This window comes from Arachis stenosperma, chromosome 5 (assembly GCF_014773155.1).
Source record: "Arachis stenosperma cultivar V10309 chromosome 5, arast.V10309.gnm1.PFL2, whole genome shotgun sequence".
NCBI lineage: Eukaryota > Viridiplantae > Streptophyta > Magnoliopsida > Fabales > Fabaceae > Arachis > Arachis stenosperma.
The window spans coordinates 10,270,277-10,342,365 of record NC_080381.1 but is presented as its reverse complement, the minus strand read 5'-3'; the positions used below and the strand labels follow the sequence as shown (position 1 = coordinate 10,342,365).

Here is a 72,089-nt window from a genome sequence, read left to right as displayed (position 1 = left end):
ATTTGGAGACATGATGAAATTCCACCTAACTCAGAGAATTTCTCAGCAAAGAAACTACTCTTCTCCCTCAATACATCCCTATGCACACTCAACTTGACACAAAACCCTTGCTTCCCCAACAAAACCACCTTCATATCACAGGTTCCAGCTTCACCAAACTCAATAGCAACCTTCTTGGGCAAAGTCTCAACCTTGTTCCTTTGAGGTCTCTCTGTAGTAGCCACAGATGCTGCAGCTGGAGGCCTTTCGGGGTCATCACTGCATTTTTGAACATCTGAAGCAACCACCAATCTTGATGGTGGTGGTGCAGCAGGCACTGCTCTCCTCTCTGTAACTGAAGCTGGTATCTTGTGAGCAGTGTTCTTTGAAAGTAGTGGTGGTGAAGAGGGTTTTGGTTTGTTGTTGAGAGGAGTTTGAACCTTGAGACCTTTCTGGAACACAACAGGGGAAGGGCAGCACCAAAACCCTTCTGGGGTGACAGCAATTGGAACATTCTTAATCCTTGTTTGACCTTGACCTTGCTGCTCCACCACCTTGCCAAGCCTAACATCACTCATATCTGACAAGTGACAAGGTTTCCACACCTAACAATATAACGGCATCACACTCAAACTCAAAAAATGATGCTTCAACTGGCAACAAGTCAAGCTGAGAAATAACTCAGCCAAATTTCACTCCTTTCTATGCGGAACTTCAGTTTTTTTTTGCTCTCTTGAATTACTAAAACCGTGCCTTTTCCCTCATGAAACACGGGAGAAAGGAAAATGAAAAGCTGGAATCTTTGAAGCTGATCTTTACTCTCCCCAGAAGAACAAATCTAGTTTCATAGAAATTGGCATGGAGCTGAGGAATGTTCAATGGTGAAGGGAGAAAAACTGAAAAAGATTTAATCTTTGTTTTTTCTTTTTTCTTTACTCTCAAATGGGAAATAGAATTTGAAACCCAAGCAAAATGGGAGGACGAATAAGCAGAAATTAGAAATTTCTTCTTTTTATTTATCTTTTATAATTTTTTTTAAAAAAAAAAAGTGGTTGGAACATTTTCAAAAGTACAAATGAGAAGTTCCATATCTGACCTCACAGTTAGCTACAGATCAGCACACAGAAAAAAAAAAAAAAAAACACTTTTTGCTTTGTTTTGTTTATCTGTGAACACTGGTCACCATTAAACAGGAAAAGCAGAAGCCTTACTCAAGAGTTTGGTGTGATATGAGGAGCCAAAAAAAAAAGAAAAAAAAAAAGAAAAAGATTGAAGAGGAGCCAAGGCTGTTGATCCTCAAGGGAACCACTGAGAGAGAGTGAGAAACAGAGCACAGAGTTTCAGAGTCCAGGGGGTGGAATAATAATATTAATAATAAAAAAAAATAATGATGAGTATAATTTGTAGTAAATAACTAAATATAGTCCCTATTTTAATTTGAAAAGTTGATAACAACACCACGAGACCCAATAAAAAGAAAAAGAGAAAGATGCAATGAATGAGATGAAATGGAATGGAATACTACATCATAATAGCTCATGGGACTCTGTTTTTTCTACTTTAGCAGATTATTTCTTTTGATGATTTGGGTCCAACAATTTTTGTGTTGCTTGGTTCCAAAATTAAAAAAAAAAGGTGCTTTTTGTATTACTATTGAAAAATTATCAAGTAATTTAAAATAATTATATTTGATAAAAATTAATTATTTATATAAAATATATAAAAAAACAGACAAATGCCCTAAACATTCAACCAATTCAAGTTAATTATTATTTTTGTATATAAGTTCACTATAATACACAACTCAGCAATGTAACAGACAGCAAGCTAAGCATGCCTCCCCATTATATTGTTTATTGTTTATTGTTTATTTTTATTTGGTTTATGATATATTAAATTATGAATATATTTATGGGATCCTTTATTGTCTGTGTACCTGTTCCTGTTGCTTTTTGGGAGGGTCGTTGGAATTTCAAGGTTGGAGTGACCAAAGTTATGATGTAGGAGCATGGACATGGAGTAAGCCTGAAGTATGCTTTGCTATGTTGCATGTGTAATTACCATTGGGCCCTTTTGAGGTTGAACAGAGAATCTTGGTATACATAGGTGATAGGTGCATATCAGAAAGGGATCGAGCAATTTTCTTCTTTTTTTTTTTTGGCTGATTTAGTAGTTTGTATTATACATGAAAATTATGAACATGAAAGTGAAAATGATGGATGGTCCTAAGTTGAAACCTCCGATTGGAATGGAATGAGATGTGAATCTTTAGAGACATAGACACATATTTTGCTCTTATGTATTTTACCCTTTTTGTTGTTTGCGTACATTACAAGTTCCATGTTCATACAAATAAATAAATAATCATGGACATTACTTTACTTAGACATAAACACTCCAAACGTCTAATCTTTTTACTGTTTTATATATATGCAAAGGTTCTTTCTGTCATGTTTAAATTTTAAATTAAAAAATAAAGGATGGATTTTACTTTTTTTTTTCTATCTCTATGTTTAGATAATTTGAGCAAAAAATTTTAAGGCAGAACAAAATTTTCCATATACAAAAATTTAGACAAATTTAATATCTGTTATTTTATTATATAAAAGTTGAGCATACATCTAAGTTTCTTGCGACTTAAATATTTATCAAAGTGCTGTGACCTCATATTGAGAGACAAAGTTAAATTTGCATCTTTATGAAACATCTGTTTTTTTTTTTTTTTTTAAATAAACTTTGGTCACCATTATAATCATTATTTTACTTTCAGTTAAAGTACTAAATTAGCCTCTTACATTTGAGTATAATTCTATTTTAGTTCTTAAGGTTTAAAGTGTTTTATTTGAATCCAAAAAAGTTTTATTTAACTTTAATATAATCCCACCGTGAGATATAATTAAATAATTAACGAAATATCTTACATGACAGCAGTACAAAAACAAGGTCGATAATCTTGAGAATAAGTACAAGTTCTGGAGGTATAAAATTAACCGTGGATGCATCAATATATTTATTTATCATTTTTCTTAGTTCTATAGAAAATATTTCATTTAAATTGTACAAAAAATGATAAATAAATGTATTGATACATCTACGATTATTTTGTACTTCTAGAACTTATAATTATTCTCCAAATTGACCTTGTTTTTATACTGGTGTCGTGTAAAATATTTTGTTAAACTTTGACCTCACTATGGACTATATTAAAACTAAATAAAAATTTTTTGAATTCAAATAAGACATTTTAAATAGAATTACATCTAAACGTAAGGACCAATATAATACTTTATCTTTTTACTTTCACTACTTATTCTATATGAAAAGAGGATCACATACATAGCCTAATACAAAGATTTGGCATGGACCATTGGATTGATATTTTCATTTTGTTCATGAAATTGATACCGACAGAAAGCTATAGGTTGGTACAAACTTGTAGCAATTATTTCCATTGATGATTGATTGAAGTAGTTCGTTATGTTCTTTTAAAAAAATAAGAGTATTCCATTAAAATTGTGAAAATAAAATACAAATAATAAAACTAAAAACTTTATTTTCATGAAATCATGATGATAATAAATCAACTCAAATTAATTATCGGTCAAAACTTAATAGACTTGAAGAAGCATTATTCATAGATTGGAGAAAGAGTATAAAAGAAAAAAACATAGTATCATTATTTAATATCAATATCAATATGAATATCATGCATGAATACATGGAGCACATGCCAAAAAATAATAGTCTTTGTTTAGTGAGTTTGCTGAGCCGTCTGCCACTTAATTAAGTGGTTGGTAAGCATCCCCGAATTAATATCTCTCAACCACAGAGTATCTTCTATTTCTAGAGGTTCATTTTGCCATTGTTATCAGTGTTTAAAAAATAGTGTTTAACTTATTAAAAAAAAAATTAATTTTAAAAACATAAAAATAAATAATTTTTAAATATTTAAAATTTATTATAAAAAATTAAATAAAAATTAAATATCAAATAATTGATATTATAAAATTCACCTTGTCATTTTTACTAATTGATTTGATTTTATTAAATTCTTAATTAAATAATTACTAAATTAGTAGTAAAAGTTTAAAACTGATTTACTTTAATTTTATATTTTTTTTAAACAAAAAAAGTTCAACACACTAAAGTGGAGCAATAAATAATAGAAAAGAAAGCACAAAAAGATCAACTCAGTCATCTTCAACAATATCATCAATAACTAAAAGAATTAAAATCAATCCACTCCTTGTAGTTCAAAATCGTTCCTCCTTAAATATCCTCAACACCTGCTTCTCTTTTGTTAAAAATTCTGTCATTTCGTTTCAACCAAATATTCTAAATCACTGCAAAAAATTTAGTCATGAACATCTTCTATTCTTCTCTACTATTATGCATGCTAGTCCAACTCTCAAACTGCTCTCTATATTGTCATTCAATAAACTTCAAGAAGAATTTGTTATGGGATTTATAGGATTTTCCACTCGACACATTTTATTAAGTTTGTAGTGTTTATATTAATTAATTTTTACCATGGGATCCAATGACAGGAAAAAGATCCATGCGTTTCATCATCTTTTCCCTCCCTTGTATGTCCTACAATTAATTTTGATAAAGAGATGGAGAAAAGGGACGATTAATTGAGATCTCCTTGTTAAAAATGATTGAGGTATGGAAAACTTTAAAATTTGTTGCCAACTTAAGAAGTTTATTAGAAAATAGAAACTCATCACTTTAGTCTTGCAAATAAATTCTTATGGTTAAGGCTTTTTTTTTTGGTTGAATAAGAAACTAAAAAAAACAAGAAAGAAAAGGAAAAGAGAAACTAAAAAGATACGAGAATAAAGATTCTTAAGAGCGTTTGGAGGTTCCATGCAAATTATTTCGGTAGACACCACCAACACACCATGTTGAGCTAACCAATCAGCTACTTGATTAGTATGTCTGTCAATCAACTCAAAGCAGACTAACCATGTAGAGGAGAGCTTCAATTCAAAAATTTGAACAATTACGTCGACTTTTGTATGATCATTGATCGATAGAATATAGTATGTGTAAACTTATTTTAGCGGAAGCATTAATTAGGATCTTAAAAGTTGTGATTTTCATACCTGGATTGGTTGCCATAACAAGTCCTGATTACGGTAGAGTTGAACTTTAAGACTGATTTTGCAGAATTTTAGTTGAAGTAGAGTTGATCTCCAACACTGGTTTCTCTCCCTTTCCTTTCCTTCAGACGTTCATCAGGATGGCAGTTTCACAGTATTTTCAGTGAGTGGAAACTGTAAAACGTCGTGTGTCTTGAGGCAGAGAGAGGACCATTTTTTTATATGTGTTATAATCTTTAAATCTAATGCGTCCATCAAACATTAGCATTAACGGATGAGATTAAGTCATTAATGATTTATAAATAATTACAATTAGGCCACAATAGAAGTTTAAATTACAATAAACTTCTAACAGTATGATCAATTAATATTGATTAAAATTATTTAGTATATTTGAATATTTATTATATAGTATTACGTTTTTATTATTTTGATTCTCTTAGCCCATATTAATACCTTTTTATATTATATCATTTTACATAATTTAAATACACATATGATTATTTTTTTTTTGGATAAAATCACTGTACCTTTTCTCTATGCCATTTTTTCTTGCATTTGATCACTTTTATGAAGTTTTTTACCTTACCAATTAGTCTATCCTCTCTGTTTTGTGTCTTTCCGAGTCTAATGAATCAAATATCACTGTCATCTATTTCTTACCTATTATCATAGAGAAACCATATATTTTTCGTCACCTTCTGGCGGTTCGTTATCCTCTGACATTTTACCATCTTTTCATAGTTTGCCACTTTATCGATAGTTTTCGGGTTGCTCGCCATCTTTCTGACAGATTGCCATCTTTTCTGTAGTTTTTCGGCGGTTCACCACTCTTGCAGCAGTTTCGTCTGCGTTTTTCTTGCATTTGTTTCGTCTGCGCTTTTTTTTGCGGCAGTTTCATTTGCACTTTTCTTGCGATAGTTCCGTCTGCACTTCTTTGCGACAGTTTCATTTGCACTCCTTTTCGACAATTATGTCTGCACTTTCTTCCAGCAATTTATGCAGTTTTTTCCTTTGTTTCATTGTTTTAAATAAGTTTCAAATATAACTTGAGTTTTTTTTGTGACTGAGTTTGAGGGGGAATGTTAGAATATATTAGAATCAATTAGCATTTATTAGAATTATTTAGCATATCTGAATATTTATTATAAAATATTACATCTTTATTATTTCGATTCTCTTAGCACCTATTAATAATATCCTTCTATATTGTATCATTCCACACAATTTGAATACACCCAAATATTTTCTCTATCATTGTCTCTTACCTTTCTAGCAATTATGGGGAATCTTCCTATGCAAAATGAAGGAAAAAGTCTCCGACAAGTCTGTTTCACAAATAAGATGAGAGCAACCTATCTCATGAGCCGAACAAAGACCACGCTAGATGCCCCAAAGCTCAGCTCTCAAGGTTCTACCCTGCGGCACAAACTCAGAGGCACCATGCACCCAAGCACCAATACTATTTTTGATAACAAAACCATAATAGCTCGTTTCCCTAGAGTCCTCATAAGAACTTCCATTATAGTTCAATTTAAAAAAAAAATCCTCTTCATGACAAATCTAAATAGTAGATGAAATAACGTTACTATGAATTGGCAATACGGATGTCGCAGAATGAATCTACTTCGATAACAAACGAGCTCAGAAAGCCACCTCCACTAGAAAGTTAGAGTTGTTGTTGATGACATATTCATTTCAGTCTATCCATATGGCCCAAAGACAAGTCACAAAACACCACTCATCCTCATCCTTACAACCAACCTCCACCCATTTTTGACATCTTGTAACTGAAAGACATCACGACCAGAAAAAATTAGAGATCTACCAGACACGAAAAGCTGTCATGCAATTCCTGAGACAATGAATTAAAGACTCAGCGAAAAGAAGGCAACGTTGCCAAGTCTTGGAGGTAGTTATATCCCAGTGAAAATAGATAGTATGTAGAGGTAGGAAGCGCATTATACAAGCATAACCAGATCAACAACTTCATCTTTTTTAATACACTTAACTTCCAAACTCAACTCCAATTGACAGAGTCATCCCACCCAATTTTACATTGCAGAAATCATAAATAACCTATGAAGCACGCACACTTTACTAAATTGCAGTGTCTGCGTGTCAAACACATTTTGATATGACATTCATCGACACTCGTCCGACACGCGTGTCTGTTGTGTTCAACCGTGTCTTGATAAAAAATAAAAAATTCTTCTACGGATACATTTGGACACACCTAAATACCATCATGTGTCAGCACGCTTAACACTATTTTTAATATGTATTCTTGAAATAAATTTAGAAATAATATATATTATTAAAATAATGAAATATTTTAAATACTTTATATAATTAAAATAAGACATTAAAAATAATTTAAAAAATTAATTTATGTTCTAATATCAATAAAATATCAAAATATCATTACGATTTATCTAAAAAATAATTTATATTTTATATGTATACGTGTCCATGTGTCTTATAAGATTTTAAAATTTGAGTGTCGACGTGTCCCATGTCGTGTCTAGTATCCATGTCAGTGTTCGTGCATCATACTAAATAACCATTTTTAGCCATATAGCATGTCGAGTTAGAACTTGCCCATCTCTACCTAGGGACCTCATTATGATACAACTCTGGATTATATCTCGAAATTGAGAAAGTATAGGTAAACAATGTAAATGTTGAACAATGTGAACAACGGTTAAAAAAAGGTTAAATTAATTATTAAAATCAGATTCTCAATTTATTAGAATAATCAATTTTTGAATTTAAATTATTAGGGTTACACAACGTAACCTCCTCCATCAGATCATGTTCCCATTTCATCTCAATCCTCCTCCCCCTCTTCCAACTCACGTTTTCTCCTCCCACCACGCTGCGACGGAAATGGCGCCGTAGCTTCAACCACCGTAAGGTGCAGCATCGTTGAACGCCGTCCACCATTGTGACTTCCTCCTCGCGCGCCACGGCTACACGCCACTTCGCGATCCGTAGTAGCGTCACCCGACTACTGCAGTCCTTCTCCACTCTGCAATTTGCAGCAGCAAAGACGACCACCGTAACCCCTTTCTCTCGCGTTGGTAGTTGCGCCCCCTGACCACCGCAACAACCTCTCTCTCGCGATTCGCAGCAGTGCCGTCCGACCACCATAGCACCTCTCTTCTCGCAATTCGTAGTGTTGTCGATCACCGCAGCACCCTCCCTCTCTCTCTTGTTTCCACCTTGTTGTGGTTAACCCATAATATCTTGGATGGTCATTTTAGTAGGTATGCGAATGGTTATTTTAATTCTTATGTGGATGGTTATTTGATTAAAATGGGTTTAGTTATATACAATTAAAATATGTTGGATGTTCAATTCATTGGGTATGCAGATGATTATGTTTATCTTTAAGTAAATGACTATCCTTAAGTGTTGATGAGGGTCCTTGTTGACGAATCAGTGGCGACGATGGGGCTGGTTGGTGACCAAGTGATGGCGTGAAGAACCCAGTAGGCGACGATGATGTCTAGTGAGGGAGAGAGTGACGCTAGCGAAAAGGGCTGGTTGGTGAGGCAGCGATTGCAGATGGGGGTTTTGGGGAGAAGTTGGTGTTTTGGTAAATTAGGGTATAATAGGTGGTTAAAATTTTTGAATTATTGAATGAAATTTTTTGATTGGGTAATTTGGGTGGAATAATTTTTTTAGCTTCATTAGACTAAATTTTCAACCCGTTGTTCAGATTTTCTGTTATCTACTTAGCGGAGGCCCTCAAATTTTCCTGTTTTTAACTTTCTATAAACAACTCTTTTATATTAGTCCACGACAACAATAAAAAAAATTTCACACCAGTCCATAAATTCAGTATAATTAACAAAATACATAAATTATGCCACAATTTTAATTTTTATTATTTTTAATTGTTCTTATCTTTTATAAATTCAATCCAATAAAATATATAAATTATACTCTATTTATATTTATTTTTATAATTTTTTCATCAATAAAAAAATACAATATTCTCTCTCTTTTCTTTTCTCATTTTTTCACAATTTTATTAATTTCAGCTCACGAGGAATGATAGAATAAAGATTATTCAAGTGGCAACTCCTATAATGATACACATCTCGCATGCTGAGGTCGGATTCAATAATTTCTATGATATCAATTTTGCTTCCAACCGAACTAGACGGAAGTCAATCGTTAAACCAGAATGAACCGTTAATGTTGCCTGTATCCCAAATGAAGCCATCTATCCTTCAATGTATTCGCAGCTTTAGTCAGAGCTTTCCAAGTTATCGAATCCGATCCCATAATCTTATTAGTGAAAAGATTATTTTTCTTCAAATATTTATTAGTAATCACCTGCACCAAGAGCCTAGTAAGTTAATTAATCTATTAATTTTTATTTTAAAATTTATTTTCCTTCACTAGCTAGCATACTTTTGTGAAGATAGCATGTGATGGAAGATGTTGAAGAAATAGCTTACAACGGTGAAACATTTCATTGTGGGAAGAAGCTAAAAGGCCTCACCGTAGGGCATAGATATTCAACAACTTTAATTTGACTTGCTTCTTTTGATTTCTTTTATGCAATTAGGCATGGCTGTTCATCAACTTTAGTACAATCATAGAGCGTTGCAATGATTCTGTCTAATTTCTTAAAGAAAGCCATAGATCAGAGGTGATAATTAATAGAGACTAGAGTGATAGAATCAACAAATACTATGTTTGGTTACTTTAAGAAATACTTCTTAGTTTGTTCTTTTTAAAGACATACATACGTATTATTGAAATGAAAACCTTTTATATATCCATAATGAGCGACCGAACATTATTAATATTAGTTAAATTAGTTGAAGTGCATTAAAATGTCAATTTTGTCAATAATAATAATAATAATAATAATAATAATAATAATAATAATAATTTAGCTAACATGTATTCTAATGAAATATGATAAGATTACTATTAATAAAATATTTTAAATATTTTTATTTAATAAATAAAAAATAAAGTATTAAAAACTTAATTTTTTGTATTTTTTAAAAAAATTAATTTATTATCTTAACATATATTTTTAAAACACAAATTTAATAAGCTATAATAATAATAATAATAATAATAATAATAATAATAATAATAATAAAAGCGTCACAAGGAATCAAGTTTTAATTTAATTTAATCACATGCTAGGTGGCCTATGGTGGCGTGGAATTGTTGGGTTTGGCCCACACAAAAATCAGAGCTCCTAATCAATCCTAAGGTAGCTTGCAGGGTACTTATTAGTCCCAAGATTTGGTCTCACTAATTACCAAATTAAAAGCTCTACCATGTGCTACACTAAAGTTGTAGCCCAACTAATTCAGAAATTTGCATTGAACTATACGCACCTAACCAATCATTAATGTCAACAGTACAGTTGACTCATTTTGTGTAGGTCAAGGAAATGGTCACTTGCTCATAAAGACTAAACCACCAATGAATTATATTATAAAAGAAAGAAAATCTTAGGTGAATTATGTCCAACCAAGAATGTAAGCCATGAAATCATCGTTTTTCATAATAATATATCTAATTAAGAAGCTCCTCACCATGAGAAACAATTTGCGAAACATATATTTATAAAATCAGTTTAGTGAAATTTTTATAGGGAAAAACTTTGTATTTATATATTTTTTATATGGTTGTTAATCAAGTAATTTTTTCCATACGTGCGTCTCCTATCTCTCATTCGTTTGTCATACACGCGCAAGGTAAATTTTTTGCTGCAACGTAAACCTCTTCCTCCTCCTCCTCCTCCTCTTTTTCCTTCTTTGCTCGCATTCTTTCTTATTGATCTGCATTGTCTTCGTCGTTCTCCTCTGGTCGTGTTCATCTTCTCATTTTCTTATTTCAATCTGGTTACGTTGCATTTATCTTCTTCCTATTCTTCTTCGTTTTCTTCTTCGATCTGCACTTTTAAATCAAAATAATAAATGACTCAACTTCAAATCAGGAGAACAATTTGGATTACTCTTCTGAAACGAATCAAATTGACAAAGTTTGGATTATTCAATTTTGAATCAAATTGAACGGAATGCAATTGCTAATTTGAATTGAATTAAATGGACGGAGGTGTACTGAATTGAATTGAATTGATAATATATAAATTGTAGGTAGAGTTATTTGAATTTGATTTTATATAATGGATTATGTTTCGTTCACTCCGTACTATACAATTATTTCACCATGAGTACTGTGTTCGGTTCACCATGAGTACTGTATTCGGTTCATTCTGCAGAAAGATGTTTGAATTTGATTTTATATAGTGGATTATGTTTCGTTCACTCAGTACTATACAATTGTATTGTGTTCGATTCACTATGAGTACTATGTTCGGTTCACCATGAGTATTGTGTTCGATTGACACAATAAAAGAATGACGATAAGGAAAAAACATATGAAAAATAAGGAACGCGAACAAGGAGGAGAAGGAGGAACGCGAAGAAAAAAAAGACACTCCGTGCGTAAACGAGTGTGAAAAGAAAAAGAAGAAGAAGAAGCACAGGAGAAGAAGAAGAAACATAGAAAAGAAGAAGCGTTAGGCAAGAACGATTTCGCGTGTGTTAGACATATGTATTTCACGTTTCATTTAATAATATTAGATTTTTTTAATATTGAACCAACTTAATTACATAGTTACATAAATGTGTAGCATCTCCGATTTTTATATTAGTCTTTTGATTAATGATTTTATTACAAACTTTTCTCATAATTAATGAAAAGGTTTATTCCTCTCATTATCCAAATTCCAAAGTTGCATAATGCCCCGGTCCCTAACGACTCTGACTTTCTTATCCACTAGTTTTGAAATGTTGCTTTCGTTACTATATTATGCTGCACCATGGTCCCTCTGCATACCCTCTGCATACCATAAATCGAATTTTGAAGACGAATGACATCATCAACACGACAAACATGACCAACACCTTTTTTTTTCCTTCCCCGTAGATATTTTGTGGTTGTATAGCACTAGCTAGTGTAGAATACATGCATGCATGGTGTATTAATTTGAAGATGGAAACATATAACATCGATATACCTAAAGGTAAATAATTCGACAAATTAAATGAAACTGGACATGCACGAAGATTTTTGCAAGCATGCATACTTTATAATTTGTAGAGTTTATTAAAACATGTATCTTTATAGTAGTTTAGTGTGTGATCAAAGTTTGACCAAAGGGTTCGGTGTTTTTGAGTGGGTTGAAGAAGATTTTTTTTAACTATCCAATTTAGTTAATAAAATTATTATTTATACATTAAAATTAATTATTAAAATTAGTTATTATAACTATATGTATTATTAATTTATTTTTAATATATATTTTATACTAATAATTAATTTTAATAGTTAATTTTTATATATACCTAAGATAAATTATTTTTGTATTTTTTTTCTTTTAATCCTAATTAATTCAATCGATTTATTAATGGGCTAGTTTGGGTAGGTCCTATATATTTAATATTTTAAAAAATATTATATATATATATATAAAAGAGAATTATCTTTTAAGTTAAAAAATTAATATAATTAAATATTTATAAGTTAACTAATATAACAATAATTCAATAAATCTGAATATATATATTTTTTAAAAATATTCATAAGTTTATGAAAATATCCATAAATCTTAAAGTTTTTCAATAGAATAAGGTAAATTAAGTTCTACCGCCATTTTATTTTCTTAAAAAAAAAAAAGAAATACTACTATTTTTTTAGGAAAACTATATATATATATATATATATATATATATATATATAATATAATATAATATAATATTCTTCTCTTTAATATGTTAGATGAGTTAGAAAATATTAAACTCACCAATCAATCAACAATAATATTTCAAACTGAAACCAATCTGTAAATTCTAACCAACCATAGATTTCTGGTTGATTGGGCCAAAATTGATAAGTTCCAAAACCAATGGAAACCCGTGGTTTGACCTACTAGTTACTTGTACAATAATAACTTTATTAGTCAGATGGTTATATAAGTCATGAGATGACTCGGATGGCATAATATAATTGACTCGCAAAAACCTAGACTCTCTTTTGGATTTCCAAAGTCAAGGGGGTTTATTCATTTGAACTATGTTAGTTGAATTATTATCCATTTAGTCATCAGATACCATACAAAAATAATGCGAGAATTATTATTTAGTGTCTGGTGTCCTGCTAAAACGTGAGTTTAGGAAACATTTATCTTTTTTATTAGTGGTAATGTATTTTTCTAATTGAATTCCTAGATTGCAATATCTTTGCTTTTGACAATGCTAATGTGCCTTCATCATTAATCCCAATAATTGCACCATCTGGATCGAACTGAATAGGCAAATTGTGATTATTTCTGGAACCTTAGCTTAATTGTTTGTCATATCTATGATGGTGCAGATGGAATTGCCATGCATGTGCTCCAATTCCAAATAAATGATAAGCAAATGGAATTCTCATTTTTAGTAAAACATCATGATGAGATTAATAAGAGATAATTAAACAAATTCATCCTCTCTCTCTCATTTAATTTAGTCTTTTTTTTTTGGTGGTCCTACAAGGAGAAACCAAATTCTGCTTCCAATTAGACCTGTATTTATATTTATATTTTATAGGACATGAGCTGAAGTGTTTCGAGCTTATGGCCGTTTCATTATCCCATACATAAAAAAAATGCACGAGTGGCAAATCCCATAGACCCATACATACATAACGTATTGGTGTAAGAATAAGGATTTAATTAAATTTATTCAGATTGTTCTTTAGCTCCGCCCCTGGACAATACAAAATTATGCATATAATATTCTTTTGTAATTTTATATATAATTATACCATTGGAATATTTTAGGTGAATCAGACAAGTATTTTGTGCCTACCATACCATTATACCAACCGGACATTAGGATTTAGGTTCTCATGCAAGCATATATCCGGGGTTCTTGGATTCCATGATCATTGAGCAGAATCGGTGAACTATGCAATTTACAGGGAAGATAATTAGATAATTCTTCAAACATATTTAACAAGGAGCAAATTAGGATAAAACAAAACATTGTACTATATTTACATTTCCGCATCAATAATTAGTACCAAGAAATTGTGCCACAGAGATCCCGCTTAAACAATGCAGTCACATAACAGTTGCCAATCGACATGAGGGAACAAAGGAAGAAGCATTGTACAAGGTAATCTCTTAGAAGACATCAACACTAACAGAAGCCTTCAAAGTTAGAGCCTACTCGACGACCGCCGGTTTGTGTTCGAGTCCTAATAAAGGCGTCCCCTGCACTTGGAAGCGCCGCAAAGGCAAGGAGTTCCTTCTCCAGACACAAGCTTATAATGATAGTCATGTGTCAGCTCTTCACCCAGAGCAATCTGTCAACAACATAAAGAATGAAATGTAAACCATCAAGTACAAGCAAGCCCCACAGACAGCGGATCACTTTCGACGAAATAGTAGTTCCTATAGATAGAGGTGACTTCTTACATCTCGACTTGCATAAAGACCGATGTGCGCACGCTCGCAATCCATGCTCTCGACTAGAACTTGGTGATTCACAAGATTCGGCGAGCAGCTACAGTAAAAGCAAATTGTAAGAGGAAACCAAAGAGGTGTTTAGGAGGGAGGGAAAAAAGTGTCTATGGACAAAATTTTGAGGAGCTACATGCTCACCTATGATTGATGAACCTGGACACATTTCCATATTTAGTAGCATCTATTATATAGTGCGCCTGTCCTTCTATCAATCTGCTCATATCGTTAACATGATCATCGATGTCATAGAAATAACTGCAATGTTCTGTGCCATATCTGGAATTGATGTACACCAATTCAGTAAAAGAGAAGAAAAAACAATTGGAAATGAATTGCATTTTCAAGAAATAAAACCTCTTGCGCCTGTTATGTGCCTCCTGAACATCTAAAACCTCTCCAATGTACTCGCACACAAATGTGCCACGTAGGATAGCCTCCCCAGCCCTTACCCCCCATCCCTACAAATAGCATGAGAAATGTCAAATAGTCAATGTGATAAGCCTTACAAAGAATCTGAATCAATCAAATGGATTAAAAAAAGAAATGAAAAAAGTTACCTTATTCTCTGTTTTAAAGACTTCCAACTTGACTCGTACTCCATTCTGTAATATTCTGTTTGGACAGGACTTATTGCATCTGCACCTTCGGTTACACTCATAGACAAGGTAACCTTCCTGAAGTTTTGTATGACAATCCCCACCAAAGGACAAATAAAATAATTGTAAATAACTAAAAATGTGACAGACAATAAATAACAGGCAAATATCTGCTGTATACACATGCCACCAAACTATCAAGGGAACTGAAAAGGCAAAGCTATATGATTTTGAAATACACTATATAGGTCATTACCCAAAATTTGAGAGCATGCTGATGTTGACAACAGCTAAGGTCAGCACATATAAAGCAGCTATATCCAAACAAAAATATTTTGGATATTGAAATGATAAAAAGAGAGATTTAGAAACATACAAACCCAGAAATAAGTAAGCAGATAAAGATACTATGTTCACGGTATTAATGACTACTCAACATACCATCACCAAGCAAAGGCAAACATCAAGAAGTTAATTTTTGGCTCAGAATTTTGGATAGAGTGGCAGTCTATAATTGACGAAAGTATTACCTCTAATATTATTCGACCATTCTCATCATATGGGAACCTGCCACGCATTGGTTTCCCAAATATGTCGTTTGCATCCTCATAGTCATTACCAAAAAGGTATACATGGTCACATGTTTCAGGACAGCAGGAAGAATATGAGCAGGAACATCCCAATTGCAGGCTCTGCAAATAAAGTAAATATGATAAAGAATATGTTAAATATGCATATTTTACAGCGCGTGCATGTGTGTGTGGTGGTTTTTTTTTTTTTTGGGGGGGGGGGGGGGGGGGGGTGTTGAAAGAAGGAATATTAGAAGTTCAACCATGTGTGCCTAGGAAAGTAAATTTCAAGATTCACAGTGAGAACTACCTCTGAATCAAGACTAAGGGATTGATCAAGCATTGCCTTTGTAACATAGGTAAAGCTCTTCCAAGGCATAGCAGAGTCAGTATCTTGATCATTGGAACCATTCTTATTGATAGAATGCAAAAGTTCTTGATCTACTACACAAATCACAGGAGTTGATTCCTTCCCGAAGCTTATATCATCACAAAAGATTGAAGATTTTTGCAGTGACCCTAACTTTAGACCATGTGAATTGATGATGCAATGAAATTCATCCAGTTCCCACTCATCACTTGCATGATCTGATACATTTACAGATTTTGGCCTCACAAAACTATTAGGAAGAGATGATAAGGGAGAGAGCAATGCTTGATCCTTCAAACCATTGCAGCCTCTAGGACAAATAAACCCCTCATGGTGCCAATTTACAATAATATTATGCTCAGCACAAAGTTTTGCTGCCTTCAAATATATTCTTTTAGGTAGAATTCCAAATTTCTCCTCAAGTGAGGCTGCAAGACTAACTTTGCAGCAAGCAGTCCGAGCAATTGATAGAATATCAAGATTGTTGGGCCGAGGTTTAGTCTTCTGAATCTCAGAAAATAAAATTTTTGCAACTCCCGAGCACTGATGTTCCGCGAATTTACTAATCTTTGATGTTTCAGTTACATGAGGCTGTAAGGATGTTGTCACCTGAGGTTGTAATGACGTTACACGAGGTTGTAAGGACATGTCCCTCATGCCAAGCGATTTTGTTGCTTGGATGCCTCTCTTTAGATTAGCATTAGCCCTGTTTCTGATCCTATATGATGCTGCTGCCAAACCTTTTTTAAATTTAGGACGGCTAAGTCTGCCAGATTTTAATCTATATGCATAGTAGCGAACCCCCTTCTTCGCAGGGTGGTTGCTAACTAGATTGGGTCCCATATGGGCAGCTTGGTGATGTCGACCAAGGTCAGGTAACAAATCAAATTTCAACCCACAAAACCTGCAAGTGAACTTCCGCAAGACACCCGGATTCTCAGAATTATTCTCCAAAGGAGCAGAATTTTCCTGGACATGTTTTACTGGAGAATCTTGACCAGCTCCAGCAGGGAGAGTTTGCCGCTCAGGAGCTTTTGATGGCTTTAAATCAACAGGATGAACTGATAAAACATGCTGCCATAATTGCTCACTGTTTCCGAAATGACTACCACAAGGAATACATTGTAGAAGCATACACTGTTCAACAAACTGCACATGGTGTCGCTCTTGAACATGTGTTTCCAACAGTTTCTTGTTAGTAAAAGAATCCAGACAAATGGCACATGCATAACCCCTAAACAGCCACTGTGCTTCCTTTTTATGACTATCCATCCAATGGTTACCAAGAGCTTGGTCATCACTGAATTCTGCAGAGCATATCTTACACTTAATGGCATTTTCATTATCGATGCTATCAGTGGTTGTGGATGGCAAAACTGGTGGTTCTTCCATGATAGGAGATACATCCAAGTCATCACCGAATCCCCAAATTAGTTTGATTCTAGCCTTCTCAGTATGAACCAACTTTGTAAAGAATTCTCCTACACTAGTATCTTTAGAGGCTTCAGTCAAAGCCCACTGGAATTGAACATCCTTAGGAACTGGGTTTCTTAGTGATAAAATGCTTTTGAACAGCCTGTAGAAAAGCTCACATGCTTTATGCAAATGCACCTTTTGCTCCCACGAGTTGCAGTCCCTCAAAAGTTCTGTGAACACTTCTTTCGATACGATTCTACTCTTCCCATTTCTTGCACGTTTAAGCCAGCTAGGAAGGTGATTTTCACAATACAAGCAATATCGCTTAGGAGCTTCTCTACATGGATTCTTGTTATCAAAGGGAGGAGAACCAATACAGTGCAGACCCTTCATTGCATCATAATTATTATTAGGATGTGTGGGATTCTCACCTAAGCTGCTTTTTCTTTGAAAGTGATCACCGCCAATGAATGACACTGGCTCCACTTCCAGTGGGCTTTCAGAATTTACCAACACAATGTCTCTGCAGGTGTTCACTGAACCAGCATAATTTTCTTCAAGTTTCCTTTTCAGTGTACTTTGTGGTGAATGTGAGATCTTCTCTGTTTCATCATGAGGCCTGTGTTTCTTACAGAATAGAAAACCAGGTAGGGCCCGGTGCTTGCATTTTGTACCCAGAACAGTAGTACCTTCACACATAGGAGTATCAACTGGAACCAGCTTCTCATCTTTTTCTGAGCTGCCCAAAAATCGAGAGGACAAATGTACACAACAGTAAACATCACCATCATTTGCCCATCTCACACACTGTCTTCCCTTTGATTCAATATAGGCTATACATTGTCGATTCTTACTACCGGGCTCTACTGATTTTGCAACAGCCATTTCACTCACAGGTGTTAATTCCATTCCTTTGGTATGCAAGCAATCCGAATCGGCAGCCTCAACTACAATTTCATTCCATTTATTGGCCACATTACTAGTTAAATCGTTCGCAGCAGATACCTCCCTAACATCTTCATGTTTACCATTCTCAGCTGCTAATAGGCTCAATGTATCCTGATTCTTAAAGAACCCAAGGTCAGTCTCAAGAGCAACAGACTGATTCACATCTTTCCTTTCCGCTTGCGAAGCATGTGTATCTGCCCGACGAACTTCAAGTTTGGCCCGTTTTCTAGAAACCTGAAGGTTTGCAGCATACGAAGCATCAGGAGTCTGTGGCTGTGTGTCTTTGCTGCAAGATAAGGAAGGTGAAGTTGTAAACCATTTCATTACATCATGCTTCCAGGATTTCCAGTCAGAACCTAACATTGGTTGTGCCGGTGTCCTCCAAAGAGAGTTGACATCATTCCATAAAATAGAATCAGACAATTCCTGAACAATAGGATAAGGAATTCAATCAGCTAAAAATACTGGCAAAACATTGTAATCGATGTTTTAAACAGTTTCTGCATTCACCGTTCCATGTGCATTGACATATGTTCTCAATAAGCACCTTAAAAGAAGTATCATTGAAATTTCTTAAGGCATCCTTCAAGAAATAAAAATGAACACTTTTAATGTTTTACACCTTGTTTTGAAAGAAGTATCCTTTTTCTGGATACAATAATACAAGAATTATTAGCCAATATTACAAGGTACCTCCTTCAGCAGCTCTACAGATTCGGCACTATTCACAATATGACATCTTTCAGCCCAAGAGTGAGAAGAATGCTGTAACCAATCAGCATTTATGTAGGGTTGCAATATGCTCTGTAAGGAAAAAGGTAGGACAATACTTCAGTCACCAAAGAAGTAACTTCTTAAGAAAATTTCTGGCTCGGAGTATAGAATAAATGTATTTGTATAAGGAAATATAAGAATAGTAAGATTTAAACATTTTTACAACTGTAACGCAGCTCAACATAAATTGCACTAGCTAAGGAATACATGACTAGAAGGTTTAGATTTCAACTTCAACTATATGTTGGTAATTCAACCATCAACGAAATCTAACAATCACTAATTGAATTATCAAGTACAGGTAATATATGCTCAGGCTCAGCCCAGGAGTTGATGTCAAATTTAAAAGTGAAGAAGAATAAATGTGCCTCTTTAAGAACCGTACAGAAAGAAAAAAACAAAATCATGCGCAGACAAGTATCAAAGCAGTATTTTTTTGAATCTAAGAGAATGCAATCCATAGAACCATGTAGCAGTAGAAAAATGCCAGGGCCAACAACATATACAAAGTAGCTAATCAGATCCATGTCATAAAGAGTAAACAAAGTTTTTAATGTTGGCTGTTGACAACCTAATACAATAATAAGTCAATAAATATCAACCATTAGCATTTCACCGTATGATTATGTTAGCAGTATTGTCATGCTGAATCAATTTGGTGTAAAGCTCATGTTGAACATTATTAGCCAAAACACCCTAACCATCATAAATCATCAGAAATAGAAGTTTACATTGTGCAGCTTTAGAAGCATTCTTCCAAATTCTGAATAACCAGTACAATGGGAAGCACCCATGGCAAATTCCTTCCAGCCCTTCACATCACGGGCAGTTTCTGTCAGTGCCTACATCCATTGCATAAATCTCAAATTAGCACTTCTATTTTTAATAAAAATATTCAATTTAAAAATAAAAAGAAAAAAAAACTACAAAAAAAGAGATGGAGAACAAGAAATAGGACCACCGCCACTTACATTTGGATGAAGCTGATCAACAATATTCAGCATTCCAATAGCTAGCTTCTGCATTATAAACCGCCGTGCAATAGTCAAGTCACTTACCATTTTTAATCCTACCCAATGAGTCTTATATGCAATAGGATGGGGAAACTCATCGATTGGTCGGACAAGCAGCATATCTGCCCAAGAATAATTCCTTGTGTGTGGAAAAAATATGACAAAATATTTCTTCCGTCCATGAGTTGGTTTTGCTCTCAAAGTTGATAATGGCCGGTCAGCTCTCGCACATCTGATGCCAGTCTGCCACTTTCCTCTCCACTGAAAAATCCGACAAGTCACAATACAATGAATGCAAAATCAGAAAAGCTTGAAGTATGCATGAGCACGTGTTTCACACAAAGGAATTGTGTGATTTTGACAGCTCAAGTTCAATTATGATATGGCATTCCAGATCAATCAGATAAGTAAAACGAGGATTTTGAGTGACTAATAGGAAAACTTGAGAGAAGCAACAGTAGAGTAATGAACAACCAACACTCTCATTGTATGGAGAATTATAAACAATCATTAAAAGACTATCTAATATAGAATAAACAACTAAATTTGACAGCATAATCTACCCCTCAACCGAGCTTAATAGAGGCAAATGAATGAAATCACAATTTCTCTCAAGCAAGAACGCTTTGGGTTTGGAACAAGGAGAATACACCACGAACACCTACCTATATTGTGCAAAAATACAGTTTATTTTATTTGGACAAATAGAAGTGAAAAAGATTGAACTTTAGGCCACTTGGTAAAAGAAGTTCTGATATCATACCATTAACCATCTCCACCAAAAACAAACATTAATAAGTAACAGCAAATGAATAGCTTTGTATCTTAACAACAACAAATATGGTTTACCTTGACCCATAATGCCACAGGTTCATCCCCCTCTAGCCACTTGGGTTCAGAAAATGATAAATCTCCTTCCCTGTTGTTTGGTGATTCGCTTTCAATCGTATCCACAACCAAGAGAGAATTTTCAGAGGTTAAGCAAGGTTCATTTATCAAATCATCATCAAGATCATCGAGAGCGGAGTCTTCCTTCTGGTCTTCCCCCTGAAAGCCACAACCTGAATCTCTGCTGCATTGAACATCCGAATTAGTCGACAAATGACAGACAGTCCATTTTTCTTCACCTTGCTTTTCTATCTGAGACCCTTCCATTTTGTGTGATAACTCATTCAGTTGACCGTCTCCAAATTTAACTTGTTGACCATTTTCAGGGTAATTAGGTTCTCCCTGATATAAAAATGCTGTCCCTGGACTCTGCTGAGGACGGTCAGATTCTCCTGTACATTGAACACCAGAACAGGGAAGTACTTCCATGTTACTATTTCGGAAACAGACAGTATTACACGATACACATGCTCATGATCACTGGTGATTCCCTATCTCACCACCCTGTTCAATTCATTGCATGCAAAACTCAGTTTTGACGTAGTAGTTCATGAGTTGTGGTTGAACATAAAAGAGAAACAAAAAATATCCAAACTAAATGGCAAAAATGTGTTAAATAAAAACTGCAAAACCATCATCATGTGATCTACAAAGGTCAAATGTACACAAGTTCATACTGAGTGCCAAAAGACTGTTTCCTGACATTAAGAAAGCCATACTAAAATTTGTCTAGATTAGTCCAAATTCCAAGCAAAATGAAATTAGTAGGCAGGCAAAACTATATGCTAATGAAATTCTATCTATAATTCTCTATGGATTAGAAATGCTGTAGAATCATATAGTAAATATATTTACAGTCCAACTATTAAAATCTAAATTTTTCTTCATTATTTTACTTTAGTTTTTCTTAATTTCCCAATACCTCTAGACATAGCTACCACCAGGTAAAAACAAATAATTACAGATATAATGTATATTATAAATCATTCAAACTTCAAAGACACAGGACTATAGTAGAAGCTTGTTTTGTGACTAACTAAATACTCTTACCCACATAGCACTAAATACTAATAATAGTAATAGAGTTATACCTTGAAAAGAAACATCTCATATTCATTATACTTTTAGTGTAATAATTAATAATGAATTTTAAGAAACACAAAGATGTTTAGCAATGAAGCCCAATTGTTTTTAAAAACGAGCTGAACAAAATGCATCTTCGTTTGTTGAGAAGTTTCAGAAGAAATTACACACGCCTCACTTTTGATGAAATTCAACCCTCTCCTAAAATTTAGGTACTATTATTCTCGGTATTTTTCTATTCTATAAAATGTGACACAGAACACCACTATAAAGATAATACAGAACTCTCCTAAAAGGTGAATTTCACAGTCAATTTCAATGTGATTTGGGCAAATAAAAGGAATTCACAATAAATTTAACCAAACTTTAGGAGGGATCAGTATAATTTGCCCAAACTTTATTGGATTCCATGTCATGCTATTTAATTTCAATTTCTTGTTGGAGCTTCAAAACTAGTATTCAAATATAAAGTAGTATGTAAAAGAAAATTATTAATTCGTTCATTACAATATTTGGTGATGGATTGTTTTCACAAGTTCAATATAATTTGATAAACAGAACCAAATAAAATATAGCACAAAATCAAAATTATAATCAAATACAAAAATGTGAATATATATATATAAAATTGACACAATATATGATTACGATTCACTGTTAAGACTCCACTACCCTCCTGTTAAAAAAATATATAAGGACTTCACTACCCTTCCTCCCACCTGTTGTTTTATTTATATATTTATTACTTTTTTTTCCCGGGCCTCAATTAAGTGGAAGCGTAAGCAGAGGCTAATCAAGCATGTTCAATCTCTGTTTCAATTAGTTCAATGTGAAATAACAGAACAATCTTTATATGTTCTTCAATTTCAGTCAATCACGTTAAGATACATCCGTACACTAAAACGTGGACAAATCTTTCCATTGGAGATTGAACCATGTTTATCACCCTCATCCCGCCATGCCTAACCCCCATTGCTATCATATGAAAATTTTTAATTTTTGAATAATTTCTGGGATGAAAAATAAAATAATTCACATCTAACTTCATAACGGATTAGTATTACGGACATTTGAATAATACATAAACAGCGACTAGCTGATTTGAATAAAATTTATCTAGTATTAGCATTTGAAAATTAAATCTTTCAGTTTAAAATCTTAAGGAAATATTAACGGACAAGTTTTATGTATAAATTTGCATATCAAATTAATCGATATATATTTTCACCCAATTATTACACATCCAACCGAAAATGCAACCTTAAAATTAATACGAGAATATGATCCCACAAAAAACCCCGACCAAAGAGAAACGAACAGCAAACATTGGTGATTCTGTGTTGCCAATTAGTAATGTGAACAGAAACAGATAACCAACAATGACCAATTGCATCGTTATCTGTTAATTGTCACAATGTTAATAAAAGGTTTTTTTTTTTTTCAAAAAAAGCAAATCCTTTGTGTTTCAATTTTATTTTTCCCAATTAGGGCACGAATCAAATGATGAGATTGAGAGCCCCCCAGCAGAAAAAAATCCGTCACAGCAATACATTACTGAGAAGCAGCAAGATAAAGCTTCAAACTTTGAAGCCCGCACACGCAAAATCAGCACAGGAACATGCTCAATTTAAAGTCTAGCTCATAGAAAGGTGAAAACCCTTAATGGCGAAGACCCAATTGAAAAAATGGAACTAAATCGCAGCATTATTATTGTGGTTAGACAGTAACACAAGATGATAAACCCTAAGCATATCCACAGTGTGTGAAATCAATCATACGAAGATGCGGAACTTGCATGTATTATTGTAATTGTAACTAACTGCATGTCTCAAAATTGGAAAATTAAAATTTAAAATTGAGAAATTAAGTGCTGCAGAATCATAAAAAGTAAAATCGGGCATCAGTTATATAACCTCAACATATAATAGAGAGTGCTCCTTAAAACGTTGAACCAAATAGGGGTAAGATCTTCACTCCTGCCATTACTAGTACGTCTTTTTTTTTTCTGTAACCTATAGATTTTTTTATTTTATTATAATATATATAGACATAGACATATGTTTGTATTAGACATAAGGTGCACAACATGTATAAGGGGGTGGGGGAGTTGAGCTAGCTAGGTCAGACACAAATAAAAATAAAATTGAGACACACAAAAAATGTGACATGAAAATAGAATATACATTGTGTTAGGGAAAATAGAGAGATAAATAAAAGGGAGGTAAGAAAGGGGGTAAGTGGTAATGTACCTTAAGGAAAAGAGTTAGGGAGGGAAGTTTATGCAGTGAGATGAGGGGCACCTTGCGCACTTGCAGAAGGGGGTGGGTGGGTGGTTGAAAATGAAATTGCCTCTCTCTTTTTTCTTCTTTTTTTTTTTTAAACAAAAAAAAAATTGGTTTTTATGTGAAATGAAAAAATGTTGTCTCCCTCTCGCAGCACTATTGGTTAATGGTTAGTGATAGGTAGATGGGGGCATAGAAGTATAGATACAGATACAGGGTTCTTTTTATTTTTTAATAAAATATATATATAGCAAGTGTGGCTCTTGATTTTAGGCATGAAAAGAAAGAAAGAGGGGTGGTCAGCTGAGGCCCCGTGCCCAAATTCAAAGACGACCCAATATTTCCATTTTTTTAAGACAAAGGGAGGGAGAAGAATAGAGAAAAGGGTAGTAGTGGTAATAACTAATAACCAAAAAAGTGGGTCCTTACCTTAGGAGTAATGAATGGCTGGGTTAGAAGTTGCCAAGTTGGGGCTTCCTTCTGCAGCCGAGAGTGGTGAATTGCAGCCACCTCTCTTCGGATGTGTAATAGAAATACTAATGATTTTTTAGCTAAAATTTAATTAATTAATAATGTAAAGTATGTAATATATATTATATATTATATAATATAATGATAAGTTTGGATGGGGCAAGGGAGAAGCGAAGTGAAGGATAATCAAAGGGAAAGGACAACAAAACGCATGGTCGTAACGATAATGGCAAACCCAACGACGTCGTATCACGACTTCTTTGTTCTAGAATCTAGATCAACATTCGGTGTAATAATTACTTCTTCGATCTGTTAATGGTAAATTATTGCAGTATTATTTTTATTAATTATTTTTAATAGTTTTCTTTCTATTACTTTAAATAGTTTTTATTTTCAACTATTTGGAGGGTATTATGGGAAAATGAACATCTTACCCAATAATCTTCCTGGTAACAAGTCCACAACACATAATGACATATCTGACTCATTAGAGATTTTCCAATTCGATCTAATACATTTACTTGACTTTTTTATTTAAAAATTAAATTAATGCTTTTAATTTTATTTTATTTTTACCTAACTTTCCTTCAATTTGTGAGTTGGGTTTGGTTGAAGTCCATAGATTGGTGTGGGTTGACCCAACAACGCAATGGATACCTCTAATGTAAGGTCTATCGTATTAGTTTTTGTTGGAAGGTATATTGTTGTTTCGTTTCCGGGTATGTCATCTAAATGGGTCAAAGCTCTCTTTCAAGTTTCTTTTACTAACAAAACAGGACCCTAAAAAAAATTTGTGTCAATAACAAACCAAACATTAGATATAATTTGTTCTTAGCTTTATTATTCCTTTTGCCTTGTTCTAGGGGAAATTACTCAAATTAGTAAATTACTAAAAAGTGAAGCACAATCTGCTGGCTAAAATTACATGTAAATAATATTCAATAATGAATGTAGTTAAATAACGTATTAGTTATTAGTTTGAACTTAGAAGCATATCATAATTTTAAATTTTGATGTCTAAGTAAAAGATACGGTAGATGATAAAAATGAAAATAGGTTAGATGGCCTATTAAGAATCTATTTTTTTTATTTGATTTGAGATAAAATAAATTTAAATTTAAGGTGTTTTGAACATCTAAATTTATTAATAGATTAAGTCTATTTATTAAAATATAAATAAGTATATAAATAATTTTTTCATAATTAAAAATATTATTTTTTGTTTAAATTTGTTATATCTTTTTATAAATACATTTTCATATTTTAAATATTTAAAAGTTAAAATATTATTACAAATATTAAATTTAGTATAATACATATAAGTAACTTTTTTATAAGGAATTTTTTTTAATATATGTATATATTTTTCTAAAAAAAAGAAAGTACTAGGTATTTTAATAAATTTCACGCTAACCAAACTTAGTATTTAAAAAAAATCTATAACAATACCATATTCAAGTTAATTAATTAACTATGAGGAAGTATAAGAAGCTAATAGAGTATCTATACAATGTGTACAATAGGAGTTTAGGGATGTTCGATTCAGTAGGATATCAGATGTTTATTATCCCTGGTACCCAGATAGTTATTCTAGATAGTATGGGTGTATTGTGTTTGAGATATTAGTAGTATTTTACTCTTGATGTTCATTTTTTAACTAATATTAGACTAAATAAATAGCTCATTGTACACATCATACAAATATTTCATTGTCTTCCTGCCGAAATTCATTAACTATATTACGAGTTAATACTTAAAATAACCCCCGAAATTTGACTACCAACTCAATTTGACCCTCTAATTTTTAATTGACCCAATTTATACCCTGAAATTTTAAGGCGTGATTCAGATTGGCCCTTCCGTCCAACTCCGTCACCGGAGTGATGACATGGCACCCAAACCTCACCACATGCCTCTCCTTCTTCCTCTTACCATCGCCATCACCACTTCCCCTCTACCAACACCCACCCTCCCCCAACAAACAACAACATTCACAACCCACCAACACCCACACATTTTCACCGCCATTTATGAAGGACCTTTCTATTATTTGATCCTTCTCTTTCTCACCAACTTCCCTCTACCAACGTCTTCCCTCCCCAACAAACAACATTAACAGTCACTAACATTAACAAATTGAAGAGAAATAGAAAAAGAAAAAGAAACACAACACCACACTTTTTCCTCTTAATAGGAACACAAAGATGGGTGCAATGGGTGAGGGTGATTCTGAGGGTACTTCAAATTTGGGACAATGGGTGGTGTGACCTGTGATTGATGGTAACATTTGGAATGCATTGTTCAACATGTATGCTAAGTGTGGTTACATAAAAATGGGGTTCAAGATTTTCAACATGATTGTGCATAAGGATGTTATTTCTTGGGGTGCCGTTATTTGTGGCATGGCGATGAATGGTCATGGTAAGCAAGCATTGCAGCTCTTTTCACAAATGGTGGTTCATGGTGTTGCCCCTAACGATGTTAGGTTCATTGGTTTGCTGTCTACTTGCAGTCATGAAGGAATGATGAGTGTAGGTGTTATGCTCTTCAAAGCTATGGCGGTGGAAATATGTGGGTGTTGGTGGATTGTGAATGCTGTTGTTTGTTGGCGGATAGAGAGTGTTGGTAGAAGGGAGGTGGTGATGGTGATGGTAAGAGAAAGAAGGAGAGGCATGTGGTGAGGTTTGGGTGCCACGTCATCACTCCGGTGACGGAGTTGGACCAAAGGGCCAATTTGAGCCACGCCTTAAAATTTCAGGGTATAAATTGGATCAATTAAAAATTATAGGGTCAAATTGAGTCAGTGATCAAATTTCAGGGGTTATTTTGAGTATTAACTCATTATATTACATATGTAGCTATTCCGAACGAAGACTGACGGGCCTATTTCTATCCCAGTGAATCGACATAGTAGAAGTTAAAATCTTTACTGCAGCTATGATTAACTCATGATTTCATTATTATGTAACTTAGTGATATAGGGAAGGTGCATGAATGCATGGTGTTGCCGTCACATATATGAAAACTACAGTTGTGTAGGTAAGAAAAGAAAAGAAAAAAAAAAAAAAACCTGAATGATGATGTTTTTGCGCCATGTCTACAAAGGATAAAAGCCTGTGGATACAGCAACTTGTCAGCAGCACCTTATTAGTTGTTAAAGATATAAATATACATTTTTTCTCCTTTTATCAGTTTAACATTTTAGAAAAAATATAATATAGTACCAAAGCATTATGTTCGTAAGATCTAGGGTGTAACTTTTGGTATATTCTAAAAATTTTAAAAAATAGTATAAAAATGCCTATATAAAAATTAAACAAATACAACAAAAAAATCTTACTTAAAAAAGAATATTAAAGATATAAATATTTATATTATCTCCTTTTATCAATTCAAGATTTTATAAATGATATAATCACATCAGCTTCTTTCAAAATAATCCTCAGTTGCAAATTACCTATCTCCCAATTTGTTCTTGCCACTAGTGCCATGTGATCGCTTTTACCTACTACCTTCCTTAATTAAGTTGGAGCAGTTTTGCTTAATTAAGAACACACACATACGAGTTGTCATTCTGCATAAACTAGAAGCTTTAATTATTTGATGAAGTTGAAGAATAGAAAGTATGTGGTAATAAGGAAATAATTATGAAGATCAGAGAATGAAAAGTAGTTAAATTATGGAGGTAGAAGTGGGGACAGATAGAGAAATAGGAGGAAAGATGCTTTAATGATGGTTATATATGATTGGCATTGACTAGCTTGTCCTAACCTCTTTGGAAAGTTCGCCTTTTCTGTCACACAATTCCGATTCTACATTTTAAATAATGTACTAATGTGCCCATATTAATTAGCCTCTTACACACACATTTAATTTGTACCAAAATGTTATGTAATGTAATGTAAGTTTTGCTAACTCGAGGCACCATTTTCGGATGAGGACTATTGAGAACCAACCCCACAGGCCCCCTCTTTTCACTGCTGATTCACATTTTGGATACAATAATGCTTATGATGTGCTCTCTTCCTCGGGCTATTAATTATTTCCCCAACATATTTAAAACTCTGTTTGAATAGTCACTTTCTCTCTTTCTTTTATTTTCATTTTCCATTCCCATATAATATGGCAAGTAGTTGTTTCCACTCTCTGTGTCTTAGATTGTTATATTCCATAAGGCAAGGGAAGCATTGTTATTATCATCACTATTAACAAATGCTGCATGCATTTGTGATTCCTGTCATACAGAACAAAAAGAACAAAGACAATGAAATAATAAAGATGCGTCATTTATGTGCATGTGTTTATTTTCTTCACATATTCAAATTTGTTTCAAAATTCCCATGCATTAATTATGCTGTGTATAGTATTCTATAAACTTCAATTTTTCTTTACCATATAGAAAAGAAACTTCTTAATAAATAATTTGTAAGTATTTTTGCAAACACTTCCAAAGAGGAAGTAATTAAGGAGCCATTAATTCCGAAATTTCATATTATTAATTATTACAGATGGTGAAAAAAAGGTAGATAAATACAAAATAATCAAGCACGTAATGATTGTGATCTTTCCAGTAGCTAATGTCACTGTTTGAGACAAAGTACTTCAGTCTCAAAGCTTATACGGTCATATGAAAATCAACTTTAGTTTGCTTTTAACAATGATGTGTTTTCAAAATTATTTTGGTTTGTTCATATGAAAACAAACAAACAAACACTATAAGCTAATGTAATAATATAGCTGGCAAGTGGCAACAACGACAAACCTATCACATAAATACAGCAAGTACCATTCTTCATACTCGTTTGGAAGCCCTGAGCTTCAAGCTTCTTTTGAATTCAATTATTCTATATAACTTCTAATTTGTCTTCTTTTATCAATTTCATCCAAAAAAAAGAAAAGAAAAAAAGAGTGTCACAGTCAAATCATTTTTTAACTTACTATAAAACAATTTTACTATTTAGTATTTGTTTGGGTGTTATTAAATTAATAAAAAATACTTTTTGCAATTAAAAGATTTTTTTTATTTTTTAGTGTGTTTAGTAAATTTTTAAGAATAAAAGTAAAAGCATTAAAAAAATAAAAAATATATTTTTTGATAAGTTATAATTTATATCTTTTTTTAAAAGATTTTTTTCTTAAAAAAAAGATGTAATAAATGAATAAAAAAAATACTTTTATCTTATTTTACCTAAACAAAATTGATAAATAAAAAAAAAATTTACATGAAATATCCAAACATAAAATCACTTTTACTTTTATAAAAGATTTTTTAAAAAATCATTAAATTTTTTTTTTCTAAAAATAGCGTCCAAACAAATCCTTAAGTATGTATGTTCATATGGTTCACAGTTCACCTATTTAATCTATCCCTTGGATTTGTAAATTGATTTTATTTTAATTAGTTTGTGGAGAATCTTAGTGATATAAAACTATGTGAACTTTTATCTTCATTATAGGGATGCCATAGATTTTTGTAATTTATATTAATCCTCAATTAAAAACTATATATCCTTACATAAATTTTCGATAATTACATGGATCTAGGAAGCATGTTTGTCTGGATTGGTTTGAATATTGATCCATTTGCTTGATCTGAAACCTCATAATAAGCATATTTAATTATATGCTTAATTTATGTTTAGTATTTAGTCGTTTCTGGCATTGAACATTGGCCTTCTGACTTGTATGCAGTGTATAGTAAGATAAAATAGAAGTTTCATTTGTTTATTTATTGAAACCAGAAACTTTGAGTCTGGATTGAAGCTTAAAATATCAGATGCTTCCAAAGACTACCTCAGCATGCATGTTGTTTTGTAGTTCCTAGCTTCATAGATATAATATATAGCTTCACAGTGCTTTTTGTCAAATTTGTCACTTATATATTTTAATGTTAACTAATAATTACACATAATCTTCTTTATCAGGAAAATAGATAATAAGGTTGTGTGTTTTTCTAATACAGTATCATGCATTTATTATAGTCTCTCTAAACATGTAGCTTGAGTTTCAACATGGTTCTTCCTCGGTGTCATTTATCTTTTCTCTTTTAATCTGTCTCCGCATGTGTGCAACGTTGTTTGTCAGTAGAATTTGTGAGAAGACAATAAGGGAGAAACAGGTCACATTACCTCACTCCAATCCTTTTCTTCTTGTATTGGTTATGCAAAAGGTTAAAGGTCAAATACCCCACCATTAACATATTATATTATATTTGTGGATTCTTTGACAAACATTAGTCCCTTAAATACTCAAGGACAATATGGGTATCTCCTCTAAAAAGCCATTTTTACAAAGAGAAACAGAAACCCCACAATAACTCTCTATTCCTTTCAAAGTATCCAATGTCCTTTATCCCTTACCTTTCATCCCTTTTGAGGTAACTAAATCCTTGCTTTTCTTTCTTGCAATCCAGTTTTTTGTTACCATCTCACTTGTTCTCTCTTTTTATCTGCCAAAACTATATACTGAAAAAATAGTGTTGAAGTAAGGTGAGATTTGTCCTTTTATTTTTTAGTCTTACAAGTGAATTTTAGACACCGTAGAAGAGACTTGTAGCAATGTAACTAAAAAATAAATGCTACCCCGTTACTACAATCATAGTGTATCTTTTTCAACTAAAAGTGAACTACTATCTGAATTTTGTCCCACATTATATTTTGTCTTGGTTGTGGTTCCATCAAATCAATTGGCCTAATTGCTAATATTACGATTAAATTAAGGGATGGATGCAAAATGAGACAAAATGGTGGACGGAAGGGACGGAAGGTCACCAACTCCCACTTGCTTTCCAACAAGAGAATAGAATGTTGAAAATATGGCCTGCTATTTTACCATTTGTGATTTGCTGACTTATTTGTTTTTCTATTCATTCTGTACACACTAATGTATTATTATAACTTATTTTCATATAGTATATTAATAGAATAAATAATGAATATGCATCTTTATCTTTGTTTATATGTTGAGTCTGCACTTACTTAACAGTCAACTTTAAACAGTTGAGCCTCTCATACCTTGGATCTCTGTAGAGTTTGATAGAGTTAGACTGAGATTTTGGCAACTTTTTGAAGCTTTGACATCTTTTTCCCCTCGTTCGTTCACCATTGTCAAAGTTATTATTATTCTATTAAAGCTAAAAAGAGGACTTCATTCTTCAATTAAAGGGACACTCTCCTTTTAATGCAATGCAAAAAGGCCACCCTTTACAAAGGCTTGTAGTTGTGGCAGCATAGCACTAGCAGTGTCACAACTCTTCACTCTTCAACGACAAGGTTCAGTGGTCAAAAGGGAAATTCTTTTGTTTATCTCCCTTACATCCATGGTTTTTATGAAAAGATATATCTCTTATGTCCCGGAAGATTATGCTAGCAGCAAGTGATCATCATCACTTTGTGGTTACTTCCTGGAAGGAAACTCAACTATGATGAAATGCAAAGTAGCATGTGAAGTCTTGGCAGTTTAGAATCTATTTAATGGTCTCTGGCAACTAACTTGGCCGATTTAGAATCCATTTGTGAAGTTTGTTGAGAGTTCTTGATTGTTAAGTTCCTTGGTATGATGTTTCCAGTGACTCTTTATTGCTTTTTGTTTATCCACCGTTGATTTTGTTGTTTATGTGAATAACTCTTGATTTGGGTGGCTTTCAGTTTTAGATATGGGGATTGAGAGAAGTGGAGAAAACAAAATTCTTGGACTGAGATTCACTTCAAGACACAAGCGTTCAAAGAGGTATACCTTCTGTTTCATATGCTTCAATTTTCAGCTTCTATTGTTTGTTGCATGGATTGGTGTTCTTCACATACTTGTAAATGTTTACACATGACAACTTGCTTCTATTTTTTAATGTGTTTTCTGTTTCTACATGACAGTCTTCCTGTTAAGAAAGGAGCGGAGGAACATGATAATCAGCTCGAGGCATTAGACTCAATGAAGCTGGTATAGTGAACCATTCATGATGCTGAAATAACAATTTTTTGTGTCTTTTCATTTTTTACATAGAATTGAATTGTGTAAATGGTATATATGATTTGAGATAAAGAGTTAGTTAATCTGTTTGCATTTTGTTGAGACATTAATGATCCGTGACATCATTGGATATAGTCCCCCACATACAACAAATTCTGTTTGAGTAGCAGGACTTTTGTGACTCTTAACAAGTATGGGTTTGATTTGGTTACAGGATATGGGTTACCTCACAGAATGCACTAAAGCTAGAAATGAAGTCCACACTACTCTCAAGCAAGAGGTACAATACAATACCATAATTGTTATTGGTCATGACTCATGACTTTACCTTTTTACTGCACTATATAGCCCATTTAGCCATGATCACTTCATCATGCTTCAGTTCAGCTTTTTTCTAGTGACTACTCAGAATATTTCTGTCCTATTTACTCTGTCTATTTCTGTGTAGATTCTACAACTAGAGAGAAGATTACAAGACCAATTTGAAGTTAGATGCACCCTAGAAAAGGCACTTGGATACAGGCCTTCAGCTCTTGTTAATCCAAATGATAATACCATGTCCAAGGTAGATTTCTCTTTGTTTCTCTTAATCATATTATCTATAGCTATGAATGATTAATGGAATTATGTTACGTATAATGTTATGCTATTAAGAACATTGACCTTACAAGTGTATATGAGTTTTGTGTCTTTGATTTCTTTCTGTTTATCAAATATCATCAACTCTTGTTTACAATGTTATATTGTAACTCCAGCCAGCCACAGAGTTAATCAAGGAGATTGCAGTGTTAGAGTTGGAAGTTGTGTATTTGGAGCAACATCTTCTCTCTTTATACCGTAAAGCTTTTGATCAACATTTATCTTCTGTCTCTCCTTCCACCAAGGAGGAGACTGTGAAGCTTCCTCAAGCAACGCCGCAACCTCGGCTCACTCAAGTTTCTAAGCCTCAAGTCTTAACCAAAACAGAATGCTCTGCAGTACAATCAAATAATAGCCATGAGCCTCAGACTCAGGGAAAAGAACACAAAGGAAATCTTCCAGAAGACATGCATATGTATTCTGGAGTTTACCGTTGCCATTCTTCATTGTCACATTATTCAGCATTTACAAGATCATCTCCACCATCAGAACCTTTAACTAAACCTCCCCGTGCCTGTCATTCTCAACCATTGTCCATGATGGAGGTAAATCTAGTATCAAGAATATGCAAACTGTTTTTGTCACAAAACTAGGACAATAGATATAGGGACAAAAGACACTATTTCTGTATTTTCTTTCCTGAGAAACTTTCATATCCAGCTTGCCACCTTGATCATCAACTTGGTAGAACACTGTCTTGATTATTCTAAACTCTCACATTGTTTTCAAAGAAAAACATGACAATATTGATGGAGTGGAAGCCTATGGATTTTGACTTTGAGTTGTTTGTAAATTTATACAGTATGGCCAAAGCAATCCATCAAATATAATTAGTCTGGCAGAACATCTGGGTACGCGAATATCCGATCATGTTCTAGAGACACCTAACAAACTTTCCGAGGACATGATCAAATGCATATCAGCTATATATTGCAAGCTTGCAGACCCTCCATCATTGCATCCCGGCCTTTTGTCTCCCACTTCATCCTTGTCCTCAACCAGTGCCTTCTCCATTGGAGATCAAGGTGACATGTGGAGTCCAAGGTTCAGGAACAACTCCTCCTTCGATGCGCGGTTAGACAATCCATTCCATGTTGAAGGACTCAAGGAGTTCAGTGGACCTTACAGCACCATGGTTGAAGTAACATGGATTTATAGAGAAATTCATAAATCAGGCGATGCTGATAAGTTGCTCCAGCATTTCAGGTGAGCTTATTAAAATATCCAACTAAGTCAATGAATAATGAAGTTCATTATCTTTTTTTTTCATGCCCTTTAATTTTTAATGTTGTTTCAGGTCACTTATTAGTCGATTAGAAGAAGTAAATCCTGGGAAGTTGAAACATGAAGAGAAGCTAGCTTTCTGGATCAATGTACACAATGCTTTGGTGATGCATGTAATAATAATAATTATCCTCGAAAAGATTAAACTCTTGTTTTCTTGTAATACTCTTCACACATTTGTTCCCTTTGATTTGCTGGTTTATAATGTGTTCATTGGTATTTAATAGGCATTTTTGGCTTATGGAATTCCACAAAACAATGTGAAAAGAACTTTTCTTCTTCTCAAGGTAAATAGTGAAGTTAGTAGGCTAGTAGCATCTTTTATAGTCAGTCATTGAAGGATGAAACTCATAACATAACCTTCTGCTTGATTGGCCTTTGCAGGCTGCATATAATGTTGGTGGCTACACTGTTACTGCAGACACAATACAAAACATTATACTCGGATGCCGGATTTCTCGTCCTGGACAGGTTCACCCTATGATCCTAACCTATTAATACGATAGAACATGTAGAAGTAGAACATATGAATTATAGTTGTTAATCCAATATAGTACTAGTGATTAAGATGGTGCTTCTTAAAACTTGTTTGTTCCTGCAGTGGCTACGTTTGTTCTTTTCTCAAAAGAGCAAATTCAGAAGTGCAGATGGAAGAGTAGGATATGCAATGGAGCATCCTGAGCCTCTTTCACACTTCGCACTCTGTTCAGGGAACCATTCTGATCCAGCGGTATTCAACCACTTCTTAGCTCTGAACCTTTGCAATTTATTTACATAACAACCCCATTTTCGATAATTAAATGCTAATCCAATATTTATATTCATGGCAGGTACGTGTATATACAGCAAAGAGGGTGATTCAAGAGCTAGAAGCAGCAAAGGATGAGTACATTCGAGCTACATTTGGGGTACGGAAGGATAAAAAATTACTACTACCAAAGCTTGTTGAGTCATTCACCAAGGACTTAGAACTATGCCCAAGTCAGGTTATGGAGATGATCCAAGATTCTTTGCCAGAATCCCTTAGAAAGAGTGTGAAGAAATGGCAGGTGGTGAAATCCCGAAAATGCATAGAATGGATTCCACATAACTTCAATTTTCGATATCTCATATCTAAGGACATGCTCAAATGATTACTTATTTGGCAATTTGGCAATGTTACTTGTTGATGTGTTTACTCTATGTAATGTAATTCTTTTTGTACAAAGTAGACAAGGTAGCAGTGAAGGGTGTGAGTAAATAATGATAATAAAGTGCATGCAGTCGCTAATTCCTCATAAAAAGAAAGAGAAAACGAAATTGATTTTTATTTGGGAATTGAGAATACACGAGGATCAGTAAGGAGACTCTCCAATGACATTTCCAGGGGGTTCATAGAAACAAATGGTCAAGCTAGCTTTGTCCTTCACGCAAATGGCTTGGGAGCAACCAAGCTGCACCGTGTTCCTCCACACCACCTGCGTGTAAACACCGCACTCGTGGTTCGACACGCACGTGTTGCTGCTGTGGTTGTAGAAGTCTTTCTCCTTCACCCACTCCTCCACCGCCGTGCGTGGCGCCACGCCGGCCGCAGATCCCGACCAGAGCTGGTTGCCGCCGTACTTGCTGGCTGTTAAGTTGGCGAACTGGCAGGCCATGTTGTTCCTCTGGTAGCGCACCATTAGGCTGGTGGCGTTGGCCAGCTTGTCGCTCCAGCTGAGAGGTTGAACTCCCACTGCGGCTCTTGCTTCGTTGTGTGCGTCTAAGTACTCCTTCGCTGGCGGTGTCGTTGCTCCTTCGCTTACGAGAAGGAACATGGCAAGAAGAAGAAGAAGCGAGAACAGAGTATAACGCTGCATTTTGAATTTAGTATGCAGAGTAGTGTGTGTAGGTGAAAGGAAGTATCTTCTTAAGGTGTGGATAGAGATGGAGGAGTGGATTTACCATGTTGCCCTTAAACATGGTGCGGTGCAAGTAGGCATTGGAGGGTAAACCGCAGCCTTTGACTGGAAGACATTGACATTACTGTTACCGCAAGCTGTATTGCTCTATCATTTATGGATCCATCCACCAATTCAATCTTTTATTTACTTGGCTTTTCTAGTATTTACTTACGGTACATCTAATTTTACTAGAATCTAGAAGGTAGAAACTCGTGCAAATAATTTTAAAGTTAATAGCTGAGTGTTAGATGATAATTTAATTCGTTAAATTATTTAATAATTTTTAGGAATTTATTTAAATAAAGATATTTAAAATATTTTTTTAATAATTAAAATTTAATATATATAATTGATAAAATTGTGTTATTTTTATTAAAATTAAATTAAATAAATTAATTTGATAAAAAATGAATTAAATTTTAAATTTGGTCTAAATTAATATAGAGTTAGAATTTAAAATTTTTAAAATTAATATATATAATAGAAATATTTTAGTTATTTTTTATAATAAAAGTATTGTAATTATTTTCTATAAAAATAATAGGGTAAATCACAATAATAAACTAAGGGGATCAATATATAAATTCGCCAAACCAAAATTTACTTCGCCAATGCACAATTATATGTAGTTCGAACAACTTGATTCGAACTCCATTTCTACATAATTCGAACCAAGTAGGTTCAAATTATACACAAACACATGCACACACTAATTCGAACCAAATAAGTTCGAATTATATACAACACACGCACACACTAATTCGAACCAGCTTGGTTCGAATTACACACATAGTAATTTCTATGCTGTTAAAAAATTAATAATTTATTAAAAAAAATTTATTAAAAAAATTAATAATTTAAAAATTAAAAATATATATATTTTATTTCATACATTAAAAAAAACTAACAAAATATTTAATTACGAGACTTCTTTAAAATATTTGTGATCTATTAATTCGAATTTCATACAATACTCTTTTGTCCATTTTTAATAGCTCATGAATATTTTTTAATAAATTTTTTTAAATTATACTACAAAAAATATTTTATCCTATGCAAAACAATTTAAAAAAATGGCTTAAAAAATGTTAGGAGTACTATACAAATTTGTAATGTTCTAATAACTTAGGTAAATACATCCATGTACTCAAATTTTAAATAAAATACTCTACATAGTCAATAATAATTTAGAAATGAAAGAAAATATTTTATTCCATACAAAATAATAAAAAAATATATTTTATTCTAATACAAAAAAATTTTTAAAAAATGGCTTAAAAAATGTTATGAGTACTGTAAAGTGTAAAAGTTTGTAATATTCTAGTGATTTAGATAAATACATGATAAAAATATTTTTTCTTTTAAGATCTAAATTATTATTGACTATATAGAGTATTTCTATAATGACCTAAGCCAATCATATATTACAAATTTTTACAGTACTCCTAAATTATATGGGGATTCGAATCACCATATATTACAAATTCGTAAAAATTTGTAATATCCTAATGACTTAGGACATTAAAGAAATACTCTACATAGTCAATAATAATTTAGATCTTAAAAGAAAAAATATTTTTATCATGTATTTACCTAAATCACTAGAATATTACAATTTTTTATAGTACTCATAACATCTTTTAAGCCATTTTTAAAAAAAAAATTGTATTAGAATAAAATATATTTTTTAATTATTTTGTATGGAATTAAATATTTTCTTTCATTTCTAAATTATTATTGACTATGTAGAGTATTTTATTTAAAATTTGAGTACATGCATGTATTTACTAAGTTACTAGAACATTACAAATTTTTATAGTACTCCTAACATTTTTAAGCCATTTTTTTAAATTGTTTTGCATATGATAAAATATTTTTTGTAGTATAATTTAAATAAATTTATTAAAAAATATTCATGAGCTATTAAAAATAGACAAAATAGTATTGTATGAAATTCGAATTGATAGATCACAAATATTTTAAAGAAGTCTCGTAATTAAATATTTTGTTAGCTTTTTTTAATGTATGAAATAAAATATATATTTTTTTAATTTTTAAATTATTAATTTTTTAATAAATTTTTTTAATAAATTATTAATTTTTTAACAGCATAGAAATTACTATGTGTGTAATTCGAACCAGCTTGGTTCGAATTAGTGTGTGTGTTGTGTATAATTCGAACTCGAATTAGTATGTGCGTGTGTTTGTGTATAATTCGAACCTACTTGGTTCGAATTATGTAGAAATGAAGTTCGAATCAAGTTGGTTCGAACTACATATAAATGTGCATTGGTGGATTCACGAAATAGATTTTGGTTTGGCGGATTTGTGTAAAATTTTGATCCCCTTGATTTATTATTAATGTAAATCAGTTTCAAATTTGATTCACTATTTTTTTAGTCAAATTAATTTATCTAACCTAATTTTGACAAAAAATAATATAATTTAATCGATTATATGTATTAAATTTTAATTAATAAAAAAATATATTTAAAAAAATATTTTAGACGTCTTTATATATAAATAACTCTTTAACTTTTAACTATTAACTTAATGTAAAATTAATTATACTATACATCAATTTTCACTATATTAGAGTTCTAGTAATAATAGGAGGCAATAGCTAATAGGATTATTCATTAACTGATTTTTAAAGTTTTATTTAATAATTAAAAAATGTATATTAAATAAAGGAACTATTTAGATAAAAATATCAAAAACGTATTTTTTTAAAAATTAAAATTTAACACATATAATTAATTAAATTGTATTATTTTTATTAAAATTAGACTAAATAAATCAGTTTAAAAAAAATTAATAAATTAAATTTTTAAACCGGTATAAATTAATATTTTTTATAAAAAATTATTACAATATCCTTATTATAAAACACAACTAAAATATTCCTATTATATATATATTAATTTTAAAAACTTAATTCTAATCCTATAACGATAGAGAAAAAATAGTTAGAATTTAGAACTCTCAAAATTAATATATATAATAAGAGTATTTTAGTTATTTTATATAATAGCGATATTGTAGTCATTTTTTATAAAAAATAATATTAATTTAGATGAATTCAAAATTTAATTTACTATTTTTTGTTCAAATTAATTTTGACAAAAATAACATAATTTTGACAAAAATATCTTTAAAAAATAACATAATTTAAAGAATTATATGTGTTAAATTTTAATTATTAAAAAATATTTTTAAAAAAAATATTTTCTACGTCTTTATGGGAATATCCCCCGATAAATAAATATGGTTATAGTAATGATAGTGAAAGTAGAGTTCTTCATGGAAAAGATAAAATTTTTTTTGTTCTTATGTTTTTAAGATTAATGGTCAAATTAATTTTCGAAAAATTATTTGATTGTCATTTTGGTCCCTAAATATTTTTTTAATTAAATTAATCCCTTAAAAATTTAACATTAATTTCGTGTATTCTTTCCTCAAATATTTAACCCATTCAGTTAACTATTTTTCATTTATAGTATTAAGTGACAATTCAGTTGTGATAAATATGACGTCGTTTTGTGGTTTAGGAAGTTTTGGTCAAAAACGACGTCATTTTCTATTTTGTTCATTTTCCTATTACTCACCACTCTTCTCCTCCCACTCAAAACAAAAACAAAAATGAAACACAAAAGGAAAGAAAGCATCGGTGACGACGCATAACAGATTGCCACCGCGCTTGGTCGTCTCGGTATCTAGAACACTGAAAGAAACAAAAAGTCACCAAACACAAAGAAGACGAAGAAGCTCCTATCACCGGAAGTACGGAGGAAGTAATCATCGGCGACGCTGCAGAGTGTGACTGCTCTTGTTGGTCTGAGTCTCTAGGCCACCATTGCGCCGCCGTGGTAGGCGCGGTCTCAAAGAGTTAGTTAGTGGAACGCTGACATGCATGTCTTCAAGGAGAGGGTGTGAAGGTTTAATCTATCTGGTGTTCTCATTTCTGCAGTCCTGCCTCATCCCTGCTCTCTCCCTGTTATTCATTCATTTCGTATTTCATTCCATTTGCCATGCCATTCCTTATTGCATTTAATTAACACTTTATAATTCTTTTCTTTCCCCATCTGTCTGTTTCGTTTGTTCATATCTGCAAAAGATGTATAACAACTACTTTGAGGCTCCATCTTTTTTTGGAAATTAATTCTGATATGGTTATATACGCTCCCTAATTTCATATCACATTACGCTTGTAATTCTTTTCTATTTTATAATTTATCTTTCAATCTATTTTGTGTCACTGTGATTTATTTTTAATATTATTATATTTTATGTATTTCATCCTATAAATTTAAGAAGTTGGAGAGATCCCTGCATTGTTCTATAGGAGTTTTAGAGACGTTATATCCAACTATTTGGTCTTCATAGATGCTAATGCTAATGTCATGCAAATAACAATTCAAAAAGGGATCGCGTTACCTTCATAGTTCAAGATTATAAACAGCTCTTGGAGAAATATCATCTCTACCATCGTGGTTGCCTTAAAATGAAATTTGTTGATGGTGACGAATTCTTTATTGATCAAGTAATGGACCACAACATGCACATAATTTCTAACTATAAAGTGTCGTTTAAATCTTTATTGGAGAATAAGAACTTTTTTTTGGCAATGACATCAATGTCGAATCAACTTGGCATGCATCTCCATTAAGTGTTGGTGGCCCATATGTGCTTCCATGTCAAATGCAACCTCCTAATTATTTTACCATATCATCACTAGACCAGCCTTCTTTTGGAAATCACTTATTCATGTCTTCAACTGTGTGCAACCAACTCCCTTTCATTATTCAGAATGATATGCCTTTCATGCAGACTTTAGAATGCTCTAATAATGTCATGACCACTTTTGGGGGAGATTTTACCAATCAAGATGTACCCAAAACACACCCTAATGTAAACATATCTCATTTTACTCTATCCGTAGAGGTAGTTAATGAGTATAATGCGGCATTTTTAGAAGGCATGCATGTTTCATGGACTAGTTGAAAGTAACGGCTGTGAAAAATGATTCAAATCTTCTGTCAGGTAACACTTTTTCCTCGATTCTATTAGATGCAATTCCTTGAGTTTATTCTATTGTTAAGGTTATTAGTTGTTACACTTTATCAAGCTGAGCTGACCATTATGCAATGGTATGTACGTACTCTGATGAATTTTTTTAAAAAAAAAAAATTGGTTTAATAATCTCATTCTTCATTTCATCTTATACTATGTACTTAATAATTTTTCCTTTATATGTAATAATCTCTCAACTACTGCCACCCAAATTTGCAGCGAAGATTTTTCCATCTAAGCTTGATAAAGTCAAGGTTAAATATCCTAGCATATTTTTTTGCATTATAAAACTTAGATGGAATTCGAAGAGACCTAACGGTGTATTGATCACAAAGGGTTAGGACTGGTATTACAAAACGAATAAATTAAAAGGGTGGCAATGTTGTTAGATTTAGTGTTGTTACCAATTCTTACTGCGTCAATTTTTCTTTCCTTTTTTTAGTCTACTGAATGTGTTACTGTTGGGAGTTAAAGGTTGAATGTTGATTGGGAGGCAATTTTAGAAGGATAGATGAAATTGTTATTTTGTTTAGTTCATCTAAAGGGTAGAATTTGCTGAGATGGTGTACTTTATTGATTAAGGCAATGATTGGGGGTTTTGGAATTTTATTGCTGAATTATGAATAAATTGTTTACAAAAATAAAGGTAACAAAAAATAGAGTGTATTGTGTGATTGACTATTATCATTTTTTATTTGTAGATGGAGGATTATTCCATGACATTTATTTTTTGTCATGGTGAAAAGTTCAAAAAATAAAGATAGTGGATAAAAAAATTTATGATGAATTGGACAACACAAAAGTATTAATAGGAGTTGAGGAGATATTTTGCACCACTGTAACACCATTCAACAAAATAGATTAATGTCTCTGTAGATTTCGTGATTAAGGTTTATATAAATGCGGTCAGAGATTATATATTTTGATGTAATATAATAAACATATTTTATCAGTTTTTATTTGAGCACACAGTTGTTAACATACGTGTTAATTAACGCTCCACATGTATAATTGACTAATTGTTGATAGAAACGGTTAGTCTAGGAATAGAAGGACAGACGAGATTAATATTAAATTTTTAGAGACTTAATTTGATTAAAAAGATTATTCAAAGACAAAAATAATGATAGAACAATTCTTTGAAGACTAATTTTATTATTAACTCTATATTTTTAATTAATTAAAATAGCCTAAAAGAAAAGATCCTAATTCCAGTAAAACAAAGAAAGAAGAAAAGGAAAAAAGCCTAGTAGTAATAGTAGCTCCTCAGCTTCTCTTCTTTCTCAATAGGCACATGCAACTATTTTGATAGTTTATCTAAAATATTTTTTTATGAGAGATAAACGACCATTTTATATTTGACAATAATTTGTTTATTTGATCTAAATTTTTATATTTAAATAATTATATAGAAGGTGAATGTAAAAAATTTAGAATAAAATTTAATTTTTAAATATTTTATTTTAAAAATATTTTTTTCCTTTTACAAAAAAATAATAAAAAGATTTATTGCGTAAAATTATTGAATTTTAAAAATAAAATTTTTTTAATTATATTTACAAAAATAATATCAAAATCTGATTTTTAATGTGCTGTTAAAGAATATATATTTAATATTTGATTATTTTATTGTATTTTTAAATTTTTCAAAAATTTATTTGTTATTTTTATGCATTTGGTTATTTTTATTAGTGATATAAATTTTTAAGTATATTTTGTAGATCACAGTTTTTTTATTTTTGTGATTTTTAAAATTTTTCGGGCACTTAGTATTTGTACTTTTTTAAATGAGTTTTATCCGCCATATAGAAGTATTAGTAAATTATTTAACAATCTTGTATGTAGTTCGGATAAGCACCGGCCATCTCATTAATAACAATCAATCAGAACGAAGGAGCCAATTACCAATAATTATAAGGAAACAATATTCAATTGTCCTAATAAAAATGAGACTATTGTGGATAGTCTTTTAAGTTATATTAGTGGTTGTTGATTCACTAGTGACTAGTGAGGATAATCTGTTATAGTAATATTTCTCTGAGAAGTCAATGACCATTTATAGTAAATTGTTTAGATTGATTCACTATGCGCGAGGAACTCCCGGATTTGGATCACATCAAAGGATAAGAAGTCAATGAACCTTTACTACCACTAATAAATAATGAATACAGCCTACACTCATAGTCATAGACACTAATTAAAATAAAAATGTTAGACTAACTATTTTTTTTAAATTAAGTTAAATTTATATACAAGTATTTTTTTATGTTTTTATTTTTATTTTTTTTCTTTTTTTCTGTTTTTATTATTATTGTTCGGTTGTCTGGTTCCGGACAGATCGGGTGAGCAGGTGAGGAAGCGAGGACGCCTTAGCTTGGGTTGCGCTGGTCGCGGGTTTGCCGAGTAGCCGAGCACTTGTCTTGGAGAAAGGATGGGGGGTGCCACCTGCAAAGACACTCCGACGCTCAAGTCAGCGATGTGCAGGCGGGCAGAATAGTGAGATGAAAGGATATGACGTACCTCGGGGAAGGACAGGTCCTTCCCTATTTATACTGTGTCAGAGGTGGGCCCTGAAGGGACGAGCCCACTTTCTGCGAAGGTTCCTCCCAGCTGTGTTAGGGGAATGATGAGGACGCGTGTCCAGATGCCGTGGCAGGCGCTAAGGGCTCGATCGCCCGGGTCGGGTTTCCAATGGGTCGGGTCGACCCGTGCGTGGTTTGGGCCAGACCGTAACAGTGCCCCCACGCGCCGTTAATCTGCCGTGTAGGCTGTTGGCGGCGAGCATCCTATCATTGTTGTCGTTTGGTCGACCGTTCGTGTGGGAGACGCGCTGCCCGCATGCGTGCCCGTTCGTGGTTCAGGGCGTTCCATTTCCGCCTTGTTTCTCGCGCCGGGCATTAAATGCCCATAAAAGGTTGAAAATTCCTGTGTGCGAAAAGACAATTCTGCCCCCAGGTCTTTCGCGCTTCCAACAGAGCGGTTTTGAACAGTTTCATGCTTCTCTTCTTCTTTCATTTATTTACCTCCCTGATCATACTGCCCATTCGTCCCTTCTTTGCTCCCATCACACAAAAGCTGTTTCCACTGCTCCAACGCACATCGCTCTACCGCACTTCATCCTTGTTTGAACTTCCTTGATTCTTCCAGGTAACTGCTTCTTTTCCTTTTACTATAATGGTTGTTTGCATGTCTGCCATGATCATTTTTCCTGTTCTTGTTCTATTCTTGTTCTTTCTGGTTATTTATGGGCGCACTTTGGGGATGCACTTTCTTTCCTTTTCACTGATCATGGGGGGGTTTATGCTTTTGTTCGGTCTTAGTTTGTCTGGTCCCCCTTGTGGCTGCGGCATGAGGGGTTTCTTTAGGTTTTTTCCCAGATTCCGACCTCACGGACTAACCGCGCGGTGCCCCCACTGTAGGTATGCCTCGTGTCGTTAGCCGAGCTTCGACCTCCGCTGCGGGTTACGACCCGTACGCGTGGGTAGTTTCCGACCTTAAGAACTCTCCCAATCAGATGGGGGAGGAGGAGTTAACGGAGTTTCGTCAAGCCGAGTATCTCTGTGGGGGTACCGACGAGGAGGCAAACTATGACGTGTTCGTCCCTGCCCCTCACGAGCGGCTTTATGAGATTAACTTTCATGCCCCCCGGGTTCCCGATTGGATCTGGTTCTACAAGGCCATGTTCACTCAGGTGGGGGTTCGCATTCCCCTTTCCTCCTTCCAGATGGATCTCCTGAACCGAATTTTGGTGGCTCCGTCTCAATTGCATCCGAACAGCTGGGCTTCCGTTCGCTGTTTCGAGATGGTGTGCGAGTACTTGGAGTTGCCGACCTCCGTTGACGTCTTCCTCTTTTTCTTTAGTCTAACAAACCCTTCGAAGGAGGGGAAGCACAAGAAAGGTTTCATGTCCTTTCGGTCTGCCCAAGGCCGGAGGATCTTTGGTTTGTTCGAGGACTCCTACCACGGGTTCAAGGACAAGTACTTTAAGGTCCGCCCGGTCAAGGGTCGTCACCCCTTTTGGTTGTCTCTGGAAAAACAGCGCCTCATCCCGACATATTGGAGCTTCGGGGCGGGGTCTAATCCTTTTATTAAAGTTTCTTATAACAAGATGTCGGCCGTGGACCGGCGGGTGGCCGACATCTTGTGGGCGGTTCTTGGGAGAAACAATGTGAATCCACACCTCCTTATGGGTAGCCGAGAGGCCGCTCGAGATTATATTCGTGAGTTTCTTTTGTCGTACTGACGTCTGTTTAAATGTTCCGCTGTTGCTTTTACTAATTCGTTTTCTTAACTTGTCTGCAGTGGGACTTTCTGCCGAGGTAACCGGCATGGACAACCTTTTCGAAACTTTCCTTAAGGACGACGCAGGTGAGGAGGCCGGAGGACAGGAGGCGACGGCTCCTCCAGAAGTTCTTTCGGACGCTCATCCTCCCGAGGTTGAAACGTCTGCGAAGGTCGCCACTCCGACTTCTGCAACCCCGATTCCTCCCGAGGTTCCCGTTACCGGGCACTCGTCTTCATCTCGTCGTGAGGAGGAGGAGGAGTTGTCCATCATCCCCACTCCCAAAAGGAAAAGGTCACAGTCTAGTCCCGAGGGGGTTTTGACTGTCATGGAAAGGAACTTCGACGCTGGTACGTTCATAGATACCCAGCTGCTTCCGGGTACGGAGGACCATTTCCATGGCGCCGACCTCTCGGGGCAGGCTCGGTGGATGTACCGTACCCTCCTTCGCGGCGCGGCCATAGCCCGAAAGGCTGAATCTGAACTTTCTGGTATGGCCTCGCTTCGTCGGAAGCTTGAATCTGCTGTTGATGCCAACAACAAGTATAAAACCCAAGTTAAAATGCTTCAGGATCGGTTAGTCGAAGCGGGGAGTAAGCTCGATGCCGCCCAGAAAAAGGCTACTTCGGCAGAGGAAAAACTGAAGACTGCCGATGCTTCGGTGTCCCGCTTGATGGAACAGGAAATGACTTTGAAAAACCAGCTGAGTGTCGCGCAAGGTCGGGTGTCCGCTCTGGAGAAAGAGCGAGACGAAGCGATGGCTACCGCTAAGACCGCTCGAGAGGAGGCCGAGTTGTTCAAGCGGAAACACAAGGAAGTCCGGGAGCAAGGAAAGAATGCAATTTTCACGACTGAGGAGGCCCTCAAAGCTCAGGTGAAGGTCGTTTCCCCGGATTTTGATGTGTCGGCGATCGGGGTCTTCAAGACCATTAAGGATGGCAAAATTATTGACATGCCGAAAAAGTGATGCTTGTATTGTTTGTACTTTTTGTTGACCGTTATTATGACTTTGTTGCCCGTTAGTGGGTTTGTGGGCTGTTTGCCCGTAAGATTAACTTTTCTTGTTTTATCCGTCCTCGATTTACTTCGTGTTTCCGTTTATTCGTGGTAGCCGTTTATGGCTTGCGTTCCTGTTGTGGTCGTTCTTCGTATTTTTTGAACTGAGGGGTTCCCGGGGTGATCAATCCCGGGGCCTCACATCGTCGTTCTTATAGTGGTTGCTTAGAGAGTTGGCATTTTGGAAAACAGCATAGGCAAATATATAACGTAAAAAATTAAGAGTTTAGAAAATATCATAGGCAATTGTAGCATGTAAAGAGTTAGGGGGGTTTAGTCATTATATAAAAGAAACTGAAGTGCTATTACGAAATAGATGACTTATGAATAAAACCTCCTTAAGTTATCGGCATTCCATGTTCTCGGGACCTCCTTGCCGTTGAGTCTCTCTAGTTTGTATGATCCTCTACCGATTACCTCCTTGATTCGGTATGGCCCTTCCCAGTTCGCCGCAAGTTTGCCTTCTCCCGGAGTGGATGGGCCGATGTCGTTACGCCTCAGGACGAGGTCGTTTTCTTCGAACTTCCTTTTGAGCGCTTTGGCGTTGTAGCGTAGAGCTATCCTCTGTTTCAGCGCTGCTTCTGCCAGATGGGCCATTTCCCTGGTTTCTTCTATCAGGTCTTTCTCGACGGCTTCGTCTACTCCCTTTAAGAGTAGCCGTGGACTCGGCTCTCCGATCTCTACGGGTATCACTGCATCCGACCCGTAGGTTAGCCGGAAGGGTGTCTCTTTGGTGGAGGATTGTTCGGTTGTTCGGTAGGACCATAGGACCGAGGCTAGCTCGTCGGCCCACGCACCTTTCTTGCTATCTAACCTCTTCTTGAGCCCTTGCAGGATGACCTTATTTGCGGACTCGACCTGCCCGTTTGTCTGTGGGTGCTCTACCGAGGAGAATCTCTGCTTTATGCCTAGGCCAGTGAGGAATTCTATGAACTTTTTGTCGGTGAATTCTGTCCCGTTGTCCGAGATGACGACCTCAGGGATACCAAACCGTGTTATGACTTGTCTCCATATGAATTTCCTACAATTAGCTGAGGATATGCTGGCCAGTGGTTCAGCCTCTATCCATTTTGTGTAATAGTCGATGGCGACTATGAGGTATCTGACCTGTCCCGAACCAACGGGAAAAGGTCCTAAGAGATCGACTCCCCATTGCGAGAATGGTCGAGAGGCCGTTAGCAAGTTGAGCTCAGAGGCGGGTGCACGGTGGAAGTTGGCGTTTTCTTGGCACTTGACACACCTCTTGACGAATTCCTTGGAGTCAGCCATCATTGACGGCCAGTAATATCCTGCTCGGACTAACTTCCTTGCTAGGGCTTTGCCACCTATATGGTGGCCGCAGCATCCCTCATGGACTTCCCTGAGGACGTAGTCCGTCTGGTCGGGATGTAAACACTTCAGCAAGGGATGATTGAATCCCTTCCTGAAAAGTTGACCCTGGATGATGGCGTATCTGGCGGCTTCCCTTCTTAGCTTTTTGGCATCTTTTTCGTCATCGGGAGTCTTGCCGCTTTCTAGGAAGTCGATAATAGGATCCAACCAGGAGGGGCTTAGCCTCGAGAGGTGTAATGTGACCGTTGGCTCTTTTAATTTTCCTTGGATTAGAGACCGGTTACCCTCTCCCGGTTTGGTGCTAGCTAACTTTGACAAGAGGTCTGCTCGTGTGTTCTTTTCTCTCGGGACATGCTGGACCGTGACTTCTTCAAACTTTCGTCTCAAGTCCTTGACTTTTTCCAAGTATTTCTGTAGCAGCGAGTCCCTAGCCTGATAGCTCCCGTTTACTTGGGAGGTGACGATTTGCGAATCGCTGCATATCTCCAACCTCGTCGCCCCGACCTCTGATGCTAAGGTTAGGCCTCCTATGAGGGCTTCGTACTCTGCTTGGTTGTTTGAGACGGGAAAATCGAACTTAATTGATTGCTCGTATACGACTCCATCTGGGCTTTCCAGGATAACCCCGGCGCCCCCGAACGTCTGGTTGGAGGCTCCGTCTACATGGAGCTTCCACCGTGTGTTCGTGTCTTCGGCTGAGTCCCCCGATACTTCCACTAGAAAATCCACCATTGCCTGCGCTTTGATGGCCTGCCGGGGTTCATATTGTATGTCGTATTGAGAGAGCTCAATCGACCAGGTCATCATTCTCCCTGCCAAGTCGGGTTTTTGAAGTACTTGCCGGATCCCCTGATCTGTTTTCACGACGATCCGGTTGGAAGTACTGCTTTAATCTCCTCGACGAGGTCAGGAGTGCCAGGGCTAACTTCTCCAATTTGTTATATCTCAACTCTGCCCCTTGTAAGGCCCTGCTAACAAAATAGATTGGTTGTTGTGTCCTTCCTTCTTCTCGTACTAAAACTGAGGCCAAAGCTTCTCCTGTTATGGCGAGGTACAGGTACAATGGCTCCCCTTGTTTTGGCTTACCGAGGACTGGTGGTGTCGCCAGAATTTCTTTAAAGTGTTGAAAGGCTTCTTCGCATGCGGGTGTCCATTCGAAAGCTATCCCTTTCTTCATGAGATTGAAGAATGGTAAGGCCTTTGTTGCCGATGCTCCAAGAAACCGTGACAACGAAGTCAGCCGACCTGCCAACCTTTGGACTTCCTTGATACTGCCCGGGCTCTTCATTTGGAGTATCGCTTGGCACTTCTCCGGGTTGGCTTCTACCCCTCTTTGGGTTATCATGAACCCGAGAAACTTTCCAGCTTCCATGGCGAAAGCACACTTGAGGGGATTTAGCCTCATACCGTGTTGTCGGAGGGACGTGAATACACTCGCCAGGTCACTCAAAAGGTCGTCAGGTCATGTTGTTTTTGCGAGGATGTCATCCACGTAGACTTCAACTGTCTTTCCTATGAGGTCGTGGAATATCCTGTTCATCAGCCTCTGATACGTTGCCCCCGCATTTTTTAGGCCGAATGGCATTACCTTATAGCAGAAAGTTCCTCCTGGCGTTATGAACGCCGTCTTGTCTTCGTCTGGGCGGTGCATCGGTATCTGGTTGTAACCGGAATAGGCATCCATGAAACTTAGATACCGGTATCCTGCCGCAGCGTCGACGAGTGCATCTATGTTAGGGAGGGGGAAGCAATCCTTAGGACATGCTTTGTTGAGGTCGGAATAGTCCACGCACATTCTCCACTTGCCGTTGTGCTTTTTTACCAACACCACATTTGAGAGCCATGTCGAGTAATCCACTTCCCGTATGAAGCCTGCTTCTAAGAGGCTGGCCGTCTGCCTGGCCACCTCCTCCGCTCTTTCCGCCGACATCTTTCTCCTTCGTTGGGCCACCGGGCGTGCTTCCGCCTTGACGGCTAGATGGTGCGAGATGATTTTTGGGTCTATGCCCGGCATGTCGGCTGGAGTCCAAGCAAATAAGTCACTGTTGGCTCTTATCATTTTGACCAAAGGTTCCTTCAACTCGTGTGGGAGGTTTTTGTTAACGAATGTGAACCTTCCCTCTTCTTCGTCGAGTCTGAACTTCTCTAGATCCCCTTCTGGCTCCGGTCTAGGCTTGTCGTCTATTCTGGCGTCCAGGTCGGCTAGGAACACACCGGACGCCTCCTTAGACTTCTTTCTGAGGGAGAGACTGGCATTGTCGCAAGCGACCGCCGTCTCAAGGTCTCCCCTCATGGATCCTATGGATCCATCATCGGTAACGAATTTCATGATCAGCAGCTTCGTGTTGATTATGGCTTCGAAATCATTGATCGTTTTTCTTCCCAGAATGATATTATAGGCGGTGGAGTCTCTGAGGATCACGAACTCGGCCATTGCCGATCTCCTGCCTTGGGGCCGCCCTATTGAGATTGGCAAGGATATTATCCCATCCGGTTTGATGAAGTGGTCGCCCAATCCTATCACCCCGTGTTGGTGAGTCGTCAGATCGGCATCTTTTAATCCCAGCGCATCGAACACGTTGCGGAACATGATGTTTGAATCTGCTCCCGTGTCAACAAGGATGCGCTTAACGAGGCCGGTCCCTACTCTGGCCGTTATGACCATGGGTGGGTTTTCCGGGACGTCGTCGAACCATTGGTCTTCCGGGCCGAAAGAAATGAATGGAGGCTTCTTGGAGCTTCGCGTCGACGAGGAGGAGATTGACAATATCTTGGCGTCCTTCTTATGTGCGGATTTGGATCTTGGTGCGGCGTTTTTGGCCGTCACTACGTTTATCACCGTGAGGCCGTGTTCTCTGCTTTCTGGCTCTTGTCGCCTTTTTGCCGAACGGGTTTTGCCTTCCTCGTCTTGGTCGCGGTAGCGCCTCCTTGGCTCCCTGATCAGGTGGGAGAAGGCCGCCAGTTTACCTTCCCTTATCGCTTGTGTCCAATGCATCCTTCAAGTCGAAACAATCCTGCGTTAGGTGACCGTAACCCTTGTGGTAATCACAATAAAGGTTCTTGTTCCCTCCGGTGCGGTCTTTGAGTGGTCGGGGCTTCGGCAGGATTCCTTTCTCGGCTATTTGTTGGTAGACTTCCACGATGGGGAGATTAAGCGGAGTGTAGTTGGTGAATTTCCCGACTCGGGGGAATGTCCTTGGTGCCTTACTCAGCGCCTCTTCTCTGGTTTGTCCCTTTGGTCTTTCCCCATTGCCCTGTTGCCGGGCTTGATTGTAGCTGGGCTGCCGTTTGTTGGCGGCCACAACTCGGCTGACTTCCTCGTCGTTTATGTACTCCTTGGCCACCGTCTGGATTTCATGCATTGTCCAAACCGGTTTCGTGGTAAGGTGTTTTCGGAAGTTCTCGTTGAGGAGGCCGTTTGTCAGGCAAAGACTGGCCACCGAGTCGGTTAAGCCGTCGATTTCCAAGCATTCGTCGTTGAACCGATCTAAGTACCTCCTGGTCGGCTCTCCTTGTCTCTGGGTTACCCCTAGAAGGTTGATAGGGTGCTTGGCCTTTGCTATCCGCGTTGTAAATTGGGCCAGGAATGCACGGCTGATGTCCGAGAAACTGTAGATGGAACCTTGTGGGAGGCCGTTAAACCATCTGATCGCTGGCCCTGCTAAGGTTACCGGGAAGGCGCGGCATCTTACTTCATCCCTCACTCCCTCCAGATTCATCCTGGCCTCAAAGGCCGTAAGGTGTTCTAGAGGGTCTTGAGTTCCGTCGTACCTCATGTCCGTTGGTTTGTCGAAGTGTTTCGGCAACCGGACCTCGAGGATAGATAGGTGGAACGGGGTGGCGCCCATTATCACAGGTTGTCGTGTTCTCTCGGATCTCCCTTCCCCGTCTTCGCGACCTCTTGCCGCTCGGCGGGTTGGTCTGGCACGAGAGTAGATGATTGTGTCATTTCGTCTTCTCAGAATGGGTGACTCCTCCCGCGTGCTCTCCGCTTCCGTCCGGGATGCGGATGTGCGCCGCGGGCGGCTTCGGTGAGAGTCTTCCTCCTCGCTTCCGGGAGACGGGGTATAGCTCGGATCGGTAGACTGTCCATCCCGCTCCCGGTCGGCCAGCTGTCGTTCTAGGTTCTGGACCCTGTGGCGTAGCTCCTGCATTATTATGGCGCTATCTCCGCCCGTTCCCCCGAATGGTCGTGTTCTCGTGTGTTGTTGGGGGGACCTCAGCCGCCCCCTTAGCGAGGCGACGGAGGCTGCCCCCTCCGCTCCGGCTGCTCGAGCTTGGTCACCGGGACCCAGCACGACTTCCATTTAGGCAGAAATCCCCACAGACGGCGCCAATGTTCGGTTGTCTGGTTCCGGACAGATCGGGTGAGCAGGTGAGGAAGCGAGGATGCCTTAGCTTGGGTTGCGCTGGTCGCGGGTTTGCCGAGTAGCCGAGCACTTGTCTTGGAGAAAGGATGGGGGGTGCCACCTGTAAAGACACTCCGACGCTCAAGTCAGCGATGTGCAGGCGGGCAGAATAGTGAGGTGAAAGGATATGACGTACCTCGGGGAAGGACAGGTCCTTCCCTATTTATACTGTGTCAGAGGTGGGCCCTGAAGGGACGAGCCCACTTTCCGCGAAGGTTCCTCCCAGCTGTGTTAGGGGAATGATGAGGACGCGTGTCCAGATGCCGTGGCAGGCGCTAAGGGCTCGATCGCCCGGGTCGGGTTTCCAATGGGTCGGGTCGACCCGTGCGTGGTTTGGGCCAGACCGTAACAATTATCATTATTATCTTTTTTATTTTTCTCTATTTTCTCTTCTTTCTTTATTTTTTTATTATTTTTTTATTATTTAATATTTTTTTTCTTCTTCCTTCTCTTCTACAATTCATCTTTATCTTTTTTTCTTTCACATTTTTATAATTTTTTTTACTTCACCATTTTAATAAAAACTTGTATCACAGTTAAAAGATTTCAATGCCAAAATTAAAAAAATTTTTGTATCACGATTAAAAAAATTTGATGCTATTTCTAATAAATTCTACATAATTCAAAAGATAATTTATAATTCTTCTTATTTCACTCTCTTAACAAAAACATATATCACAATTAAAAAATTTCAGCGTCAAAATTTTTTAAAAAATTCTGTGTCACGATTAAAATATTTTAGTATTATTTTTCTAATAAATTTTACGCAATTCAAAATTCTCCTCCTCCTATTTTTTATTATTATTATCTCTTTTTTTATTTGTCTGATTTTTTTTTGTTTCACCTCTATATCATTCTTTTTGTTTTACCCTCATCACAAAAATAAAAACAAAAACAAAAAATAAAAAAATATTGTAATTACCACCAGAAGAAAAAAAAGAGAAAAAAACACCCAACAATAGTAGCAGTAATAAAAAAAGACGATAAAAAATAAATATGCAAAAAAAAGTGTGTATTATGTGAGTAATTTTATTAGATTTAGATAAATTTAATTAAATTTTAATTGACAAAAATACTTGAATATATTATTAAATCAACAAAAATATTTGGGGCTATAATTTGAAAACTATACATAATGATAATTTGTTTTTTTTATTCATTAAATATTACAAAAATAAATACATAATATTAAATATAATAAATATATAATCATAAATATTATACTATAAAATTATAAAAATTAAATTAAATAAAATTATTTTAAATTATTATCTCTCTAATATTACCTAAATCAAATGACACATAATAACTTGCACTTCTTTTTGCTTTTATTTTTCCTCTCCATGGATCATGCCGTCATGGGATGACTTGTTAATTTTTGTTAGCTTTTTGTTTTTGATAAGTGTTAGGAATGTTAATATGGGATAAGAATGAACCCACATGAATTAATCGAATAGTTGCTTCATTCATCCGTCTTCATAACATATTGTTTTCCTTTTACCTTTAGATGTTTATATAGGATCCACATAAAAGTATGCAATTTAGAAATTTAATGGCTAACAAGCGAAGTAAAGGCAGGGGAAATTTCGTCCTCTTTGAAGATGGAAGTCTTAATCATAAAAAGATTGTCTCTTGAAGTTGTTGCTTGTTGGGACTCTCTGTTATTAGGACCATTGGTTTCTTTTCAAGATGTAACTATCAGAGTCAGTTCAGGAAGCAAGGTAGACCACGGGCCCGAATCTTCACCGAAAGTCAGTGGGTTAGATTCCCACCACACCGGATTTCTACACATAAAACAAGAGCAAATCGACCAAAAAAAAAAAAAAAAAAACAAGAGCAATCCTATATCTATTATTTCGTGAAAATTTCAAGTATATATTTTTATTTATATTATTTGTACCCAAATATCACACAACGTTATACTTCGAAATTGACTATTCAAACTTTGGAACGGCTAATTTTTTTTTGTTATAGAAGTAGAAGTGGTGATATACCTTAACATTGTAATTTTTGGTGTTTTTTAAAATTGTGGAAGTACACTCAAATTTTTTAATTTTTTTTTACCACAAATCGGATGGTCCGAACGGTCTGATTTCTGTACCTTAAATTTTTTAATTTTTTTTACCACAAATCGGACGGTCCGATTTCTGTACCTCTACAAATGGGACGGTCCGATTTGTGTACCTCTAGAAATCGGACGGTCCGATTTCTGTACCTCTAATAAATCGGACGGTCCGATTTCTGCTTTTCTTATTAAACGATTTCACATTTGAGTATAACACCTCAGCAATCCACATTAAAAAAAAATACCACTACCACTCCAATATTAAAAATAAAAAATTCAACTAATTCAAAGTAAATTATATGGTAAAGATGTAAGTTTATAGATCTTTCTTTTTATGGGATGAAAGAGAGATTGAAAAAGGTAGGACCCACACTTTGAATAACAATAAAATAATAAAAATAACTATAAAAAAATTTATTTTCTCTCTCTATATCACTCAATCTGTATAGTAGAGTGCCCCCTAATTCAAATAAAAAGTCAGTTTCACACCTCTAAAAAAGTGACCTAGAATCTCGGACAAGTCGGTTAACACTAATTGTCAATAAATACAGACCTACGCTAGCTATAGAGGATTATCATATACAACCCTAACAAAATAACATTCTAATTTTAAATTTAAGAGTATTCCAACGTTAAGACACTAACTTAAGTGTTGGAGTCTTTTTTGTAAATTTTTTCATATTGATCGAATTGACGAGGAATCAGTAGCATAACACACAAGAGAAAGGTACCACAAGAGTTCTATTCGGTATGGACGAAATATACCTTGGAGTCCAGTTCTAAACCAGAACATTTGGTATCCACCATAGGTCTGAGTCTTTTGAATAATTTTGCATCGATTTTTTATTTTTTTTTGTAAGACTATGGCCAATGATACCATACCTCCTCCTCCCACTCATGACAAGTTAGTGGCCATAAATATTACTCTTTAAGCTGAAGTAAAAAAAAAATAAATTTTGATTTTCTAAAGTTTGAATTTCACTTTAGAGAGTAAAGTGTGATCTCTCACCATTTATTTTATAGGTGGGACCAAGAATAAATATGAGAGAGAAACTATTCAAAGGTAGAAGATCACACTTTACCCTCTAAAGTACAAATTTAAAATTTAGAGGATCCAAATTCAAAAAAAATAGCCGACCTCTTAGATGACAGAACTAATCGGAACAAAGACGACAGTGATAGGAAGAATTCTGATAAGGAAAACAATGACCAAGAGGACCAATCAGAGACAAACACGGAAATGGATGCAAAACCTCTAAAACTGTCAAGAAAGAAAACAAACCTTTTCTCGAAGGAGATAATGGACTTTCAAATGTCGAAGAACTTCATGCTCCCACCAACTTTGAAGCTATATGAAGGGATCGGCGACCCTAAAATACATGTCACAAAATTCAAGTCTATGACATTTTTAAATCGCATCTCTGATCCAATTTTATGTCGTTCTTTTCTTACATTTTTGGACGGAGCTGCTTTACTCTAGTTTTCTAGTTTGCCTGCAGGTTCAATCACTAGTTTTGATGAGTTTACCGAACTATTTACCAATCACTTTGCAGCATCAAAGATCTATGTGCATGATTCTGACTATCTAAACACTATTAAACAAGGCCAGTTTGAGAGTCTAAAAGATTACATGACAATATTCGCCAACATGGTAATGAAGATTCCCAACCTCAACCCTGACGTACACCTACATGCCTTGAAAAGTAGCCTCCGACTTCGAAAGTTCCAAGAAAGGATTGTCAAATAGTAATTGAAGAAATTGAAGAAATTGAAGAACTCAGGGAGGCCAGGTGGGCCGAGAAGTAAATGCCTATAGGGACAAGGACAAGCATGGGATGCCAAATCAAACGAAGGAACAAAAGAAACCATTCAAGTTGACACCCAAATTTAATTTGACTCATCATGCAATTGAATATGAAAAGAGAAGACATTCTTAAAGAGATCCTTCATGCAAAAATCATAAAATCACCCAACAAAGCCAGAACTTACTAGGATCAGAAATATGTGAACAAGAGCAAGCATTGTGTGTTCCACCAAAAGTATGGACACACAACTGACAAATGTGTGATAGCCAAAGATCTACTGGAATGACTATCATGGCAAGGATTATTGGACAAGTACGTTAATGGCCGAATACAACGAGACACAACAAGCTCGCCAACAATGGACAATCCGAACACAACTTTAACTATGAACAATAAGGAAGAATGGCCTGCCTTAAGTCAACCTCCCCCAACGAGGAAGATTATTAACTATATATCAGGGGACTTTGCATGTGGAGGCGAGACTAACTCGGCCAGAAAGAGAAGTTATAGAACCATGTTAGCTCTGCAAGGGGGTCAACACAACAACCAACCTTTTCCATTCCAGGCATTACTTTCACAAGTTCAGATTTTTAGTCACAAAACCCTAACCTTGATGATCCCATGGTAATCTCGGTAACTACGGGAGAACTAACAATTTGAAAGGTCCTCATGGACCCAAGAAGCAATACCGATGTGTTATTCCTATCCATCTTCAAAAGATGCAGCTAAGAGAGAAAACATTATAACCTTCTTCTAGCGATCTACTAGTCAGCTTCTCTGGAAAAAGGGTACCAGTAAGAGGTTATGTATGGGTGATAACAACTCTAGGGGAGTATCCTCGCTCAAACTTTAGATATACAATACTTAGTAGTTGATTGCATTAGTCCATATAACATCATATTAGGCAGACCCTTCTTAAATTCTTTTGGAGCCATTGTCTCTACAATTCATTTGTGCGTAAAGTTTCAGGTACAGGATGGAGTAGTCACAACTGTTAATTCTGATCGCAAAAAAGCAAGACAATGCTACAATGCAAGACTTAAAATCAAGCAAAAAACCTTGGAGTTAATCACGCAAATCAACTCGGCATACTATACTGACGACATGCCGAGATTAAACGAACTTGATCCTTGATTGAATTGAGATGAGCAACTGGTGCGCGAAATTGTGAACAATACTTTTTCACAACTCAAATAATCCCCGGTAATGGCTCCAAGAACTTGGTGGCTCAATACCATGGCATTACACAACTTCGCACAACTAACCAGCAAGTGCACTGGGTCGTCCAAGTAATAAACCTTACGTGAGTAAGGGTCGATCCCACGGAGATTGTTAGTATTGAAGCAAGCTATGGTCATCTTGTAAATCTTAGTCAGGCAAACTCAAATATATATGGTGATGAACGAAAATAACATAGAAGATAAGGATAGTGATACTTATGTATATCATTGGTGTAAGAGCTTCAGACAAGTGTATGAAGATGCCTTCCCTTCCGTCTCTCTGCTTTCCTAATGCCTTCATCCAATCCTTTCTTACTCCTTTCCATGGCAAGCTCGTGTAAGGTTTCACTGTTGTCAGCAGCTACCTCCCATCCGCGCAGTGAAAGCTAATGCACACACTCTGTCACAGTGCTGCCAATCACCGGTTTGGTTCCCTCCCCTACCGGAATAGAATAACTCTTTTGCGTCTGTCACTAACGCCCAGTAGGTTACAGGTTTGAAGCACGTCACAGTCATTCAATCATTGAATCCTACTCAGAATACCACAGACAAGGTTTAGACCTTCCGGATTCTCTTGAATGCCGCCATCAGGTCCTGCCTATACCACGAAGATTCCGAAGAATCCAAGAGATATTCACTAAGCCTCAGATGCTTGTAGAACAAGAATGGTTGTCAGTCACCTTGTTCATGGGTGAGAATGGTGATGGGCGTCAATCATCACCTTCATCATGTTGAAGAACAAGTGATATCTTGGATAAAGAACAAGCGGAATTGAATGGAAGAACAATAGTAATTGCATTAATACTCGAGGTACAGCAGAGCTCCACACCTTAATCTATGGTGTGTAGAAACTCCACCGTTGAAAATACATAAGCATAAGGTCTAGGCATGGCCGAATGGCCAGCCTCCCAATGATCTAAGATAGCATAAAACTCAAAGATAGCTACCCAGATGTTTCTAATACAATAGTAGAAGGTCCTACTTATAGAAAACTAGTACATAGATGAGTAAATGACATAAAAATCCACTTCCGGGCCCACTTGGTGTGTGCTTGGGCTGAGCAATGAAGAAATTTCGTGTAGAGACTCTCCTTGGAGTTAAACGCCAGCTTTAGTGCCAGTTTGGGCGTTTAACTCCCAATTAGGTGCCAGTTCCAGCGTTTAACGCTGGGATTTCTTGAGGTGACTTTGAACGCCGGTTTGGGCCATCAAATCTTGGGCAAAGTATGGACTATCATATGTTGCTGGAAAGCCCAGGATGTCTACTTTCCAACGCCGTTGAGAGCGCGCCAATTGGGCTTCTGTAGCTCCAGAAAATCCGCTTCGAGTGCAGGGAGGTCAGAATCCAACAGCATCTGCAGTCCTTTTTGGTCTCTGGATCAGATTTTTGCTCAGGTCCCTCAATTTCAGCCAGAAAATACCTGAAATCACAGAAAAACACACAAACTCATAGTAAAGTCCAGAAAAGTGAATTTTAACTAAAAACTAATAAAAATATACTAAAAACTAACTAGATCATATCAAAAACATACTAAAAACAATGCCAAAAAGTATACAAATCATCCGCTCATCACAACACCAAACTTAAATTGTTGCTTGTCCCCAAGCAACTGAAAATCAAATAAGATAAAAGGAAGAGAATATGCAATGAATTCCAAAAACATCTGTGAAGATCAGTATTAATTAGATGAGCGGGGCTTTTAACTTTTTGCCTCTGAACAGTTTTGGCATCTCAATCTATCCTTTGAAATTCAGAATGGTTGGCTTCTTTAGGAACTTAGAATCCAGATAGTGTTAATGATTCTCCTAGTAAAGTATGATGATTCTTGAACATAGCTATTTATTGAGTCTTGGCTGTGGCCCAAAGCACTCTGTCTTTCCAGTATTACCACCAGATACATACATGCCACAGACACATAATTGGGTGAACCTTTTCAGATTGTGACTTAGCTTTGCTAAAGTCCCCAATTAGAGGTGTCCAGGGTTCTTAAGCACACTCTTATTTGCCTTGGATCACGACTCTTATTTTTTATTATTTATTTTTTTTTTCGTTTTCTCTTTTTTTTTTTTTTTGAATAGCAATGCTTTTTCTTGCTTCAAGAATCATTTTATTGATTTTTCAGATCCTCAATAACATGTCTCCTTTTTCATCATTCTTTCAAGAGCCAACATTCATGAACCACAACTTCAAGATACATATGCACTGTTTAAGCATACATTCAGAGAACAAAAATATTGCCACCACATCAAAATAATTAAACTATTATAAAATTCAAAATTCATGCAATTCTTCCTTTTTCAATTAAGCACATTTTTATTCAAGAAAGGTGATGGATTCATAGGACATTCATAACTTTAAGGCATAGACACTAAGACACTAATGATCATAAGACACAAGCATGGATAACCATAAGCATAAAAATCGAAAAACAAAGGAATAAAGAACAAGGAAATCAAGGAATGGGTCCACCTTAGTGATGGCGACTCTTCCTTGCTTTTGAAGGTCCTATGGAGTGCTTGAGCTCCTCAATGTCTCTTCCTTGCCTTTGTTGCTCCTCTCTCATGATTCTTTGTTCTTCTCTAATTTCATGGAGGAGAATGGAGTGTTCTTGGTGCTCCACCCTTAGTTGTCCCATATTGGAACTCAACTCTCCTAGGGAGGTGTTTAGTTGCCCCCAATAGTCTTGTGGAGGAAAATTCATCCCTTGAGGAATCTCAGGGATCTCATGATGAGTGGGATCTCTTGTGTACTCCATCCTTTTCTTAGTGATGGGCTTGTCCTCATCAATGGTGATGTCTCCCTCTATGTCAACTCCCACTGAATAACAGAGGTGACAAATGAGGTGAGGAAAGGCTAACCTTGCCAAGGTAGAGGTCTTGTCCGCCACCCTATAGAGTTCTTGGGCTATAACCTCATGAACCTCTATTTCTTCTCCAATCATGATGCTATGGATCATGATAGCCCGGTCTATGGTAACTTTGGACCGGTTGCTAGTGGGAATGATTGAGCGTTGTATGAACTCTAACCATCCTCTAGCCACGGGTTTGAGGTCATGCCTTCTCAATTGGACCGGCTTTCCTCTTGAATCTTGCTTCCATTGTGCGCCCTCTTCACATATGACTGTGAGGACTTGGTCCAACCTTTGATCAAAGTTGACCCTTCTAGTGTAAGGATGCTCATCTCCTTGCATCATAGGCAAGTTGAACGCCACCCTCACACTTTCCGGACTAAAATCCAAGTATTTCCCCCGAACCATAGTAAGATAATTCTTTGGATCCGGGTTCACACTTTGGTCATGGTTCTTGGTGATCCATGCATTGGCATAGAACTCTTGAACCATCAAGATTCCGACTTGTTGAATGGGGTTGGTAAGTACTTCCCAACCTCTTCTTCGGATCTCATGGCGGATCTCCGGATATTCACCCTTTTTGAGTGAAAAGGGGACTTCGGGGATCACCTTCTTCAAGGCCACAACTTCATAGAAGTGGTCTTGATGCACCCTTGAGAGGAATCTATCCATCTCCCATGACTCGGAGGTGGAAGCCTTTGCCTTCCCTTTCCTCTTTCTAGAGGTTTCTCCGGCCTTGGATGCCATAAATGGTTATGGAAAAACGAAAAAGCAACGCTTTCACCACACCAAACTTAAAATGTTTGCTCGTCCTCGAGCAAAAGAAGAAAGAAGAGAGTAGAAGAAGAAGAAATGAGGAAGAGGGAGATGGTGGTGTATTCGGCCAAGGAGGGGGAGAAGTGGTGTTTAGGTAGTGGAAATGAAGGGGTAAAGAGGGGTTTATATAGGAAAGAGGGGGATGAGGGTTCGGCCATTTGAGGGTGGGTTTGGGAGGGGAAGTGGTTTGAATTTGAAGGGTGAGGTTGGTGGGGTTTTATGAAGGATGGATGTGAGTGGTGAAGAGAAAGATGGGATTTGATAGGTGAGGGGTTTTTGGGGAAGAGGTGTTGAGGTGATTGGTGAATGGGGGAAGAAGAGAGAGAGTGATGGTAGGGTCCTGTGGGGTCCACAGATCCTGTAGTGTCAAGGAAAAGGCATCCTTGCACCAAATGGCATCAAAATCCACGTTTTGAGCCTTTTCTGGCGTTAAACGCCGGGCTGGTGCCCATTCCTGGCGTTTAACGCCAGGTTTTTGCCCTTTACTGGCGTTTAACGCCAGTCTGGTGCCCCTTTCTGGCGTTAAACGCCCAGAATGGTGCCAGACTGGGCGTTAAACGCCCAACAGCTAGGCTGACTGGCGTTTAAACGCCAGCAGCATCTTCCTCCAGGGTGTGCTGTTTCTCTTCCTGTTTTTCATTCTGTTTTTGCTTTTTTCATTGTTTTTGTGACTTCTTATGATCATCAACCTACAAAAAAGATAAAATAACAAAAGAAAATAATTAATTATAAACATTGGGTTGCCTCCCAACAAGCGCTTCTTTACTGTCATTAGCTTGACAGAGGACTCTCATGGAGCCTCAGAGATGCTCAGAACCGTGTTGGAACTTCCCAACACCAAACTTAGAGTTTGATTGTGGCCTCCCAACACCAAACTTAGAGTCTGACTGTGGGGGCTCTGTTTGGCTCTGTTTTGAGAGAAGCTCTTCATGCTTCTTCTCCATGATGACAGAGGGATATCCTTGGGCCTTAAACACCAAGGATTCTTCATTCACTTGAATGATCAACTCTCCTCTATCAACATCAATCACAGCCTTTGCTGTGGCTAGGAAGGGTCTGCCAAGGATGATGGATTCATCCATGCACTTCCCAATCTCTAGGACTATGAAATCAGTAGGAATGTAATGGTCTTCAACCTTAACCAGAACATCCTCTACAAGTCCATAGGCTTGTTTTCTTGAGTTGTCTGCCATCTCTAGTGAGATTTTTGCAGCTTGCACCTCAAAGATCCCTAATTTCTCCATTACAGAGAGGGGCATGAGGTTTACACTTGACCCCAAGTCACACAAGGCCTTCTTGAAGGTCATGGTGCCTATGGTACAAGGTATAGAAAACTTCCCAGGATCTTGCCTCTTTTGAGGCAATTGCTGCCTAGACAAGTTATCCAGTTCTTTGGTGAGCAAAGGGGGTTCATCCTCCCAAGTCTCATTTCCAAATAACTTGTCATTCAGCTTCATGATTGCTCCAAGGTATTTAGCAACTTGCTCTTCAGTGACATACTCATCCTCTTCAGAGGAAGAATACTCATCAGAGCTCCTGAAAGGCAGTAGTAAGTCCAAGGGAATCTCTATGGTCTCAGTTTGAGCCTCAGATTCCCAAGGTTCCTCATTGGGGAACTCATTGGAGGCCAGTGGACGTCCAGTGAGGCCTTCCTCAGTGGCGTTCACTGCCTCTTCTTCCTCCCAGAATTCGGCCATATTTATGGCTTTGCACTCTCCTTTTGGATTTTCTTCAGTGTTACTTGGGAGAGTGCTTGGGGGAAGTTCAGTAATTTTCTTGCTCAGCTGACCCACTTGTCCTTCCAAATTCCTAATGGAGGATCTAGTTTCAGTCATGAAACTTTGAGTGGTTTTGATTAGATCAGAGACCATGGTTGCTAAGTCAGAGGTATTCTGCTTAGAGCTCTCTGTCTGTTGCTGAGAAGATGATGGAAAAGGTTTACCATTGTTAAACCTGTTTCTTCCACCATTATTATTGAAACCTTGTTGAGGTCTCTCTTGATTCTTCCATGAGAGATTTGGGTGATTTCTCCATGAAGAATTATAGGTGTTACAATAGGGTTCTCCCAGGTAATTTACCTCTTCCATTGAAGGGTTCTCAGGATCATAAGCTTTTTCCTCAGATGAAGCATCCTTAGTACTGTTTGGTGCATTTTGCATTCCAGACAGACTTTGAGAAATCAGATTGACTTGTTGAGTCAATATTTTATTCTGAGCCAAAATGGCATTCAGAGTGTCAATTTCAAGAACTCCTTTCTTCTGACTAGTCCCATTGTTCACAGGATTCCTTTCAGAAGTGTACATGAATTGGTTATTTGCAACCATTTCAATCAGTTCTTGAGCCTCAGTAGGCGTCTTCTTCAGATGAAGAGATCCTCCAGCAGAGCTATCCAAAGACATCTTGGATAGTTCAGAGAGACCATCATAGAAAATACCTATGATGCTCCATTCAGAAAGCATGTCAGAGGGACATTTTCTGATTAATTGTTTGTATCTTTCCCAAGCTTCATAGAGGGATTCTCCATCCTTCTGTCTGAAGGTTTGGACTTCCACTCTAAGCTTACTCCATCTTTGTGGTGGAAAGAACTTTGCCAAGAAGGCATTGACTAGCTTTTCCCAAGAGTCCAGGCTTTCTTTAGGTTGGGAGTCCAACCATATTCTAGCTCTGTCTCTCACAGCAAAAGGGAATAGCATCAGTCTATAGACCTCAGGGTTAACCCCATTAGTCTTGACTGTGTCACAGATTTGCAAGAACTCAGCTAAAAACTGATGAGGATCTTCCATTGGAAGTCCATGAAACTTGCAATTCTGTTGCATTAGAGAAACTAATTGAGGCTTAAGCTCAAAGTTGTTTGCTCCAATGGCAGGGATAGAGATGCTTCTCCCATAGAAATCAGGAGTAGGTGCAGTAAAGTCACCAAGCACCTTCCTTGCATTGTTGGCATTGTTGTTGTTTTCGGCTGCCATTTGTTCTTCTTCCTTGAAGAATTCGGTCAGGTGCTCTAAAGAGAGTTGTGCTTTGGCTTCTCTTAGCTTTCTCTTCAAGGTCCTTTCAGGTTCAGGATCAGCTTCAACAAGAATGCCTCTGTCTCTGCTCCTGCTCATATGAAAGAGAAGGGAACAAGAAAATGTGGAATCCTCTATGTCACAGTATAGAGATTCCTTTAGGTGTCAGAGGAAAAGAAAAATAGAAGAAAGAAGAAGGAGACGAGGAATTCGAACTTTAGTTAGATAAGGTTCGAATTGTGCATTCAGAAGGAGTGGTACTCCATAAATAGAAGGATGTGGGAAGGAGGGAAGAGAATTTTCGAAAATTAATTAAAATATTTTGAAAACATTTTTGAAAATTTGATGGATAATTTTCGAAAGTTAAAAGTGAAAAAGAAATCAAGTGATTTTTGAAAAAGATTTTGAAATTAGAAATTAAAAAGATTTGATTGAAAACTATTTTGAAAAAGATGTGGTTAAAAAGATTTAATTGAAAAGTTATGGTTTTAAAAAGATGTGATTGAGAAGATATGATTTGAAAACAATTTTAAAAGATGTAATTTGAAAACAATTTGAAAAAGATTTAATTTTAAAAATTAATGACTTGCCTAACAAGAAAAGATATGATTCAAACATAAAACCTTTCTCAACAGAAAAGGCAATAATTTTTGAGATGTTCAATCAAATCATTAATTGTTAGTAAGTATCTTTTAAAAAGGAAAGAAATTGATTTTGAAAACATTTGATTGAAAAGATATGATTTGAAAAAGATTTGATTTTGAAAAACTTTGAAAACTTGAAAAAAAATTGATTTTGAAAACAAAATCTTCCCCCTAGCACCATCCTGGCGTTAAACGCCCAGAATGGTATACATTCTGGCGTTTAACGCCCAAAATGCTACCTTTTTGGGCGTTAAACGCCCAACCAGGTGCCCTGGCTGGCGTTTAAACGCCAGTCTGCCTTCTTCACTGGGCATTTTTGAATGCTCAGCTTTTTCTGTATAATTCCTCTGCAGTATGTTCTGAATCTTCAATTCTTTGTATCATTGACTTGAAAAGACACGAATTAAAAATATTTTTGGATTTTTAATAATCAAAATGCAAAATGAATCAATTAACCATGCATGCAAGACACCAAACTTAGCAGTTTGTATACTACTGACACTAACAATATGAAAATGCATATGAGACACACAAAATACTTCAAGTCAATAGAATTCAAAGATCAAAACAAAGAAATATATGCATGGATTCGAAAATTATAACAAAAACATGCATTTGACACCAAACTTAGGATGAGACACTGAACTTAAGCAAGAAACATCAAATATTTTTGGTCTTTTTGATTTTGTAATTTTTTTGTGTTTTTCGAAAATTAAGTAGGAAAAGGTATCAAAATTCTTAATGAGAATTCCAGGAATCAGTGCAATGCTAGTCTAAGACTCCGGTCCAGGAATTAGACATGGCTTCACAGCCAGCCAAGCTTTCAAAGAAAGCTTCGGTCCAAAACACTAGACATGGCCAGAGGCCAGCCAAGCCTTAGCAAATCACTGCTCCAAAAGCAAGATTGATAAGAAATCAACAAGTTCTTGTGGTGATAAGTTGAAACCTCGGTCCAATGAGATTAGACATGGCTTCTCAGCCAGCCAGATTTCAACAAATCATCATGAAACTCTAGAATTCATCTTCAAGAATTTCGAAAAAAATAATACCTAATCTAAGCAACAAGATGATCCGTCAGTTGTCCAGCCTAAACAATCCCGGGCAATAACACCAAAAACTTGATGTTGTTGCCGGATCTTGGCACTGATGTTACCAAAAGCTTGCTCAAAACTTGAACAATCCCCGGCAACGGCGCCAAAAACTTGGTGCGCGAAATTGTGAACAATACTTTTTCACAACTCAAATAATCCCCGGTAATGGCTCCAAGAACTTGGTGGCTCAATACCATGGCATTACACAACTTCGCACAACTAACCAGCAAGTGCACTGGGTCGTCCAAGTAATAAACCTTACGTGAGTAAGGGTCGATCCCACGGAGATTGTTAGTATTGAAGCAAGCTATGGTCATCTTGTAAATCTTAGTCAGGCAAACTCAAATATATATGGTGATGAACGAAAATAACATAGAAGATAAGGATAGTGATACTTATGTATATCATTGGTGTAAGAGCTTCAGACAAGTGTATGAAGATGCCTTCCCTTCCGTCTCTCTGCTTTCCTAATGCCTTCATCCAATCCTTTCTTACTCCTTTCCATGGCAAGCTCGTGTAAGGTTTCACTGTTGTCAGCAGCTACCTCCCATCCGCGCAGTGAAAGCTAATGCACACACTCTGTCACAGTGCTGCCAATCACCGGTTTGGTTCCCTCCCCTACCGGAATAGAATAACTCTTTTGCGTCTGTCACTAACGCCCAGTAGGTTACAGGTTTGAAGCACGTCACAGTCATTCAATCATTGAATCCTACTCAGAATACCACAGACAAGGTTTAGACCTTCCGGATTCTCTTGAATGCCGCCATCAGGTCCTGCCTATACCACGAAGATTCCGAAGAATCCAAGAGATATTCACTAAGCCTCAGATGCTTGTAGAACAAGAATGGTTGTCAGTCACCTTGTTCATGGGTGAGAATGGTGATGGGCGTCAATCATCACCTTCATCATGTTGAAGAACAAGTGATATCTTGGATAAAGAACAAGCGGAATTGAATGGAAGAACAATAGTAATTGCATTAATACTCGAGGTACAGCAGAGCTCCACACCTTAATCTATGGTGTGTAGAAACTCCACCGTTGAAAATACATAAGCATAAGGTCTAGGCATGGCCGAATGGCCAGCCTCCCAATGATCTAAGATAGCATAAAACTCAAAGATAGCTACCCAGATGTTTCTAATACAATAGTAGAAGGTCCTACTTATAGAAAACTAGTACATAGATGAGTAAATGACATAAAAATCCACTTCCGGGCCCACTTGGTGTGTGCTTGGGCTGAGCAATGAAGAAATTTCGTGTAGAGACTCTCCTTGGAGTTAAACGCCAGCTTTAGTGCCAGTTTGGGCGTTTAACTCCCAATTAGGTGCCAGTTCCAGCGTTTAACGCTGGGATTTCTTGAGGTGACTTTGAACGCCGGTTTGGGCCATCAAATCTTGGGCAAAGTATGGACTATCATATGTTGCTGGAAAGCCCAGGATGTCTACTTTCCAACGCCGTTGAGAGCGCGCCAATTGGGCTTCTGTAGCTCCAGAAAATCCGCTTCGAGTGCAGGGAGGTCAGAATCCAACAGCATCTGCAGTCCTTTTTGGTCTCTGGATCAGATTTTTGCTCAGGTCCCTCAATTTCAGCCAGAAAATACCTGAAATCACAGAAAAACACACAAACTCATAGTAAAGTCCAGAAAAGTGAATTTTAACTAAAAACTAATAAAAATATACTAAAAACTAACTAGATCATATCAAAAACATACTAAAAACAATGCCAAAAAGTATACAAATCATCCGCTCATCAGCAACCTACCCCCAACTGATGATCTTTGAAAGGGAAGTTTAACTAGTGATGCTCTACAAACCACTAACATCGGTTATGCCTTGACTACAGGCGACGAATATCAACTTGTTACTCTACTTTGAGCAAATGCCGACCTATTCGCTTGGACCCCTGCTGATATGTCCGGAATCAACCCCGATGTGATATGTCACAAACTTTCCTCAGACCCAAAGGCTTTCCCAGTCAAACAAAAGAAATGTAATTTGGGGAATGAAAGGAAGGAAGCCGTTGTTCAAGAGACACATAAGTTATTGAGCGTAGGTTTCATCTGGGAAATCCGATTCACATCATAGTTAGCAAACGTCATGATGGTGAAGAAAAATTTAGGTAAATGGTGAATGTGCTCGACTTCACATATCTGAACAAAGCTTGCCCTAAAGATTCATACCTATTGCCATGCATTAATAAGCTGGTCGATAACACTTCAGGTGTTAAGGCCTTAAGTTTCATGGATGTCTATTTAGGCTATAACCAGATACTGATGCCCCCTAAAGACAAAGATAAAACTACATTTATCACCGATCATAGAAATTTTTGTTACAAAGTAATGCCTTTTAAGCTTAAGAATGCAAGTGCAACCTATCAAAGTTTGATGGATAAAGTTTTTCAACTCCAGATCAGTAAGAACATGGAAGTATATGTGGATGACACGGTGTTCAAGTCGGAATCCGAAACAACCCATCAGTCCGACCTTTCAAAAGTTTTTCAGCAACTAAGAAAGCATAACATGCGTCTAAACCCTGAGAAATGCGTGATGACAAGTCATCATATACCCATTTTTTAAGCTAATTTCACTTGTTTTGTTAGCATTTATGCACTTTCTTGTATCCTAAGTAAGTGATTTGGAGTGAAAATGCATAACTTCTCTAAATCAAGCAACCACCATGAAATTAATGTTAATCCATGAGGTTTGAGCTAATTTTAATTGAATTTTAATTGATTTATAAGCCTCTTGAATTTAGTGATACTTGGAGTGGTTGTTTTGGTTTATTGTAGGTGAAGAAAAGAAAAGAAAAGGAAAAGCGTGGCCTAAGAAGTGTAGCCAAGAAAAGGAAAGCGTGGCCGAATCAATAAGAAGCGTGCCGCATGCTAAGGGAGAAGCAACATTGCCCTCCACAAGGGCAGACTGCCCTCTAGGAGGGCAACATAAGGAAACCAAACAATGAAGGCAACTCTGCCCTGCCCACTACAAGGGCAGAGCACAAAATGGTGCCTTGGAACCAAGAGGAAGAGAACATTGCCCTGCCCTTGTGGAGGGCAGGATCGGGCTCTATAAGGAAGAAATTCAAGGGAAAATGTCACCCATGCATGCTACAAGGTTCGAACAAGGAACCATGAGGAAGCCAAGAACTAAGGGTGAGTGCCGTGCCAAGAAGCCAAGAAAAAATGAGAAGCGTGTGCCCCAGCCGTGTTTCGAACACGGGGCGTGAAAGAGGAAACATTGCCCTGCCCTCTGCGCGGGCAGGGCAGAATCGTGTGTGTGGCGCACCAACTTTGAAATCTGGCGCACCAATTTTCTTCCTGGCGCACCAATTTTCTTCCTGGCAGCACCAACGAGCACCACGCACCATCCCTGGCAGCACCAACTTTTCCTGCCCTGCCCTTGGCGCGGGCAGGGCAGCATCTCGCCACACCAGGACGCGCCAGACTCGCACCAACCGCACCAAGGCCGCACCAATCTCATGCACCAAGCACCAATTTTCTGCCCTGCCCTCCACAAGGGCAGGGCAGCCTCCTGGGAGTGAATTTTCATGGGCCGAAAATTCAAACTAAATTCCCATTTTAATTCAATTCTTCACCAAATCAAAAGCCCATCCAAATCCCAAAATCCAAGAATAAAAAGTGTATATATAGAAGCTAGTTTGATGTAATTAGGACTTTTCTTTTGATCTTTTACCACTTAGACTTTTACCTTGGCTTTTGAATTTTACTTTTGCTTTGGCACTTTCTTGAGCTTTCTTGAGAGACTTGACCGAGAGCTAAGAGGATCAAGGGAGAATTGATTAATCTCCTTCCTCATTTCCCTTGGGCAATTCTACTCTTCTGTTTCTGAGTTTTGGGTGTGTGAAATTGAGGAAATTCTGTCTCAATTCCCATTCAAACTCTTTTCACTTTGTTTTCTGCATAATTCAATTTCAATTCTGTTCTTCTATTGCCTCTTCTTTAATTTTCTGTCAATTGCTTAGATAATTCAGATCTGGGAAGGAAATTGGGTTTTAGGCTCTGCTACCTAAGCCCTTGGGATCCTGAGATCATAATTCACTCTTGGTTCTTCTGTGAACCTTTGCTGCATTTTATTTTCTTTCTGTTTGAATGCTATTTGCTTCTGATTTAAATTCTGCTCAATCAATTGCTGCAATTTACTTCTTCTTGGTTTAGATTCTGCAATCCCAGTCCTCAATTCCCTTTTATATTCAAGCCCTTTATCTTTCTTGCCATTTAAGTTACTGCAGTTTATGTTTCTTGCACTTTAAGTTTCAGTCATTTACTTTCTTGTTCTTTAAGTTTCTGCAATTTTACTTTCCTGTTCTTTATTTTACTGCACTTCTCCCTTCCCCCTTTACATTTACTGTCATTTAATTCTTGTTAAACACAAATCACTCAATCAAAACTTGATTCGCTTGACTAAATCACCCACTAAACTAAAATTGCTCAATCCTTCAATCCCTGTGGGATCGACCTCACTCATGTGAGTTATTATTACTTGATGCGACCCAGTACACTTGCCGGTGAGTTTTGTGTTGGATCGTTCTCCACACTTGTCATCACAACACCAAACTTAAACCTTGCTTGTCCCCAAGCAAGCATCAAAACTAAGAGTAAATGGAATGAATAAGAAAAGGATATTTATCCTTATTATGCAGATAGCAGAACTTGATCTATGGGGCATTTATGCAGGCAATGACAACTCATTTATTGTTGCTGCTGCATAATACACATTTTGCATCAAAGGTTTGCTAAACTTGCTGTTATAAGACTCACTTTTTACTCACTCCCTTGCTAAATTTTCTTGGCTTACAATGCTTAACAAGCTTATTATTCTTTTAGAGGTTGGGTGTCAAATGCTGCAGCATAGCCTTTGGCTTTATTTTCTTTTCTTTTTGCTCAACATCTTTCCACCTAAGACACATGGCTCATTAATTCTTCCTAGGATCATTGATGCCCAGCATCTCTTTGGATTACTAAATGTTCTGTATCTAAGTTGCTCTTTATTGTGGATTTTCAATTGGCCATCCCAAATCAGTTGATCTAAGTGACCAGGTTTCAAAATACCCCTTAGAATTTACTCATCCAAGCAGATCTTAGTACAAGAACACCACAGGCATATGTCCTAAGGTCCAAGCTATTGGTGTCCAACCTTTGTTCTTTGTTTTTCTTTGCCATTTTGGCTTTTTCTTTCTTCCTTTTCTTTCTGTTTTTGTTACCAAGGGTTGTTTCATTATTGATAGGAGTTTTTATAACAGCAAGCTAACTCACAATTGAATGAGACTGATATTATGCAACAATTATTTCATGAGTTATACATTTAATCAAACACATGTACCACCACTGACTTCCATTCATACTTATGCAACATTGGATATTTTACTTTCCAATTCAAACCAAACTCTTTTATTTAAGCAAATGGGAAACAAAACAATTTTCAAGCTAAGTGGTGGATAACAAGCATTATGCAGACTTATCATCTTTCTAGCTATTTATTAACTAACTAAAATGAAAAGCAAAGAACAGAAAGTGCATAAAGTAAAAGAAATAAATGATGGAGGCATATCATGTTTCAGACATGCATCTC

General features: G+C 36.4%; 5 protein-coding genes and 1 non-coding gene across 9 annotated transcripts in view; 2 read left to right on the top strand and 4 right to left on the bottom strand.

Moving 5' to 3' along the window:
• Positions 1-1,072, bottom strand: part of LOC130979073 (BTB/POZ domain-containing protein At3g50780-like) — a 3,334-nt gene extending 2,262 nt beyond the window's left edge. Inside the window, exon 1 of the mRNA XM_057902431.1 lies at positions 1-1,072. This exon is cut by the window's left edge and continues 115 nt beyond it. Coding sequence (XP_057758414.1) covers positions 1-557 — 557 coding nt within the window. The 5' untranslated portion in view covers positions 558-1,072.
• A 13,035-nt stretch (positions 1,073-14,107) lies between these two features.
• On the bottom strand, positions 14,108-24,743 carry LOC130980314 (histone-lysine N-methyltransferase SUVR5-like). Of its 4 annotated transcripts, none has more exons than XM_057904004.1 (12): positions 24,547-24,743; positions 21,176-21,718; positions 20,285-20,587; positions 20,045-20,155; positions 19,233-19,343; positions 16,116-18,965; positions 15,767-15,928; positions 15,198-15,314; positions 14,995-15,098; positions 14,779-14,916; positions 14,593-14,680; positions 14,108-14,480 (listed from the first exon to the last, which is right to left on the bottom strand). In XM_057904004.1, exons 2-12 carry the CDS (start codon positions 21,641-21,643, stop codon positions 14,373-14,375), a joined length of 4,560 nt encoding a protein of 1,519 aa, XP_057759987.1. In that variant the 5' UTR covers positions 21,644-21,718; positions 24,547-24,743; the 3' UTR covers positions 14,108-14,372. The 4 variants fall into 4 exon arrangements, with proteins under 4 accessions (XP_057759987.1, XP_057759989.1, XP_057759986.1 ...); XM_057904006.1 differs by having other exon boundaries at positions 21,176-21,606; positions 24,547-24,742; XM_057904003.1 differs by lacking the exon at positions 24,547-24,743 and adding an exon at positions 24,211-24,482.
• Positions 24,744-32,058: 7,315 nt separating this feature from the next.
• On the top strand, positions 32,059-36,071 carry LOC130983165 (uncharacterized). The gene is made up of 12 exons (XM_057907352.1): positions 32,059-32,602; positions 32,697-32,778; positions 32,919-32,985; positions 33,230-33,295; positions 33,464-33,580; positions 33,771-34,199; positions 34,457-34,860; positions 34,952-35,051; positions 35,166-35,225; positions 35,323-35,409; positions 35,540-35,668; positions 35,769-36,071. The coding sequence occupies exons 2-12, from the start codon at positions 32,705-32,707 to the stop codon at positions 36,069-36,071; spliced, it is 1,836 nt and encodes a 611-aa protein (XP_057763335.1). The 5' UTR covers positions 32,059-32,602; positions 32,697-32,704.
• Positions 36,072-36,267: 196 nt separating this feature from the next.
• On the bottom strand, positions 36,268-36,816 carry LOC130983167 (STS14 protein-like). The gene has a single exon (XM_057907353.1). The coding sequence runs from the start codon at positions 36,774-36,776 to the stop codon at positions 36,273-36,275; it is 504 nt and encodes a 167-aa protein (XP_057763336.1). The 5' UTR covers positions 36,777-36,816; the 3' UTR covers positions 36,268-36,272.
• A 14,750-nt stretch (positions 36,817-51,566) lies between these two features.
• On the bottom strand, positions 51,567-52,910 carry LOC130980397 (uncharacterized). Its single transcript, XM_057904084.1, has one exon. The coding sequence runs from the start codon at positions 52,908-52,910 to the stop codon at positions 51,567-51,569; it is 1,344 nt and encodes a 447-aa protein (XP_057760067.1).
• An 11,309-nt stretch (positions 52,911-64,219) lies between these two features.
• Positions 64,220-64,327, top strand: LOC130983503 (small nucleolar RNA R71). The gene has a single exon (XR_009087488.1). It is a non-coding gene; the product is annotated as a small nucleolar RNA R71 (small nucleolar RNA).
• Positions 64,328-72,089: the final 7,762 nt, after the last annotated feature.

What these genes read in the sequence shown, in the direction of transcription:
- LOC130980314 (XM_057904004.1), bottom strand. Translation starts at nt 21,643, where the DNA reads ATGGAAGTACTTCCCTGTTCTGGTGTTCAATGTACAGGAGAATCTGAC. An exon ending in ATGGTCGAATAATATTAGAG is followed by an intron (nt 15,315 to 15,766) that starts GTAATACTTTCG and finishes ACAAAACTTCAG; the next exon opens with GAAGGTTACCTTGTCTATGA. An exon ending in GTCTTTATGCAAGTCGAGAT is followed by an intron (nt 14,481 to 14,592) that starts GTAAGAAGTCAC and finishes TGTTGTTGACAG; the next exon opens with ATTGCTCTGGGTGAAGAGCT.
- LOC130983165 (XM_057907352.1), top strand. Translation starts at nt 32,705, where the DNA reads ATGGGGATTGAGAGAAGTGGAGAAAACAAAATTCTTGGACTGAGATTC. An exon ending in AGACACAAGCGTTCAAAGAG is followed by an intron (nt 32,779 to 32,918) that starts GTATACCTTCTG and finishes TCTACATGACAG; the next exon opens with TCTTCCTGTTAAGAAAGGAG. An exon ending in GGATTTCTCGTCCTGGACAG is followed by an intron (nt 35,410 to 35,539) that starts GTTCACCCTATG and finishes TTGTTCCTGCAG; the next exon opens with TGGCTACGTTTGTTCTTTTC.
- LOC130983167 (XM_057907353.1), bottom strand. Translation starts at nt 36,776, where the DNA reads ATGCAGCGTTATACTCTGTTCTCGCTTCTTCTTCTTCTTGCCATGTTC.
- LOC130980397 (XM_057904084.1), bottom strand. Translation starts at nt 52,910, where the DNA reads ATGGAAGTCGTGCTGGGTCCCGGTGACCAAGCTCGAGCAGCCGGAGCG.